The sequence below is a fragment of the Choloepus didactylus genome, chromosome 6 (assembly GCF_015220235.1).
Source record: "Choloepus didactylus isolate mChoDid1 chromosome 6, mChoDid1.pri, whole genome shotgun sequence".
Lineage (NCBI taxonomy): Eukaryota > Metazoa > Chordata > Mammalia > Pilosa > Megalonychidae > Choloepus > Choloepus didactylus.
In genome coordinates, this window is record NC_051312.1 from 102,287,305 (window position 1) to 102,350,889 (window position 63,585).

At 42.7% G+C, this 63,585-nt stretch overlaps 1 protein-coding gene, 1 long non-coding RNA gene and 1 pseudogene across 2 annotated transcripts; 1 reads left to right on the forward strand and 2 right to left on the reverse strand.

Moving 5' to 3' along the window:
• Positions 1–4,315: 4,315 nt before the first annotated feature.
• LOC119537228 lies at positions 4,316–6,768 on the reverse strand (annotated as a pseudogene).
• Positions 6,769–37,115: 30,347 nt separating this feature from the next.
• FZD4 (frizzled class receptor 4) lies at positions 37,116–46,418 on the reverse strand. Its single transcript, XM_037840999.1, has 2 exons — positions 45,680–46,418; positions 37,116–43,545 (listed from the first exon to the last, which is right to left on the reverse strand). Exons 1-2 carry the CDS (start codon positions 45,962–45,964, stop codon positions 42,217–42,219), a joined length of 1,614 nt encoding a protein of 537 aa, XP_037696927.1. The 5' UTR covers positions 45,965–46,418; the 3' UTR covers positions 37,116–42,216.
• An 88-nt stretch (positions 46,419–46,506) lies between these two features.
• Positions 46,507–60,673, forward strand: LOC119538190. The gene is made up of 3 exons (XR_005217522.1): positions 46,507–46,569; positions 59,585–59,715; positions 59,989–60,673. It is a non-coding gene; the product is annotated as an uncharacterized LOC119538190 (long non-coding RNA).
• The last annotated feature ends 2,912 nt before the right edge of the window (positions 60,674–63,585 follow it).

Below are 63,585 nucleotides of genomic sequence, written 5' to 3' on the forward strand. Positions count from 1 at the left end.
CCTACCTTCCCTCGGCCCAAGGCCTCTGAAACAGACTGGAGAATGAATCCCCTAAAAATTGGAAAATTCAGTTAGCTGCCATCAGATGACAGGTAATAAGCAGGTATCATAAACCCAGTTATCAAATCACCTCCAGATGTGAATAACTGAGAAGAAAAGATTAGTGCACACGACACCACTATATATCTATTTTCTAGGAAGACAGTAAAGAAAACAACCCAAACAATATTTAAACAAAATAACATCAAGGCACAGACTGGTGCTTACTTTTTCTGATCTCAATTAATTCCAAACTGCTTCTCTCACCCATGTCTGCTTTCAGGCCTGAGTTGGATATTTCTTCCCTTCTTCCCAAGGAGAAAAGATCTATATTACAGTAGTTAAGACTGTGGAATCTCAGAGACCAGTGTGGAGATTCTGAGGCCACCACTGTGTAGTGTGGATAAGATGCCTAAGCTCTCAAGCCTCAGCTTCCTTATTACCACGATACGAAAAATAGCAGCACAGAGGAAAATTGCTCACTGGGTGTTGTAGTTTGCTAATGCTGCCAGAACGCAAAACACCAGAGATGGATCAGCTTTTATAAAATGGGGTTTATTTGGTTACACAGTTACAGTCTTAAGGCCATAAAGTGTCCAAGGTAACACATCAGCAATCGGGTACCTTCACTGGAGGATGGCCAATGGTGTCCAGAAAACCTCTGTTAGCTGGGAAGGCATGGCTGGCGTCTGCTTCAAAGTTCTGGTTTCAAAATGGTTTTCTCCCAGGACATTCCTCTCTAGGCTGCAGTTCCTCAAAAAGGTCACTCTTAGTTGCACTTGGGGTATGTATCCTCTCTTAGCTTCTCTGGAGCAAGAGTCTGCTTTCAACAGCCATCTTCAAACTCTCTCTCATCTGCAGCTCCTGTGCTTTCTTCAAAGTGTCCCTCTTGGCTGTAGCAGCTTGCTCCTTCTGTCTGATCTTATATACTGCTCCAGTAATTTAATTCAGACCCACCTAATGGGCAGGCCAACACCTCCATGGAAATTATCCAATCAGAGTCATCACCCACAGTTGGGTGGGGCACATCCCCATGGAAACACTCAAAGAATCACAATCTAATTAACACTCATAGGTCTGCCCACACAAGATTACACGAAAGATAATGGCATTTGGGGGGACATAATACATTCAAACTGGCACACTGGGATATGTGGGACCTCACTTGCCCTGGATGAATGATATTTCCAGAACGTAGATATGTTACCTTCAAAAGTGTTTTTCCAACTCCAACATCTTTTACTTTTTTTCCTTTGGATATATTTCCTTTCTCTCTCTTTCTCTTTCTCCCCCCCCCACCCCATATATTTCCTTCCTCTCTCTCTGTCTGTCTCTCTCTCTCTCACCCCCCCGATATATTTCCTTCCTCTCTCTCCCCCCCCGACATATTTCCTTCGTCTCTCTCTCTCTCTCCTCACACCCACTCTCTCTCTATGATTTTTCTCACCTATTATATTGCTTAAGGAATGGGGTGCCTAATATTGATTTGCACAGCATAGTTAAAATGTAAAAAAGCTGTGTTACCTACGAAAATATAAATGAACAAGGATCATCCTGCTTGTTTTAAAAGGTATGTATCATGAGATCACTTCAATCACTGGTTATACACACATTACACCATCTATATTGCATGAGCTGAGCCGCTAAGACAAGCCCTACAGTTCGTTTACAACCCAGCCAGATCACCACTATACCAAGTTGTTCCTCAATTATTAGATTTTTTAATGGGTAACCTTTTTTTTTTTTAATCATTATTTTATTGAGATATATTCACATACCACGCAGTCATACAAAACAAATTGTATTTTCGATTGTTTACAGTACCATTACATAGTTGTACATTCATCAATGGGTAACCTTTTAAAAATCTTTTTAGAACAATTAAACTGCTTGCTTCCTGACCCCTAGGAAAATGATCTATTTATTCTACCCCCCCCACACACACCTTATGGCCTTGAGGAGAGGAATAAATGAGATAAAGCATGCAAACCACTTGGCATAGTACCTGACACAGGTAAACAGTAATTTAGAACATGCTGAAGGTGGACTGCTTTGCATTGGTAGCTTTTGCTTCTAAGGCTCTTTTCTAATGGCTTCAGAGGAAAACAAATCTGGCTGGAATGATATAGATCAGGGATAGGAAACAGGTTTCAACATGCATGCCTGCTTGCCTTGATGAATGGCAGCTACCTGGAATACTAGTAAAGTTGAGAAAGACTGAGACCTGTGATCAGTTAGCACTGTGTGCCAAGGGCACAGCTGAAGGAGTGACAAGATATATACTGTACATTTCCTGTCCTTGATGTTGTTATAAACATATAGTAGCACCAGTCAAAATTCTAGTCCTGTTCCACCTAGACTCATAACCTCCAGCAAATAACCTAACTCTAGACCAACTTCCTCATCTGCTCCAGTTCCCATTTTATATGCTGTATCCTAGAAATCACACACTACTTGTAGTTCTCCCCACATACTATTGTTTTATATGTCTGCTTTTGTTTGCCTGGAGTGCCCAACTCATCCTTCCTCCTACAACTCTTACTCACTGTCTAAGTTTGCCAGGGCTGCTATAACAAATACCACACAACAGGTTGGCTTAAACAACAGGAACTTATTATCTCATGGAATTTATTGTTTCCAATTTATTGGAGGCTAAAAGTCTAAAATCAAGGTCTTGACAGGATGCTTTCTCTTGGAGTCTGTAGCATTCTGGTGCTGGTTTGCAGCAATCCTTGGGGTTCCTCTGTCACATCGGGATCTGCTTCATTTTCTGGTTTCTTCTACAGCTGGCTTCTACTTCCTTGTCCAATTTCCTCTGCTTATAAGAACTCCAGCCATATAGATTAAGGGCCACCCTGATTCAATTTGGCCTTATCTAAATGGATCTTCAAAGATCCTATTTACAAATGAGCCCATTAACTAATAATAGCATCTTCAAAAATCCTATTTATCAGTGGGTTCACACCACAGGAGTAGGGGATAGGACCTGAACATGTCTTTATGGGGGCATGATTCAATCCCAACACTCACCCTCCAGCTCTCAACTCAAGCAGTGCTTCTCCCAGGGAACCTTTCTGAACCCCAGGTGGGCCTTAGTGCTCCTTCTCTGAACACTGCCCTCTCTGAGCATTATTCCTTTCCCTGGGGAACTTTTGCTATAAAGGGCCAGATGGTAAATATTTGGGGCTTTATATAGTCTCTGTGGCTGTTACTCAGCTCTGCCAATGTAGCATGAAAGCAGCCATAGACAATACATAAACGAATCTGTATAACTGTGTTCCAATAAAACTTTATTAACAATGACAGATGATGGGCTGGATTTACCACATCAGATAACATGTTATAATGCAATGATCCATTACACGTCTTTCTCCCCCGCTAGTCTGTGGGTTAAGGGCAGAATTGGGGCCTTATTTATCTTGGTACCTCCAGCTCCAGAACACAGAGACTACTTAACATCCAAAGAAACAACCTCTGGGAAATGGGAATAATGAGGTCTTACTGCCTATCTCTTGGACTTGTGAGGCTTAAGTGGCATAAAGCATGTAAAAGCTTTACAGGACAAAGAAAATGTACCATACAGTCATATGGTACTCTTCTATGAGCATATATATCAGTTGCCATACCTGTGAGACAAGGAAGTTTAAGACGGAGAGAAGCTTCTAGCCTCTCTAGGAAAGTGAAGAGTCATATATGGCTATAGTATTTCCTGGCACAAGCAGACCCAAAATAAAGCCCTCAGCTAAACTCACTCCTCTCAGGCTCACAACACCTCAGAAGAAATGGATCCTGTGTGTGTATTTTTCTTTCATACTGTATGATACCATTTATTTAAAATTAAAAAGTAACAGCACAAATATATACTATTCACAGATACACATGACTGTAAAGAATTAAAATACATTTAAAAAAATACACACTAAATTTGTGGTAATGGTCACCCCACGGAGGGGAAGGAGAATGTGATGGGGGGGGGGGGTCTCAAAAGGTCCTTCAACATTATCTATATGATTTTATTTCATTTATTTTTTAAAATCCAAAGCACATTCTAGAAAATGACTTACCAGCCCTGGGTGGTGGCGAGGTAGGAGTTTGTAAGATGCTTTGGAAGTCATCAGCCACAGCCTGAAGCTGAGAGAGCGGGCAGAGCTGGGTGGCACAGACAGATGCAGAGCTGACTGCACAGGTCAGGCCCAGCTCCACCCCCTCCATACCAGTGACCCTGGGCAAATGACTTAGGCTTCCGCACGTTTCCTCATCTGTAAGATGGAGGTGATCACGGGGCCTGCTCCTCAGGGTTGGCATGCAGATTAGATGAGTTAAATTGCGGGAAACTTTTGGACAGTGCCTGCCCCAGGAAGCACCAGGTGCAATCACTAGGTCTCACCATCATACAGGACATGGTGTAGAGACCTGGAGGTGACCTGTAGAGAGACCAGCGGCAGACAGGCCGGAAGTACTTACCCCTGTGCCTTGAAGGGTTGTAGCTACACAGTGTGTTCACTGAGAATACTCCCTTAGTACACTCAGGATTCATGTGCTTTTCTGTAGATACATCATACTTCAATAAAACTTACAGAGAAAGGAGAGGGGAGAAAAATAGAAAGTTGCCCAGGAAGATTTAGGACCAGGCAAGAGTCTATAAAGCAATAAGAAGCTCAAAGAACCAGGGATAGTTACCCTGTACTGTTGGCTAAAAACAAAAATTATCTACTAGACATTTCAGTAAATATTCCTTCCAAAGAAAAAGTAAAAGGGAGAAAAAATAATAAGTCATATACTTAAGGGGAAAAGATACTGCAACAACTGTGGAAATTTGAATACGAACCAGGTATTACTGTAAAATTTGCTAGAAATAATATTTGTCAGAGGTACACGCTGAACTATGCATAGGTGAGAAAAACAGTAATTTCTGGAATTTGCCTTAAAAATCTTCCAGGAAAAAAAAAATGGGGCAGGGAGAACAATGGAACAAGATTGGTAAAATATTTCCAGTTGAAGAAGCTGGATGACAGGGGTGTGGGTGCTCTTTATACCACTCTATCTAATTTGGTGTATGTTGAAAATTTTCCTTAATGAAAGTAAATTTTAAAAGTTTCATTCTGTGAGGGTAGAGAATGGGAAGTCTGGCACTTAATTTATGCAGAATTTCCAACCAGGTTGATTATAAATGTTTGGAAATGAATAGCGGCAACAGCAGCACATCACTGCAAGTACAATTAGCAGTGCTGAATTGTGAGTGAATGTGGCCGAAAGGGGAAGTTCAGGGACCTGAATGTCACCAGAAGGAAAGTCAGAAGACAAAACATGGGACTGCATGACACAGTGAACCCTGCTGTGAACAATGACTGTAGTCAACACAAATAAAAGAATGTTCTTACATGAACTGTAACAAATGCACGTCACCACCACAAGGTGTCAACCAAAGAGTGGTACGTGGGGAAAAATACACCCAATGTAAACCATGGACTACAGTCAATATTAATGTTTTAATATTCTTTCACCAACCACAACAAGGGCATCACACCAATGCTTAGTGTCATCAACGGGGGGTGGGGGTGGGTGGGTACAAGGGGTATGAGGTTTTCCTTTATGGAGCATTGAAAAGGTTCCAAAACTGACCATGGTGACGAATGCACAACCCTGTGACTACACTGAGAGCCATCGACTTTACACCCCGGATGGACTGCATAGAGTGTGAATATATCTCTACAAAACTACTAAAGAGAAAGTTTTCATTCTAGAGAATAAAACTGGTGAAGAGTTTGAGGGACTATTCTTTTCAGTGTTAGGCTTTCCGTATTTCTTGATTTAGCCAAGTAGCATCAAAGGAAAAAACTGCTATAAAAATCTGCCCCCACCCCACCCCCAGCAAAGCTCTCTTCTTGCCAGCAACCTGCTGGGTCAAGGAGGATGATACTCCAAAGCATAGAGAGGACTAATCATGACCCTGACCCTCTCTGCATTCCTCTGATGCCTCCAAACCATGGGGCCCAGGTGCAAAGGGCTTTACCTGCAGTTCTCTTTGAATCGGCACTTCCCCTCCAGGAAAACAGACAGGGCTTCAGGGACTTGTGGGTGCAGCAGACGGAGAGGACCCGGACGGCTGCCAAACCATCCTCTGCCTGTTCTGTTCCCTCAAGTCATGGCATTGTGATACTCCAGGGTGCCCCATGGACTGTAATAGGGGGCGTTCACCTTTGTTTCACTCAACTCTTCCTCGTTGTCATTGTCCTTCAACTATTCCTCCCCCTGCCCAGGTTTATTGGGTTCTGGCCCTGCCTCTCTTTTAGGAACAGTCTCCAATTCTGCCCCTGAGTCTGCCAGTACTTCTACTACCTCAGCAACAGTTCTGGAAAGCCAGTACTCAGCATCTTCCTGGGATGGGTGCACTTGTGCCAGTATGGGCAGTAGCTTGCTCTTCCCGACAGACACCAGGCTGGCCTCAGTGAGCTCAATCAGCTCCTTCAGGTCCCCCTGAAGCTGGCACAAGTCCGCATGCTTAAATGAATCCAGGCCAGCACCCAGGGCCAGCGCCACCTGCTGCAGCTTGTATGACAGGGCCTCCATTCTACAGGACGTTGGTTGGTTTGGGGGTGAGAGCAGACAAGGGTCCCTGAGTCCTCCAGAGGAGGCTGCAGAAGCCAGAGCCAGCCGCCAGCCTCCTGTGTGTTGTTTTAAAGGCCCAGATGAGATGATGTGCTGATAAGCTGGAGCATTTTTAACCATAGTGGTTAAGTCCTGAAACTACTCTGAAATGCCAAAAAACAAAACAAAACAAAACAAAACAATGGATTTCTGGGTGTTTTTCTCCATTTCTTTAAACTTCTCTTTAACAAATTCCTTCACTCTTATCTCTGGGGTATGTCTATACTTAACAGCTTCAACTACTATGATATACATCTTTTATCCTTGGGAAGAAGGGAGGAAATATCCAACTCAGGCCTGAACGCAGACATGGGTGAGAGATGCAGTTTGGAATTGAGATCAGAAAAAGTAAGCAGGAATCCACGTCTGAGTCCCCAAGATGTGGAAACTGGGGGACCCAGAGAGCAATAGGCAGAACAGGGTCCCACAAGCCCGGGGCTCCTGCTCACTTCCAGTGCACAGTCCTGCCCTTATGGAAGGACATGTCCCATTTGCACCAACCCAGTGTGTCCAACAGCACAGTCAAAATTTGGCAGGGATGTGAGCAAACCGAAAGAGCAAAGAAGGCGAAAATTAGCGAAAGATGGGATCTCTTTCCCTCGCTGGTACCCTAGGCCAGTCCTCATTAATGAGTGAGATCAGGTGCAGACATTCGTTCATTCGGTCCTTCATTTAACAGTTATCCTGACAGCCTACTCGGTGCAAAACTCTGTGCTGCGCATAACCGCTGGCGCCGTCATTCTCCCGTTGCAGGGGTGAAGGGAGCTCCAGGGCAGGCGCAAGAGGAAGGAGAAAGCTTCCACATCCGGTCTGGGACTGCAAGAAGCCACAGCGGGATTCGAGAGAGAAAGGTTTGGATACCCCCGCCCCCTTTCACTTTTGTCTCGAAGAAACCAAATTCTGCCGTCATTGTTTTCAAGGATGTCCTAAGCTGCGCAGGACCAGGCCGCAGCCGCTCAATCGCCCCCTCCTCGCGCCACCCGCAGCTCTTTGCCCCAGTTCCCGCCGCGGCTGCGCCTTAAGTGCTGCCGGATACTCGGCGCACACGCGGCTGCCGGCCCCAAGGCCGCAGACCTCCAGTGCGCGTGCGCCGCCGCACCTGCCCCAGCAACGGCACCGCGAGGCCTGAGGCTGGCTTTGCGAGCGCGGGGAAAGCCTGACCAGGTTTGCTAGATCGTGACCCAAGTGATCAGCCCCTCAGGGTCTCGCTTTTCTGGATAGATTCCGATATTTGTGCGGGGTAGTTTGCTGTCTTACATCACTAAGGACAAATCTCAGAACTCTCCCCTACCTCCTTGCTTTCTGTTTCATAAAGGGAGAACTGAGACCCAGAGATAAAGAACACTGCTGCCCAAAGTGACACGGCAGGTTAGTGGCAGAATAAGGACCTAAATCCGAGATCCTCAATGCCCAGCACTCACAACTATGAAAATAATAACGGCTACCGTTTAATGAGCGCTTCCTATGTGCTAGGCACTGTGAACCATTTAATGTACGTTATTTATTCTTCTCAGCCCACCACCGGAGTTGGCATTTATATCTCTTTTTCTAGAAGAAACGAAAGCACAGAGAGATCAAGTAAGATATCCAAAGAGCAACAAGCAATAAGTGCTGCGTTTCCATCCACTCTTCCCAGTGCTAGACTCCCACTGATGTTAGAGAACTCATTCCCTTACTTTCATGTATCTGCGTGGCTTTTACAGATTTCCCAATACTTTAATATGTCTTAAAGGAAAGGACCAGTCTTTTTTCATGTTTGTATATACCCAGAGAACAGAGTGCAATGACTGACCCACAACTGGCTTAATTAATGATTGCTTTTTGTTTGTAAAATGGTTCTACTATGAACAGTTTTATGAATTCTTGTTACTTTTGACCTGTTATTTTCCAGAACGCCAACAAAACTGTACATATTTACCTAAGTGGGATATATTTTAGCATTTTACAAGTTAAAAATGTGCTCAGCTATTAAAAAAAAGAGGTCGAAATGCAAAATATTTATATCTTTAACATTTGCTACTTAGAAGTAAGTGTCTAGAATGAGCTAAAATTTTCAATTAAAAAAAGACTTCTTAAATAGGAAAATGCATAGAGAAATAAAGAAGATTAGTGGTTGCTTAGGGTTGGAAGGATGGAGGGATTAGGGATGATGACTAAAGTGGTACGGGGTTTCTTTTTGAGTTGATTAAAAATGTTCTAAAATTGATTGTGGGATGAGTGCACAACTCTATGACTATACGCAAAACCTTCAAATTGTATACTTTACATGGGTGAATTCTATGGTTTGTCAATAGCTCAGTAAAGTTGCCCCACCCCCCAAAAAAATAAAAAGAATTCTTGTAAATGCCCACTTTCAGTATTCTAAATTTTCTCTCTCTTGTTCTATTTTGTCTGGCAACATGACTTTCATTTTATTGAAATTTCCACCTTGAAAATTATGTTATACATCTATTTGTCTCTTATGTGACTCACCTATTAGAGTGACAGCATGGATTTTTATTTTTAATTCCTCTGTTCTTAGTACCAAGGACAGTAAGCACACAGTTAAGTGCTCAATGTATAATTATTGAATAATGAATTTTCTTTACTTTTTGCTCCTGTCTTCTAAATGTCATATGCATTGCTTTTGAAACAAGATATAGAAATAATAAAAGTTGTTTTTAGAAGTAATAAAATCCAAACCTTGTGCATTGCTAGTGGGAATGTGATGGAAAATAGTGTAGCCACTGTGGAAAACAGTCTGACAGTTCCTAAAAAGTTAAACATAGAATTACCATATGACCTAGCAATTCCACTCTTAGATATATATGCAAAAGAATTGAAAACAGAACCTCAAACAGATACTTCTACACCAATATTCAGAGTAGCATATTCACAGTGTTTGAAAGTTGGAAGAAACCTAAGTGTGGGAGACTGAAAAATGTTCCCCACAAAGACATGTTCAAGACCTAGCAGCCAGTCCTGTGGGAATGGACTCAGTTTTATCGAGACATATTCATAGACCCTACAGTCATCCACAGTGTATAATCAGTTATTCACGGTACCATTATATAGTTGCGCATTCATCACCAGAATCAATTTTTGAACATTTTCCTTACTCCCAAAAAAATAAAAAAATAAAAATAAAAAAGAACACCTAAAACATTCCATCCTCCCCCATGCCACCCTATTTTTCATTTAATTTTTGTCCCCATTTTCCTACTCATCTGTCCAGAATGGGCTCATTTTTGGATAGGATATTCGAAGCTCCTATTTAGATGAGACCAAATTAAATCAGGTGGGCCTTAATCCATATGCCTGGCATCCTTTTCAGCAGAGGAAATTCAGACACAGGCAATCAGAAGGTAGAAATCAGAGAAGGAGAGGGATTGCCACAAACCAAAGGCAGAGATTGAGCCACTGCCAGAATGCTCCAGACTTGAGAGAAAACACGGCCAGCCAATACCTTGATGTTGGACTTCCAGCCTCCAAAACTGAGACAATAAATTCCTGTGTTGTTTACGCCAAACCACTGTGTGATATTTGTCATAGCAGCCCTGGAAAACCAAGACACCAGGTATCCATCAACAGATGAATGGATAAACAAAATGTGGTATATACATACAATGGAATATTATTCAGTCAATGAAAAAGGAATGAATTTCTGATATATGCTACAATATGGATGAATCTTGAAAACATTATGCTATTAAATAAGCCAGACACAAAAGGACAAATAGGGTATGATTCTACTTATATGAAATATCTAGGACAATGTATGATTCTACTTACATGAAATATCCAGAATAAGCAAATTCATAGAGACCCAAAGTAGATTAGAGTTTACCAGGAGCTGGAAGAAGGAGAGAATGGAGAGTTATTACTTAATGGATACAGAGCTTCAGTTTGGGATGATGAAGAAGTTTTAGTAATGAATGGTGGTGATGATAGAACAACATTTTGAACTAAGGAGGTAGGAATGGCTATTGGGCAGACAACCAACAATGCCTACCACCAACAGGTTTGGGAGGATAGCACCAAGACTTCTGATTCGGACTTGTTAAATTTCAAAGCATACAAGTAGGAGTATCAGTTAGACAGTTGGATTATTCAAGTCTGGAATTCAAAAGAGAGGTTTGGGCTTGTTTTTTGCGTTTTTTGTTTTGTTTTGTTTTAAGTTCAGTATCCTTTTTAAAATGTGCTGATTTGTTGAGGGCACCTCAGATCTTGGAAATTGTTGAGAATATACATGGGAATTCAAATGGGACACAAATAACCATGAGGCCTTTAGTTAGTGTATCAGAATTCACTTTTACAGTGTGGCAATGTGATTAACCTCTCAGCCTGCAATCTGAAAACAGCTGAGAATGAAGGAGGGCGAGAACATTCGACACAGCAGTTGGGAAGTATCAATTGTATCAACCCAGCTGCCTGGGAGCTTTAAAGTGGGGACCATTCAACTGCTAAGGCCTGAATCTTCCAAGGAAACAGAGTATCCGTGGGAAAGGAGTGTGAATGGAATAAGACTGGGGTTAAGATTTCAGGACAAAGGAGACTACAAGAAAGCTCTTCCATCCCAGGTAATGATGCTCTGAAAAGACAGAAAACTCACCATGGGGAAGAGAGAGAGCCAAGCCCTCTCAGGGTGTGATCATGGACAATTCTGGCTCAGGAATTAGACCTGGGTTCAAAACCTCTGTTTGACCTTGGGGCAGATCCTTACCCTCTTTGAATCCTGGTTCTTCCAATTCTAAAATAGCAATAATGTCTATTCTAGAGACTTGTGATGAGACAAGGAAATAATGTAAGAAAAGAGGCCAGTGATGTTCTTTCAAAAAGCATCTTCTTGGAGTTTTAGAAATGTAATAGCCAAAAGGGGGGGGGGGGGTTAAATGTCTAACAACAATAGATTGACCAACTAAATTGTATAGCAATTGTATAGACCAATGTTATGTAACCATTTATAAATTATATTTTAAAGAACATAATTAATAGAGAAATACTATATAAATTTATGTGAATAGAGCAGGATATAAAATGCATATGAAAATGATTTTCTAAAAAGAAAGTATCTACATAGTAAGATCATCTTGGAAGCAATAGAGTTATTTTAGGTTTTTTTTTTCTCTTATTCCTTTGTTTTCTTAGGGGTTGTTAATTTTCTTGGGGTATGGTAGGAACATGTTGGAAGCAATGTAGTTATTTTAGATTATTTGTTTTTCTTACTCCTCTGTTTGGACATGGTTTATTAATTTTCTTGGGGTATGGTAGGAACATATTGGAAGCAAAGTAGTTATTTTAGGTTATTTGTTTTCCTTAATCCATTGCTTTGTTTGAATTGTGGGGTTTTTTTGGTTGTTGTTTGCCTGTTTGTTTTTAATTTTTTGATAAACAAAGTTAAAAAATTGAAAAAAAAATCAGTAGAAAATGGGAGTAAAAACTAAATGACAAATAGGGTGGGATGGGGGGATGGTTTGGGTATTCTCTTTTCATTTTTATTTTTTATTCTTATTCTGATTCTTTCTGATGTAAGGAAAATGTTCAGAAATAGTTTGTGGTGATGAACGCATAACTATATGATCATACTGTGAACAGTTGATTGTATACCATGGATGACTGTATGGTTTGTGAATATATTTCAATAAAACTGAATTAAAAAAAAAAAAGAAAGTATCTACATCAAAATGTTGAGTGGTTGTTGTTTGGACTAAGAGATTTTAGGTGATTTTGTTTTTCTTTTTACAATAAAAGCAAAAACAAATGTTTGTAGTTCCCTGAGTTTTCTATAATGAGAGTGAATTGCTTTTATAAGAACATGGAAATTTAATTGGAAGTAATAAATAATGGATGTTTTTACTTCACTGTTGTTGTTACTCTTATTAGCGTATCATTCTTAATTTGCTGCTCCTCAAATCCACCTCTGGTTTAGCCCCTGGGAAAATGGCAACAATCCAGTGGAAGGCAAAAATGTGTACCTAAAGGAATTAAAAGGATTTTTCTTCATTTAATTTGGGTGTTTTTGACTGGCTGGGTGTGCCTCATTCTGACAGGAAATGTGTGTCACCAGAAAGGAATTTAATTCTTTGCTGCAAAAAGATGGTTAGTGGAGAGAGAAAAAACAATCCTGAGTGTTTCTCACAGATTCTGCTGAGAATGGGTCAGCCCAGCAATTCGGCTTAGCTGGGTGCGACTCAGAGAGGAGGCTGCTCCCCCCCGGGGCCACCCATTGCAACAGAGCAGGAACACGGTCAGGGACCTGGCCAGGGCACTTAGGGACCAGCTTCGTATGACGCCTGAGCTCCAAGCCTACCCACGCCGCTGGAAGAATCACCCCCTCTCCGAGCCTCCATTCCGCATCTATAAAATCTTACGCAACTGCCACTCTTAGGAGAAAGTGAGCCTATTCGAGGATGGAGACTGTGCTTTATTCATTTCTGTATCGAGCCCAGAACCTAGACCCAATTAATGACTGTTGACTAAAATATTAAATGAAAAGGTTGTAGTAAGTGATTTTTTAAAATGTCTCATACAGTGTGGGCAATTAAATTTGTGAACATGGCCATCCAGCATATATTTATACACGGCATTTTATTTCTGCAAAAGAAAATCTAAAGTGAATATGGGGAACTGTTAACATTCGATAGATCTGGATGGTGAGCACATGAATGTATTCATATGGTAACCATATTAATCTCTCTGATTCCTGGTTTCCTCTTCTGCAAAATAATATCTACCTCACTGAGTTGTTTTGTGACTTGAATGGGAAGGATTGTGTGAAGTGCTTAGCACATTTGTGTACTTGCTGAATGTTAATTCTCTCTCTGTCAGCAAGTGTACTGAAAGGTAGTTCTCACTAGTGTGTCTTTTAATTCTTATGCTAAAATTGGACTATGAGATTTGAGAGATCAGACCGCAGTCATCCTGGCTGCCATCCCATGGTGGCGGTGTCCCAAACTGATACAGGGTTCTCAGTGGAGAATAGATTGGATCCCATTAGGACAGACCATAACACTTATCTCAGCCAATACCCCCTCCCCCAATGTGGGAAGCTTCTATGGTAATGTATAAAGTGTAATTAACAGGACATTCTTCATTTCCTGAACACCCACCATGTGCTAGGCATTGTACCAGGCACTGGAAATACAGAAATGAGAAGGCAACTCTTGACTACAAAGAACTCAATGTCTAGTAGGAAAGATAAATGCAGAAAAAAAATTATTACAGTATAATGCAGTAAGTGCTAGATTAATAGCCCAGGGAAGGACGTGAAATATCCACCTACACTTAACATGGAAATGTAGCTATTTCATTTTAGTAATGTGGCCAATAGTTCTCATATATCTCTGAAATTTAGAAAACATTATGGAGATCCTGTCTATTGAAAGGAAAAAAAAAAAAAGGCAGGATAGGAGAGCATTGCCTTCACAAAGGATGATCTTTTTAATGTAGAAAATAAATTAAAGCTAAATGTGTGAGTATGTACAGAAATGTATGCAAATGCAGAGACAAAATTCTGGAAGGCTACACACCACTGTCAACGTGTTTCCTTTGAGGGAGAAGAAGGTAAAAAGATGGCTGTGAGAAGGATGTTCCCTTGTTACCCCTACACCTTCTGAATATCCTACTTTAAATTGCCATTTCACCACCATTAAAATCCCCATCTCCTCCCCTTCTTTGCCATCGTTGCACTTCCCACCATCTGACATTCTATATATTTTACTTATTTTATATTGTCTGTCTCCCGCAACTAGAATGTAAGCTATGTGACAGCAGAGATGTGTGTCTGTTGCACAGCTCTAAACTCGACGTCTAGAACCCATGGCAGGTACTCCACAAGCAGGCTGAATCCATATCCCACGATGTTAACAGCGATGGGAGAATAAAGTTCCTTCCTTAGGACTCTTGCTGCCTCTTTCTTTCCAGACACTGCGATACATGCCTGGTCTAAGGGTCGCTGGCTCACAAAGGGTCCTTCTGCCCCTTAGTTTCCCATCCCTCAAACTGCGGGGCCCCAAAACTTACCCTAGTCCTTCTATCCAGCAAATGTTTTTATCTGGTTCCTACTTAGGTTTCAATCAATTCTTTGGTAAATCACTTGGCTTCTTGTTTTCCTTGTGAACCAGACTCTTTTTAAGTTGAAGCCATAAAAAAGGTGAAATCCACTCCCTGATACTTTTCTATTCAGCTATTCAAACCATGCCACAGATGGAGGCTCTGTGTGCCCCATTCTAATTGTGGGCAATGGCATCTAAAGCGAACACTTTGAATAAGGCAGTTGTGTGCATCTGAAAGTGAACATGCTGAGGGTATTTTTTATTCTTTTTTCTTTCTCCACTTTTTCTCTATTCTATTTCCAATTTAGAACCATTGCCTTTAGTAAATGATTGCAGAGATAGCCTGATCCTCATTTAAGAGCACTCCCCTAAGAGCAGTGGGGAAGCATGGTCCAAAAGTTAAGGGACATGGATTCTCATCATTGTTGTCACAAACTTGCTATGTGATCTTAGTCAAACGTGTAATCTCTCTGAGGCTCAGTTTCTTCATCTGCAAGATAAGTCTTTAAAAGTGTTTCTAAAATCTCTACTCCAAATCAATTTTGTTTAACTGAGGATCAACAGTGACACCTTGTGGCTCCCCTTAAGCCGTGTCTTCAGTTTTTCTAGCCCCTCTGCCCAAGGCATTCATTCATTTGCGAGAGCCAGGCACTGCCTTGGCCTGATCCCCTCCCAGGCCCACCATCCATCAGTGTCACTTAGCACTGCCTTAGCCTTGTCTCACACTAGAAAAGTGCTTCCATTCTTTGTTCACAAGATGCTTCCCAGCCTCAATCCAACAGATGTTGCTAAAATCAAAGAAAAATAAAAACAACAGACACCAGTGTGAAGGCCTGTTTCTGTGGCAAAGTTGGAGGTTTGATGTCAATGTGAGGGTTTTACTGCCAGATGCTTTCTAGGGTGGAGAGCACAGCTCTATAGAGGAACCTGGGCAGGCCTGGAGATTGAATTGTTTTCTTGGGCTCCTCCTAATTTGTAAAATAAGCCATCTGAAATCAAACTCCAAATGGCCCTGTGTCTCAGTTTTTCCATTTATAACATAAGGAAAGTTTGCCACTCACACTGCCTTCAAACACATAGTTTATCCATTCATTCACTTATTCACTCATCAAATATTTAATGAACATGTTCCCAGCAGCAGCCTGATGCCAGTGATACAAACACGAGAAGAAGCAGTCCCTACCCTTCAAGAACTCTGTTCTTGGTCTAGAGGAGGAGAGAGACAGGAAAACCTTCCATTCCCAAGCAGCACGATAAGCCTTAACATAGACAACGTGTACACAGGGAGTCCAGGGAACAGACATCAGAGGACATGACACTTAAAACTGGATCTTAAAGAATGGGTGGGAGTTCGCCAGAGAGCATTCCAGGAAGAGGGGACAGAGTGACCATCAGCCCATCAGCATGATCTATGTGCCCTATCATAAGACCAAAAAACAAAACTCTCTTGACCCAATCCCATTGCCTTCTAAAATCAATGCATTTCTCTGCTTCCTATGGTGGCCAAACTTCCCAAAAGAGCAGGCTTGATGCCCTGTCTTCACCTCCTCACTTCCAGTGCAGACTTCCATTCACCCCAACTTGGCTGACTGCCTTTGGTGGAGCAATCCATACTTTCATGATGCCATATCCAAATGCTACTTCTTTTCGTGATCATCTTAGTTTCCCTCTCAGCAGCATTTGACACAATGAACCACTCTTTCCTTCTTGGAACACTTTTTTTTTCTTGGCTTCCAAGATGCCCACTATCCTGCTCATGTGCCTAGTTCACTGTCTGCTCCTTCTCACTCTGGCTTGCTACGTCCTCCTGCTCTTACCAACATTAAATGTCAATATTCCTTGGAGCTCAGTCCTAGGCCTTCTTTTCTTCTCTCTACCTGGGGAATCACATTCATTCCTATGGTTTTAAATATAATGTATCTCCCCCTAAATTTAATATCAAAACTGACCTCTGAAATCCAGACTTCTCAACCATCAGGATCTCAGTTTAAATGTTCCTTGAAGGTTGGGTGGCTTTCCCTGATACTTTCTTCTTTGTGTCTGCCTCCTACTAGACTGTGAGCTCCACATGGGCAAAACCATCTTTGTTTCCTTCAATCTTGCATGCTTAATGATTAGTATAGTGCCTAGAAGGCACTCAAAAATTATTTGTTGACTGAATGAAATATAAATGAACAGACTATTTCAAATGACAGAATAGATCTGTGCCTTTGATTAAACAACAACAAAAATCCTTCAGTCAATCCTGTTCAGGTTCACCCAGGCAAGCCTCACAAGATGTCATATGTCCTATGTTTCTGATCTAATTTTAAATTTTTTCTTGATGCAAAATATCACCCTTTCCTAGTGACCAGTTTCCCCACACACTGTCTACTCTCCCCCAGTGGGAGACAGCCCCATGAAATCCCAGGGATGATCTTGACCAGAACCTTTCATTCTCCATGAGCTTTCCTGGGTTCACAAACTTCCTTATCTATGGCCCTCATGGGAGTTCCTATTCTTTCCAGAACTACTATCGCTGTAGCAGGCCATGTTCTCACTTGGTGATTGTTAATATTCTGGGTGCTTTTTGCCAACACACACAGGTCTCAGCAGCCAGAGGAGGAGCTAGAAGCACAGTGACCCAGAGAAAGCAGCTCCCCGGTACCTTGGCAAAGGGAATTTGAGGGGCCCATGAGAACTCTTTGGGGTACTTTCTGGGTACTCTTGGGGTAACCTTGAGGCTGAGACCCATTCAAACTTGAGACCTTCCAGGTACAGGGTAGCACTCAGAAGCAGAGAGGAATCAAGAAATGAAATGTCCTCATCTATTCCTTTGTAACCTGGGATAGAAAATTGCTATCAAAATAAACCTCAGGTTGTATTATTCAGGAAGCTTTGGGAATGTTTATAAGTAGGCAAAAATAGTAACGGCCAAGGAATATTTTGTTCTCCCACACCTCCATGGATCAGAATCGACCAAGTTAAACACACTTGGTTTCTGAGATCGAGTTCCAGCTCCACCTCTTGGTTCATCTCTTATACAAATTACTTAACTCCCTGAGCCAAAAAATAATGACCTTACACAGTCACTATGAGGATTAAATCAGACAATACCTGTACAATGCAGAACACAAGGGCTGGGACACAGTAGGAGCTCAAGAAAAGGAAGTGCTTTTCTATCCTGTGATACTTGAGCAGAAGAAAATGCCCTGGAGAGGTACACATGAGCAATTTGGCAGCCTAGAAGTGGAGGGACTCCCAGCTTGTATGACTGTCTGTGGTCACCAAAGCTGTCTGTCTTTTGCCCTGATGTGGTCATCTTCATCTCCCTGCATCTTATAGAGTTCCTGGCATGTAGCAAGTGTGCAAAATATTTGCTAACTTGAGCTAGACCTGCACTGTCCAACTAGTCACATGTGGCTTTTAAGCCCTGGAAATATGGCTAGTCCAAATTGTGCTGTAACTATAAAATATACACACTGGATTTTGAAGTGTGTTTATAGTTCATAAACAATTTTTATATTGACTACATATTGAAATATAATATATCGGATTTAATAAAATATAGTATTCAAGTTAATTTCACCTGTTTCTCTTTGCTTTTGACATACGGCTGTGGAGTGAGTTGCTGCATGGTGCATTGTGGGAACACAGGCTCAGGCAAACAGAAACTTTCAGCAAATGATCATTTTATTACTAACACAGCACAAAGGGCCCAAAAGAGCAGGGGAGGAGATCCCATTGTGGCCAGTGTCCCACGGAGGCCAACTGCTACCATCAGGGTCGGTGAATCACAGCTCCTCTCACCCCACTTTTCTTCAGAGAGAAGAGACCCTGTACTGTTTGAGTGTTGAGTATTTATAAAACACTGGGAGATGGGGCCCTGCCACTGAGAGTTCCTGCCCTGATAAGCATCTGGGGCTGCTTATTCTGTTTTCCAGGTTCAAGGTATGGTTGGGCCTTTTCATTAGACCTAACATCTCCCCAGGCTAAGGAATGGAAACAGACTGAAACATCTGCACGCAATAGAAAAGGAAGGACCAGGGGGTAAGCAAGGGCTGGGATCTGGCCACTGTGTCTGTCTATGACTTTTCCCAGCAGTGGCTACTAGAAATTTTTAAATTACCTGTATGGTTTTTACATTATATTTCTATAGACCACTCACTGGCTGAAAGATAATTGAATATATATATGACTTCTCTCTCTAGGCCTCTTCACATGTAAAAGACATGCAAGCTCTTTAAGACACTTTCTAGTACCAGCATTCTATGATTTTATGAACTTCAGGCTACAGATTTTTATTGAATTGCTACTATAGACCATGCACTTTTACATAGATTGTCATTTAACTTGTATGATAAGTTTAAGAGGGAGGAATGACTCTTCTCATTTTATAAATGAAAAGAAGACCCACAGAAGGTAAGAGGCTTGTCTAAGGTCACCTGGCTAGTAAGTGACAAAGCTAGACTGGAATCTTCACCCCTCTTCTCTGGTTCTTTATGAGAATTACCAACAGAAATCAGAACTCAAGAGTAGAAGCAGGTGCTTCAGCTCAGTTGTGCCCTAAGGTATATTTCCTTGTTTAGAAGGCTGCTATATCATCACAATCCCTGTAAAAATGTGTGTGAGAGGCTCCTGGAAGACTGGAGAGGAACCCAGGGTGCCTGTAAGGTTTGGTAGATCATTGACATCCCACAGCAAAGAGCTGGGAGGCTTCTGAGGAGAAAAGATCAAGAGCTGATGAGCAGGGGCTGCTGGTGGTTAATTGTTCACCAGCTTCAGAAGAAAGGGCTGGCAGGGTAGCCAGGGAGTGAAACATTGACCAGTTCTGATTTAGATGCAGGAATGTGTTTGGGAGGCACAGAAAGGTCAGGGGAGCCGTCGGCACCTGAGACAGCTCCCATGAGCAAAATTCCACTCCCGGAGATAGGGGAGAGGAAAAGGGAATGTGCTCCGAAGGGGAGGAAAGGGTCTTTGGCCTCAAAGTGGACTTCCTTCGCCAGCTCCTACAGCCGTTTCCAGGGTCTGGTGGAGAAAAAACAAAACCAAACAAAACGAGGTGAGGTCATGTTTGACTTTTTCAACCCACCAAAATCCACTAAATGTTGGACAGGAGGGTCATGGGAGGGAAGGAAAGCAAAGACAAATAAACAAGATACTGCCCTCACTCCAGAGCCAAAGAGGCAAATGCAATGCCCAGGCTTGAGGGCTCTTGGACCTGGGTTCGAGTGTTGGTTACATCTAGTTGTGTAATCCTAGACAAATTAGTTACCCTCTGAGTCTCAGTTTACTCAACTGGAAAAGAAAAGTATTAGAAACTACCTCTGGGTGTTATTATAGTGACCACATGATAATGAGAAAACTCCTGACTTCTCATTCAATCAATGCTGATTTGAAGTGTAGGAGAGAAAAATTCCATTGTTTAAAAACTTCCAAGGCTCCCACAGCCTCTAGGGAAAGGTTCAAGCTCCTTGTCCACTGTGATCTGGCCCCAGATCCCTTCCACAGCTTATCTTCTGTTGCCCTGCTCCCCACCTCACCCCATCCCACGCTGGGCACCTTCTGATCTGTGACACTTGGAGAACCAACAACTTGGATGCTGAGGCCCAGTGTTTCATTCCTTAGTATTTTCCAAAGCCTTTAAGTCACCCAGGGGAGTTAACCCTTCAGAGGCCTCCTACAGCACAAGCCGCCAAAATATACTGGTCCTTTCCAGATTACTCCTTAGCCCAGTGAGGCTGTGACATCACTTGGACAAGGAGCACATTGCCATTCTCTTGATTCTTCTTAAAACACAAAACAAGGCTTTGTGGGCTGGCTGCCCAGCTTCTGTTATGTAGACTCAGATTAAATTTCACTTGGACAAGTTTGCAGAGCCCCTGGATGCTGGACTGAAAAGTGATTTACATTTTCTCTTGGCAGAGAATTACCCAAGTGGGAACTGTCTTGAAAAATAACTGTTTAACTGAAGCTTGTGTGTGTGTGTGTGTGTATACACACACACACACACACACATTGCCCTTGTCTGCTTAAGTTGAGAAGTGTCTCTCATTGGTTGATAAGCTTTAGAAGTAGAAAAGCAAGAGTCAGGAAAAAGGGTTTACAAATATGCCAACTACAATGTAACAAGGTACCATGATTAAGTTTTAAATTTTCTTCTGAATTTTTTGGCAATCAAGACAAAAAGGGAAATGTAATCAGGCATGTAGCTCTCATTATCAGAAAGGGGGGAGCATATCAACCTCTCAGGGAAGAAACTCTGTCAACAGTGAATTAGAACGGTGATTTCTCATCTACCCCTTCTCAGGGGTATTGAGAAGATTACAGTAATCATTACCATTTTCTGAGGACTCCATATTGCCAGAAGCATGTTTAACACTAACAACAACCACTCAAATTAGAGTTTTCTTTTATAGTCGTGACAAGTTAGACTCGCGGAGGTGATGAATTTCCTAAGGCTTCCCAGCTCACAGGTGCCAGAGCAGGAATCACTACCCAGGTGGGTCTACAACCAGCTATTAGACCAGACTCCACCCAGCCTGTGATACACGGTGTCTTCAACCACGTTGCCATAGCAAATGCAGTAGCAAATATACTACTTTTTCTGGCTGTTTGATTTTCAAGTAGAAATTCTAAGACTTTGGGGTTTGTTTGGTGTCATGCTCAAATTGGAAGTGAGCTAACTGCTTGAAGCTCTGAGTTTTGTCCTCTCTCCTCCCGCAGCAAAAAAAGAAACAGTGAAAACATATATTGTGTTCACCGTGCTAGGTGAAGCACAGTCATTTCTCTATTTAAACCCCACAACAATTGAGCAATGTAGACTCTTAATAAAGGGTCATTGGATGCCAGAGTTTTATAAGGAATGTGGTGTAGCTGAGACAAGTCAAGGGCAAGAAGTGTGGCTGAGCTTTGTAAGGTAGACGAGAAGCAGAAGCCGAAAGGTCAGGAACCCAACTCACTTCCAATTTGAGCATTCTGGGGCTGCTTTTCTGGGGAGTGTTGTCTCTTGTCCTGCTCCAACGCCCTCAGTGATAGGGTGAACCTCCTTCTTTCCAAGTGTAAGGTCCTCCATTCAGCTTCATTCCTGGCTTCTGACTGGTGTATTTGGGAAAAGGGCCAGGCACTCCTAGCTCAGCCCTTCCCCTCCCCTTCCTTCCATGGAAGCTCTCAGAAAGAACACTGTCTCCCATTCTCCATCTTTCTGGGGTGGCCTCCGGGTGTCCAGGGCTACCTGTGAAGTCTATCTGGTTCGGCATTGTCACATTAAACCACAGTTACCTATAAAAACCTCATGTGTTGCTTTTCCTCTGCCTCACTCTTTGTCCATCTCTTATTGGTTCAGAAGTGATGCTTGGAAAGGGGAGGCTAATTATTGGGCCCCCTCAGAATCCAACATGCTGTCAAATAGGGCCACACAGTTGTGGTCTCACCTTTCTTCCCAGATCAGGAATTAACAGAGCCCCTGGGTACTATTCCCAAATTCTTATGAAACTCTGACTGACCTAATTTGAGTTGGTTCATCCTGGGTCCAGGCAGCTCTGACAGGGGACTGGAGTCATGTACAACAGGGAGTAGGAGAAAGAGAGTCAATGGAGGAAGAGAGTGCGGGGGCCGAGCAGACGCCTCAAAAGGTTTCTATTATAGGTAGGTGTTGTCATCTCCATCTCACCAGTGAGGAAACTGCATCTTAGGGAGAAGACAGTCTCACAGCTAATGTCAGAGCTGAAATTCATACCCAGGTTTGATTGACCCTAAAGGTTGTGTTCTTAACAAAACAGTTATGAGTCCCAGGAAAATTGCCCTGAGCTGGGACTTCTCCAACTGGTGCTGAATATAATTCCTGACATCATATAAATTATTTCAACAGAAACACTGATAGCAAGGCAGAGATGAGATTTTACCCTCCCCTTTTAAGGGACATATTTTCCTTTCTCCTACAGGGCTACCATAGAAATGTGGGGCTCCGTAGAGTAATAGAAAGAGCACTGAACTTGGCGCCAGAAAGTCTCCACTTACAAACTATGTGTCCTTACATCACTTAACCTTAAGCTCTTTGATAATCATTCCATTTTTTCATTCATTCAACAAATAATATATATTATATAATGCATATTTTTATTATATATCAATACATAGCATATACATATATAATAAAATAATTACATATAACATAATACATACGTTTATTATTATATCAATGGATATAGTGAATATCTACCACGTGCCAGGCTCAGGTGCTAGGTAGCTACAATGAAACAAATCCTACCAGAAGCTCACTTTTCTAATATGAGAAACACAAACTATAAACTACAGTGAGATAATATTTTTCTGCTCTCAGATTGCCAAACATCCAAATGTTTGGCAACAGATATGAGTGAGGCCAAGTGGAAATGTACACACATATAAAGTGTGGGTGAGAATATGAAATTGCCCATGGAGGGCAATTTTCAAAAATTTATTAAAGTACAAACTAATATACTCTTTGGACCAGCAATTCAGTTTCTAGGAAATTATCCTTCAGATGTCCTCATACTCATGAGAAGCAACACATGTACATAATTGTTATCATTGCAGCATTGTTTATAATAGCAAAGGATTAAAAACAAATGGCCATCAGTTTAAGTCTGGATGAGCCCTAGAGCAAAACACTAGGCAATGGTGACAAGGAATGAGCAGGTGTTCTAAGTTCTGAAATGGAAAATCACCAAGACATATTGGTGAGCGGAAAAATCAAAGTGCTGAACAGTGTGGGAGTGCACTACCATATGTGTAGAAATTATACACACGTTCAAATATGTATATATATACATATATATAGGTATATACATACATACAAAAAAGTGTCTGGAAGGATTAAAAAAACTGATACCAAAGATTCCTTTTTTTTTTTTTTTAAATGTGGGGGTGGAAAACCATTTTTCATTGACTATCTTTTGAGAATTTTTGGAACCACTTTCATGTATAACCTACTCAGAAATTGAAATGAATACATGTCAGTTTAAAAATAACAGCAGTGCAATGAATGTTAAGGAGGAATCCAGGGTCCTATGGGAATGGGAAACAGGGAGACCTGACTTAGTCTGCAGAGCCTGGAGGGCATCCCTGAGGAAGTGACATGTAAATTGAGACTTAAATGAAGAAGGGTTATCTATGAAAAGAGACCCCGTGTACAAGAGCCCTGAGGAGGGAAAGAACTTGGGGCATTTGGGGAATGGAAACATATTCAGTATGGCTGGAGCATAGAAAACAAGGGAGTGGGAGATAGGGAAAGTAGTGGCTGAAGATCAAGTGAGGGGCCCAATCATGCAGGCTATGTTAAAAATTTTGGACTTTACCCTAAGGGCAGTGGGAAGCCTTTGGAAGGGTTTAAGCAGGAAAGTGATGGGATCAAGGTTATGTTTTGAATAGATAGCTGTGGAGCCTGTGAGGAAAAAATGACTGGAGGAAGCAAGAGTAGATGTTGACAACACAATATATCTGACAAACCACTTTGGAGAAATGTCTGACAGTTCCTTATAAAGTTAAACATACATCTGCCCCATGACCCAGCAGTTTCATTCTTAGGTATTTATCCAAGTTAAATGAAAACATATGTTCACAAAAATATTTGTATGAGAATGTTTATAGCAGTCTTATTCATAATAGCAAAAATCATGCTGGAAAACAAATTCCTATCAAAAGATGAATTGATTAGCAATTACAGTATATTCACACAACAGAATACTGCTCAAGAATAAAAAGGGATGAACTCTTGCTACACACAAGATGGATGATTCTCAAAAGCATTACATTGTGTGAAGGAAAACAGATGCAGAAATGTATATACTTTTTTGTGTATGAGTCCATTGATGTGAAATGAAATCCATGTACAGAAAAAATAATCTATAGTGATAGAAATAAGAAAGTAGTTGCCTGGGGATGGGGAGAAAGAAATTGATTGGAATGAAGAGTGAAAGAATGTTCTGGGGTGATGGAAAAGCTTTGTATCTTGCTTTAGGTGGCAGTTACACGGGTGTACACAATGGCCAAAACTCATCAAAGTGGAAAAAACAAAAAAAACTCGTTAAAGTGAACAATGAGACCTGTGCATTTTATTGTATGTTAAGTAGGCCTCAACTTTTAAGAAAAGAAAGGTAGGTGGTGATTGTAATAATCCAGGAGAAAGTTGATGGTAGCCTAGGGAATCAAATAAATAATGCATGTAGCAGGGCAAACTATAAAGCTTCATCCTAGCCCTAAAGCTCTATGCAAACTGTGAAGCTCTGTGCAAAAGTGATTTAACCTATATCAAATTTTAGAGGTGAAAGTGGACAATCTGACTTGCCTCGGAGGCCATCCTATTACAAGGGCTTGGGAATGATTAATCATGATCTTCTTGTTGGTTTGTCACAGTTTGGCAGGAAATGGATCCGATGACTGCTGAGATTCATCAGAATACTTGACCTTGGGGCAAAGAAAAAAAAAATGCAGGAGCTGTTTTTGCCATGGGGAGGTTTCTACTGAAAATTGTGCTTCTCCAAACAAAAAATGCATTCAGCTGCTGAGCTAGAGCCTTGAATTTACTTTTTGAATAATTAGAGTTTGAAGGATACAGAAAAAAGGAAGCAGACTGTCAGTTCCTGAGGCAGGGACCATAACGATCAGTGACATGGCCACCCAGCGTTCAGGGGAGTTTGCTGGGAGCCGAAAGCGTGGGGGAAACTGACGTGGGCTGCTTGCAAGCCATCTGCCTCTGAGTGCAGACAGGTCTGGAGAAACAGCTGTGTGGAAAACAGTCAAAAGCCAACTGAATAGTTGGTCACTCACCATTTTACTGAATTCAACTTTTTTTCACCTGCTTTCTTCAATGTTAATAAATCCCTAATTGCTTGCTTTCATTTCATGTTGATTTTTTCCCCAAAACCACTTTGAATGAGCAGACACAGCTGGGGCTTCCCTGTCCACACTAATGGACACTAAATGCCCTATCCCTTTTTTGGCCCCTTTGTCCATAAAGGAGATACCCCTGCATAGGCAGGGCCTTAGACCACTTGAAGATCCTCTTCTGAACTGCAGTGGACATTTGTCCTGTTTTTATTATCTGGTATCTGTCATCCAGTCCCTCTCTCTTTCTGAGGGTTGATCTTTGTTGTGATTTCTTTTGGCGTGAGGTAGGACCCACCTTCCACATTGGAAGTGGACAGCCTCTCTCTGTGTCTCTCTCTATATGTCATTCTCTGTGTGTGTGTGTCTCTCTCTCTGTCTCTCTGTCTCTGTCTCTCTCTCATACACACACACACAATCTCAGGACAAGCAACTGACTTGGGCTCAGTCCACCAGGTGATCTTTCCTTGAATATCAGATGAAGAATACTGTGACAAGGAGGTGGTTGACGGTTTTCCACGGAAAGAGATGAATGATGAATGTCATTTTTTCCAGAAGTCACTGAGAGGGCACAATGACCAAACTACTCCTGAGATTGCCGTGGTCCTTTGGCCCGGCCCTTAGGCTCTCTCCTAATTTCCACCCATTTCTAAGCCTAATTCTTTCTCCTCCCACTCCCCCCTCCCTGCCCCCAGCATCCTTCCAACAAATTCCCTTCTATTTAAGTTATCTAGAGTCTGTTTTCATTGCTGACATCCAAGACTGGTAAACAACCAGAAGACAGGGATTTCATTTCCTTTCTGAAGGCTTCACAGAGTTGGCTTAGCTCAGACATGCAGATCCAGGGCTTCACTTGGGCGGCAGTGGTAAGAAGCCTGAATGTGTGGGAGTGTGAATAGGGTAAGAGGGCAAGAAAAGAAAGAGGGAAAAGAAAAAGTACCATATATTTTATGTCTACTGTGTTCTAGGAAGAGACAACAATGATCAACATAGGCAGAGGCTCTAACAGATGCCAAGAGCCACACTGAGTTTTTAGCCTTGTGCAACAGGGAGGGAGATATTTCCTTATCAGAAGAGAAAAGAGTCCCTGGGGCTGAGAAACTTGCCCCATGGTCACACAGAATATGAGTGGTTGAACTGGAATCTGAACCAAATTTGTCTCATTCTTAACCAGATCTGCTCTTTCCACTATACTAAATTTGTTGGGAAAACGGTTGGTAAACCATGTGCCTTCCTTCCTTTTCATAATATGATTTCAGAGTTGTATTCCTGATTTGGAATGAGTCTACCTGAGCATAATGTAAACAAGATCATTGAATTACATATTTATTTAGTTTAAAAACATGAGGTAGAAAACTTTACTGAGTTCATGAAAAGGGGAGATTGAGGCAGGTCAAATTTGTTTTGATTTAAGTGGAATATAACCAGCTTCAGTATAAATTTGAGACTGTGTTTGCTTGTATCACACTATATTTTCCAAATTACTTTCATATGTCTCCTGTCACTTATCTTCCCCACTTCTAGATGAGAAAACTGAGGCTTAGGTCTTGCAATAATGTGTCCATATTCACCAACCAAGAGATATCATCAGAGCCAAAACGCCAACCCAAATCTGTCCACTGCACCCCACAGCTTCCTTTACAGCAGAAGAATTGTTACTCCACCAACTGAGTTTAACAACGGGATTTGGGCTGATTTGTTCTGATGATTTGATGTAGTCTCCTGGGATTATACAGGTAAATGTTAGTTCCACGCTTCTTTCCAAATATATTCAGTTTCTCTCTGTGTCTTTATTGTTTTTCCTTAAATATTTTGTCTGCATTCCACCCCTCCTCCCTATTTATTTGTCCCTCCTCCCTTTCTCTCTTACTCTCACCCCACAAAAACATGTGTTTTTCTTACATAGGGATAGTATCATTTGACTGGGTGCCTGGAATAAGAAATATCTCTTAAGTCCCTGGAAACAGAATATTTTCTTACGGATTTTTTATTGTTTGGATTGTTTTGCCAGGCTAATGAAAAAAGACTTGGAGATCCCCTTATCTCAGGGCCTTCAAGTTGTTGCGTTTTTTTTTCCAAGTTGGTTCCTTACAAATGCATTCAGGAGGTCACTCCCAGGTCCCCAAGATAGTGGTGGGTGATCAATCACATTCAGGACATCAGCATGACAGAAGATAATCTCATGAATGGGAGGATTTGAGGAAGGAGGAAGGGGAGACTGAGCTCTCCCAGGATTGTGTGCTCAGCAAAGGTGACCTGATGGATTGCTGTCTCTTGAAGTTCACTGGGACAGTCACAGTTATATTCCAGCACCCGTGGCCATTCTTCCCTTCTGGTTTCGATGCCAAATAAATAAATAGGTACATACATAAAGGCTCAAGCATTGCCCAGATAATTGGTTGCAATGCAGCATGCACTAAAGACTGTTTAATGGCTCCAAGGGCAGGGCCACTTTGGGCCCCTAGGCAATAACTAATCCCTTCAAAACAAACGTAGGGGACTCCAGTCCTAGTTTTACCAAGGACAAGCTTTGTGAGCTGCGGCAAGTCACCGAACTTCTGTGGGCCTCAGCTTCCTCACCTACAAAATCAAGTAATTGAACCAGTTTATTTTTTCAACAAATACTTATTAAGCATCTACTTTGTGAAAGGCCTTGTGCTAGGGACTGAAAAATTAAAAAAAAAAAAAAAAAAAAAAAAAAAGGATAGACACACTGTCCCTGGTCTCAGGGGTTTTCAAAGTATTGTGTGTAATAATGGAAAATAATAATGTAATATTTTTAAGTGCTATGGTGAAATTTTGTGCAAAGTGCTGAGTAAGGATGAAGGTGACAACAACTCTGCCTAGGAGTCCATCTTTAGGTTTCTTCCAAGCCCTAAAAGTCTGTGTGTATGGCTTTTTTGGTGTTTGCTTGTTTCCTTTTGTTTTGGTCTGTTTTTCACACTAGTGCATTTGGTTCTTTCTTGACTAGTTGTTTTCAAGTCATTGCTGTTGTCATCAACCATTACCAATTACTATATAGAAAACCATTTAATTGCCCTGACAAATGGAAAAGTTAGATGTTGTGACCATCATTTTAGACATAAGAAAACTTAAGCCCAGGGGAGTTGGTAACCTACCTGAGCTCACACTGCTAGGAAATTAAAGAACTGGGATTTGAACCTCTGTCAACTCCAAAGCACATTCTCTTTCCCCTACTTGGTGCTGCTTCAAGTATATGCAAGGACTCAGGACTTGCTAAATAACTTGCAGTGCCCATTGCAAAACAAAAATCGGGGCCTTTCATTTGAGTATCTAATGCCACTGAATTGTATATTTTAAAATGGTTAAAAGGGTAGATGTTATGTGTATTTTACCACAGTAAAAAAAAATGATGAAAATATTTTGAACTAGATAGAGGTGATGGTTACACAACATTTTAAATGTACTAAATGCTACTGAATTGTACATTATAGAATGGTTAATATTATATTATGTGTCTTCACCTCAATTAAAAAAAAAATAGTAAGAATTTCAAGATGATGGCAACAGAGCATTGGACTTTCTAAGCACAGGGCCTTATGACTGCCCAGCCCACGTGCCCATGCCACTGGCCCTGCCAGCCACCGCTCACCCTGCAGGTGGCTTCTTCTATCCCTGAGGGACAGCATCGTAGCTATCTGCAGGCCCAGACCACGTTGGCAGAGTTTTTTAGCGATCGTGGTTCATGGGCAGGTTTTCTGGTGTCACCCAGAGGGCAAACACATGTAGGCTCCCTGTGGCAGCTTTCCCAGAGCAGCCCTGGTACCCAACCTAGGGAACATTAATATCACCTTGGATAGTGTCATTTTTTTTTTTTTTTAAATATTGGGAAAGATACATAATCTTGGGCCAACAAGGATTCTGACACACTCTCACCCTGACATTTAGAACCTGAGGAGGGGGGACATGAATGCAACACAAATGGAACACATCCAAAAGCCTCTTAGGACCAAAGTTGCTTTTTAAATTGCAGACCAGGGACCTGTAGGTGTGTCCTAAAAAAGGGAAGTAGAAGAAAAAGCAACAAGAACTTTGCATCTGTGGGGTTATAAACCTCTCCCCAGAGGCACCCAAGGAATGTGTCAACTCCTGTTGACCCAGTAGAGATTAGGAAAAGACTGCCATTTGGGTCAACGATTCTTCATCAGTGGTATTTAACCTTTTGAAATCATAGAGCCTTTCTATGAAAGCTACGGACCATCTCCCTAGATAAAAAGACACGTGTACATAAATATTTTGCATACGATTGAAGATTACTTGAATTGACCCCACATTCCAACACACCCTGTTTTAGATCATGAGTTCCCCAATTACAGAATCCTAGAATGTTGGAGCCAAAAGGCAGTTTAGAGATTCTTTTTGTCTAACCACCTTATTCCTCAGGAGGGGTGGAAGCTGAGGTCATTTGGGATAATAATTGCCTCTGTATATTTGCAGAGACCTAGCCCCCTGATTCTCAATTCTACCCTTGAACTAGTTGCGCCCACTTCTAACTGGCTCCCATCAAAATACTGTAGCCAAAAACAAAACATAAGAAAAGAAAACAAAACCAAAACCACTGCAGCCAAGTGGAACAATCTGTTGTCACAAATGGCTGATGCCTGGATGTCAGTGAACATTCATGGAGCACCTGGACAAGCCACGTTTTGGGGTAGCACAACAGTTCTTGTCCTTGAGAAGCTCACAAACGTCTAGGGAAGAAATACATTAAAACAATATAATGTAATATTTGTGCAATTATTGATGCTTGAATTAGGTTCGGAGGTGACAAAAAGGAGGGCACTATCAGCTCTGCTTGGTTGGATCATGCAAGGCCCCCTGAAGAAGAAACACTTCAACAGGGCTTTGCAAATGAGCACAAGGGCCACAGACGGAGTCTTCTGGCTGAGGAAACCAGTATCTGCAAAGACAGAAAAGGGTGAAACAGCATGAGGTGTAGGAGGAACTGGAAGCAGTTGAGAATAGCTACAGCATGGGGTGTGGGATGTTCCTGAGGAAGAGGAGGGAAGTGAAGCTGCAGAGAGAGGAAGGAGCCAAACCATGGGGGGCCTTGGATATCACGTTGAGGGATTTGGGCATAAGGAAGAATCTCAGCTTGAGTGATAGATGGAGGAATCTCTTCCTGGGGATGGTGTCAGGAGGCCAGATATTATCTGTCTTGTGTAGGCGGTGGGAATTGGGGGGTGGGAATGGGGAGGGTAGGAGGGTGTTGGGGGGTGGGGGCAGCCTCTCTGAGATCCCTTTAAAAATCAGCCAGCTGCCAAACACTAGAGAACCTAAGAAAGCCACTGTCAGAAGCCTTTCGAAAAGACAGGTGGTCAGCCTAAAACACAGACATCTCTAAGATAGCATCAACGAAACTAATTCACCAGAAAAGGACCACTTCTCTCCACTAAAGGATGGCCCACAAATACAGCGAAATTACTCTTAGAAAAACAAAACAAAATGGATCCCAGCTTAATATATTTTTGTTTCTTCTGCAAAGCTTCACATTTTTCATTCATCCTTAAACTTGAACCAGTTAGCCTGAGGAGATGGGCAGGCTCTGAGGAAAAATCACGAGGAGAACTTTCCCAGAAACATGTAAGGCTAGTCATTTCCTTCTTACTACTCAGGATTCCTAGGCTTTAGGGGCACTAAGAAGCTCTTGTCAGGGGTGTATTTTCCCCCAAGCAAATGCAGAAACAAAAATACTAATTACTGGTGCACAGTGTATTAAGTGGGTATTCCGCACTGAAGTTGCTCTGCTACTATTTACCACTAGGTGTCACAAGAACCCTGTTTTAAAAGAAATAAATCTTTTTTTTAAAAAAATGCTGAATTAAAGAAAATAATTCCCCCACAGCACTCAGATTTCTCAGTAAAAAACACCTTTAACGAGAGTAAAATTGCAACTGTTCAGAACTCCTCTTGAGTATCTACATAATGGCTCTAATTTCTCAGACTACAGGCAAATAAGATGTGTCCCACAGGATCATAACAAATCAAGAGGTTTTTGTTGAAATATCCATGGTAAATGTACATCTTGCAGGAAATTCCACTTTGTTTACACTATTTATTTAATAGAAATAATCTCCGTGATTATTTGCATTTATTTCTGAAGGAGGATGTTTTTCCTTCCTCAGAATAAGTTCAGGAAATGGGTGAAGTGTTCAGGAAGTCAGCTAAATGCTGATGTAAATCCAAGAGGAAGGTCTGGGTTTTTTGTTTTGTTTTGTTTTTTGTTTTTTCAAAAAGGACCCCCCAAAAAAGCGAGGAAGTGGTTCTCTCACTTACGGAAAATGTTATACAGAATTTCTGATTTAAAAGGAAGAGGACTAGGAAACGTGTGTGCCGTGATGTCTTTTCTGTAAATCTGGTTAAGCAATCCGGACATTTGCTGATAACAGTAGCAGGCAAAGAAAACTGTGTCAAGAAATAAAATCTGGATGGGAAATGTGACTAGGATTACATTTGTACCAAATTAAGTGCTTACTATGGAATTTGTATCAGCTATTCTCAGAAACTCTGATTGGATACTGAGTCCAAAAGGGCTGCTGGGGCCCCTTAGCACTACAGAAACAACTAAACACCACCCTCCCCCACAAGGACCCTGGCCCTTCCAGCCACTGACAAATGGTGTCACACTGACCTGCAGACTACAAGGCAGAGCCTCAATCCAGGGAAACCCAAGCTCTCCAGGGGTACTCAGTTGCAATCCCCTCTGGCTCTTCAGTGGTCATTATTTATCTGTAGCTGGCTACGTGGGGGATGTGCTATATCGGGTGTACAGAGCAAACAGAAACCCCTTGCCTCTGAAACACTGGCATTTTAGAAAGCAAAGATTCGGCTCATTGAACAGTGCCCCACAGAACACACAGTTATTGTGGTTTCTCTGAAAATTGTCCCTTTTTCCATGTCTCTGCTTCCACCTTCATTCCAGCCTACATGATTTTTCATCCAAACCGGTCCTCCTGCCTCCAGCTTGCCTTCTTTCCAGCCCACAGTCCACACTGCAGCCAGAGCGAGCTTTATAAAATCGCAATGTGGACGTGACCGTCCTTGCCTTGTCGGCTCCCCTGTCCTAAACACAGGAGAGAACACAACCTCTAAGATTTTTCTGCACTTCCCCACAGGCAGCTCATGTCCAAGTTTATTCACAAATTTCTCTCTTACATTCCGGGTAAATGACAATTGACCATGCACTTCTTATTACTTCTATAGAGCAACCTCTTTGCATTTCTGGAAGCAAGAGAACAGAGTTCAGAGTACACAAGGTAGACACATCAACACAAACCACCTATAGGTGCAAATACTATAAGTCAACATGTGCCTAGAAAAGATGTTCATACGGAGGCTGACAGCTGAACTGACACATTAAATGCTTCCGATGGCACATGATGAGTAAGTTAATTTTTTACATATTGAATTCAGACCAAGTCTTAAAAGAGTCGTGGCCTCTGGGATCCATCCCTTCTCCCTCCCCACACATTCACCTGGTGAGGCAGATGGCCATTTGGGGAGCAAACGGGAAAGGACAGAAGTCTAGGAATTGCTTGCACATTGCATCTGATTCACAGAAGCTGTTCTATACAAGCTAAACCAAGAAGGCTCTGAGAATTAGATGAGTTAGCTTAGGAAGAAATTACACAGTGTGATAGGGCCTAGTAACATGGATCCTTTTGTGGGGAGGGTGTAGAGGGGACAGGTGATTTGCTGCTATTAACTTCTGGAGGGAAAGGCTGTGTTTTATTTATCTCGGTGTCCCCTACTGGTGCCCTCCTAGGACAGTGGCTGCCACATGATGGCCCCTCATTTAGCTATTCAGCAAATATTTACTAAGCAGTACATGGTTTGTTTTTCCAGGTTTAAAGTTTTAAGCTTGTTAATAACAGCTGAATTCTTCTCTGTTTTGTCATCTGCACTTTTGGATTCTAAGTTGGACTTTGTCTTTCATGTTTTTGTTTTTTTAAAATCACTCCCTCTCTGCCTACCCCAGCCCACTCCAGTTTTCTCCATACAGTATGCTTTCAGCAAATATCTGCTGGAAGGAGGAGGAGGAAGAGCAAAAAGGGGAAGAGGGACAATTTTTATGAATAACATAGTAGATCAGTGATCATTCTCTAACCATATGTCTTTGAGGTTAGAGAATATTCTCTGGGGCTTCTGCCCTGGTATTCCCCAGAAAGCCCTGCCAATGTGATGGCTCTTGCTTTATCTTTATCTTTGGTTTCCTTTCTATGTTGGCCACATTTGTCACCAAAGCCCCTCAGTTTTCACACCTAACAAGGTAAGACCTCCCTCCCTCCTTCCTTTGCACAAACTTTCCTGAAACTCACGCTCTGTGCCAGGCCCTGAGGGCACACAGGTGGGCCCGCTGGGTGCACAAGACATCCTCAGGAACGTGGCTCAGTCTAGTGGGCAGATGGGCACATGTTCAGAACATTGAAAAAGTGCAACCAAGGCGCCTGGAGTTGAAAGCACAGAAGCAGAAGGAAAGGGAGGCAGGACAAGCAGGAGGGTCAGGGAAGTCTTCTCAGAAAACATGACACAAGACTGCAATCTTGAAGGAAGAATAGACCTATTCTAGCTGGAGAAAGGGAGGAAGAGCATTTCAGACCAAGGGAACCACATATGCAAAGGCAAGGGGGTGAGAGGAAAACACTAGAACTAGGACAGGTTTCTCTGCGCGACATCAATTCCATCTCATTGCTTTATACTCTACCATTTCCTTCCTAACAAGTAAAAGATGCAAACCCCAGGCATCTTACGAAACTGAGATAACTGATCAGAGCATCAGACAGCCAATCATTTACTCTTGTAAAGAGAAAGGCATTGATAATGTGAGCTACCCGGGAAATCACGTTCTTGGGTGAAAACAGGAAAAGGTACTTACAGGAAACCAGGCAGGTGGCTGATGAAAATCAGGCAATTTTTTTTCACGTGAAATGTAATAAGCGAATTTCCTATTCTCTCTCCCTGGGAATTTGAGATGTTGGCAACCTTTGCTGTGAAGGCAAATGAATCCATGGGCTCTTCCTTAGCCTAGGATGAAAGAGGCTGAAAGAAGATGACAAGGTGATTTCAGGAATTTCAGATCCATTTTTGAAAGCCTTTTGGACTAAATCTTTGCAGGTCCAACCCATTTTCAAAACCTTTAAAAAGATGCTGCCAGTCCTACCAACTCAGCTGCATTGTGAAGGAAAACTAAGGGGCGGGAGGCCCTTGCCAGAGTTGGTTTATTTCTATTCTCAGAACTTCGGAAGACAGGAGACCAAGACTGACCTCTTCAGCCAAGAGTCAGCTTAACTTTAAAATTATGATTGCATGTGAAAGCTAACATGGGAAAGAGAAAAAATCAGTTCTCAGGACAGAAGTGCTAAAAATCCTTGGACTACGTTCCAGTCAGGGTCCTGACCCTGTGCACAGAGCTCCCACTGCGGGGTGTGGGGAGGCTGCAGGAGACCAGCCAAGACCAGTTCAAACCAGTTGAGTGCCAGGGGATCACAGGGTTTATTTTAGAGGTCCAGCTTACAGATAAAGAAACTTACCACAGTGGTTATGCTACATAATCCTTAAAAAGCAGAGGCCCACGGCCAGGTCTTGTTATTAAATTAGGTGCGTGTAAAGGATTTACCCACCCACTCCCAATAAACTATTTGATTAAAGAAATCAGAATCACAGGGTGTAAAACAACAAATAAAGTGAAGTCCTGAGCTAGGCATGAGAAGACCTGGCTGTCTACCACCTGCAGCCTCCTGGTTGGGTTACCCTGGGCAAGTCCCTCCCTCAGCCCCAGCGTCTCCTCTCTGAAGCAAGACAATGCCTGCCCAGATTACTTCAAAGATTCTACAAGAATAAAATGAAATCATGTAAATGAAAACATTTTCTACACTGAAAGTATTTCTACAAGTGCAAGGGATTATTATGAACTCATTCCAGGGTGTGTTGACTTTTCACTTCATAACTACTTAATGAGGAGGTAATAAAATAAGAAAGTGAGATACCATTTCACACCAACTAGAATGGCTACTATTGAAAAAACAAAATTACAAAAGTCAGAGAGGATGTAGAGAAATAGGAACACTCATTCGTTGTTGGTCGCAATGTAAAACGGTGTAGCCACTGTGGAAGACAGTTTGGCGGTTCCTCCGAAAGCTATGTATAGAATTACCATATGACCTGGAAATCTCACTTCTAGATAAATACACAAAAGAACTGAAAGCAGGGACTCAAACAGATATTTGCACACCAATTTTCATAGTGGCATTATTCACAATTGCCAAAAGATAGAAGAAACCCAAGTGTCCATCAGCCATAAAAAGAATGAGGCTCTGATACATGCAACACCACAGATGAACCTTGAAGACATCATGATTTTATTTATTTATTTTTAATCCATGGAACTGCAAGACACAGTGAGCCCTAAGTTAAACCATGGACTATACTTAACAGTACAATTATAAAAATGTGCTTTTATCAATTCTAACAATGAACCATACCAATGCAAGGTGTTAATAATAGGGTGGTATATGGAATCCTGTATTTTATGCATGATTGTTCTGTAAACACACAATTCTCTAATTAAAAAAACCACATACACACACAACATAGCTTACAGGGAAGAGAACTTAAATTGCATACCTCCCTTCATTTATGGTTTGAGATGGAAGTATAAGAGCAATCCCCAGACAAAGAGAATAGCATTGCAGATACTTGTTCACTAGGCTTTATACCAAAACAGGGTGGAGTTCAGGTGAAGCAAATGGGTAGAGAGCAATTTATAGGCCAATAGAGAGGATGGATGTTCTCATCTGGGGAATCAGCAGATATCTCCGATATCCATCACTCTCCAGGCCTGTGGGCCTATGTGGTCCATAATATTATTTGTTCCAGTGACGTCCTGAAAATAGCTTTGAATTTGCTTTGTCCAATGACTTTTCTGGGTATGGGGACAGAGACCACTCAAACTTGTCTTATTAACTAAGGAAACCATTTTCCTGGCTGTCTGAAGTGACCCACTCCCATATCTATTACACAAAACAGAACCATTGTGTTGTGAAATCAGAAAAAAAGATGAAAATCTAAAGATTAAAAAAAAAAAGCAAAAAAAAACCCCCTTCCTCGCTTTAAGAGGACTGAAGCTCTAGCAATGATGGGAAAACTTTTTCCAGCCACCAGATTGAGCCAATGGGACTTGGAAGGTGTATAAAGATGGCCACACGTATCGGAAAGGCCAGGAAGAGGTGTCGTTGGATGACAGCTTAAGAACTATGGTTACATTCAAAGCCTCATGTGACCCCCCCTTGGGTATTACTGATGACCACCATAGTGATAAATTTGGTTGACCTTGGACTGCAGGGCTTTGCTGACCCAGGAGAAATCCCAGAGGGAAAAAATAGCTCCAGCAAAAAAAGAAACAAAGAGGCTCTCAGAAAGCAGTTCTCAATCTGCCCTGCAAACTGAATCCTCTATTTCTCACTGCTGGCCTGTATGCTTCCCAGGGACCATCACAGGCCTTAGGAATATCGCCAAATCACACACCACTCACCACTTATAAACAAAATTTTATTTTCCTTTGATACAAAAATTAAATAGCAAAGTTTATTTTTTGTACAGCGATAAATTAGAAATTTACAGTACAGACATCAATGCAGACATACTTTTGTACATCCTTAAAAGCAGGGTCCATTTCCTTTGAAGTCAGCCATTCATTCAGGACATGTGGAGCAGGAGTTTGCCTGGTACCTCATGTTGAATATCTGAAAGTCCCCCGGGTTGGCCTCAGGTGGCTGGAGCTGTCGGGTGCCATAAGGATACAGAAAAGGCCACAGAGCAACTAACCAGCTTGGGTGCTGCACAGAGCAGGCTGAGTCACATTTTAAATTTTCACAGATTGCATGAGATCCTTACCCTACCTTCTTACAAAGAGCACAAGGGGCCTTGATCCTTACACCTCTTAAAGCCTCACAACATCCCTGTGAGGTAGGACAAAATTCAGAACCACCCCCATGCTCCACTGGGAGAGACAGAGAAAGCAGCTTACCTCTCCCAAAAGTTCACAGCCAAGTTACGGCCAGAGTCCGTTAGCAGGACTTGGGAACTTTCACAACCTGAGAGAGAGGATGGACCCAGCCTTCAGGGGGCAGAGCTGCTCTTGCCCCTGTTCTCAGAAGCCTTCTGGGATGACAGTGGTCATGTACTGAATGTTGCAGGAGATCAAGGAGGTACAAGAGCATTAAGGACATGGCTCCTTCAGGACCCCAAACAGGCCCTCAACAAATAGCCTAGGTGAATACATGGAATTTGCTAATTCAAAAAAAAAGAGAAATAAGGTAAGTCAGAAATAGAAACAGGCTACTCTCAGGGCAATTGGGCTTACCAAGCGGAAGAGGCATGTCAGGGGATCCTTGATTCACTTCTCTCTACTGTCAAGTGTGCCAGTACTGCACATGCACACAACAGAGGCAGCAGCAGAGAGCTCTAACCAGGCTGCACTGAAACAAAATCCATCATTTAAGTCTCTAGTATCTGATCTTTGGTAGGAGCGAATGCTTTCTTTAGAGTTTCCAAGATGTGCAACCTAGCCCAGGAGGGAAAATGATAACCCAGGCCCTTTGCCAGACATAAAACAGACCCAGACTGGGACTTTGAACTCAAATATAATAAAGGAACAAAAAAATTGTCAGAGCCCAGTGACCTGACATAATTGGCTGGACTAGTGACTGTCACCAGTTCCCTCCACCTCAGAACCAAATTAAGGATGTGGATCAACCCTGAGGACATCCTTCTAAAATCTGTGCCTTATGGCCACTCTTTCCTAACTGCTGCTGTGGCCACCCCATTGGAAGCTAAACACTGCACCATCTTGAGGAAATCCCTTTAAATTGAATCTGTACCTTGGGGATGAGGCTGAGTTCACCTTTGTCTCAGGTCCCAGCTTGATTCTCAACACAATAATCACTTAATTCAGTGACCAGGAGGCTGATGAGGCCAGAGCTTACAGAGCTGGGGGTGCTGGGTAGAATCACAATTCAGAACCTGGATACAGAAATTCCCCACATGCTGGGTTTGGGAAGTATAGGTGAGGGAGTGATCCGGGAAGGGAAAGTCAGAGAGCTTCTCGGGGGAAATAAAAACGTGTCACCTCTTCTCCAGTTTCAGGCCCCTGAGCAAGCTGCCAGCTCAGAAGCAGTCTCAGGGATCAGGAAATGGGCCTCCATAAAGGAAAAAGGATATGAATCAACTAAGTAGTTCAACCTGATGGTTCTGGCCAGTTCCACACTTCCCCATGTCCCTCTGCCCTGAGGTTTGGCCTTTACCAAGCAGGAGAAAGGAGTCTACCAGAGAGAAGGTTGGATAGAGCTGCCTTTAAGCCCCATTTACCAAAAATCTCTGGTGGTCAAGGGATTTTTGTAGACAGCTACAAACATATCTACTTATTCCAGATTTCAGAGAAAGAAAAGCAACCTTGACCTCTTCCCAAGCAAGACACTGTCCTCAATTTACCTGCACAAGTCACATGGAACACACCAAGCTGTGAATTTCTTTGCCCCCAAAGCCATATTAGATGTAGGAGCTCATGTTTATTTAGTCTATTTTCATAGTCTTACTAGGGGATTTCCACAGAGATTGTCATGAAACAGAGCTGATGCTTTCCATCAAAACTCCTATAATTGATTTGGAAAGAAGCCTGAGAAGGGGTGAGAAACAAGTTAACAGTAGAGGGACCTAGGAAGAAGTAGTTAATGGGATGGAGACAAGTGTAACAGATGGGAATTCCAGAGGTCCCTGCTCCTGCACAAGACCAACAGCAAAGCTGAGCAGACCCAGAAGCATCCCAGCCTAGGACAGTTAGAATAGAGCTGTCACTGCTGAACTGAAAGGCCTATCCTCCATGACACCCCCTGCAGTGCCTGGCACGGGGCTTTACACACAGTCGGCACTCAATAAATGTGCTGGCAACTGACTTTTTTTTTAAAAACAAATACCAATTGAAGAGGTGATGGAGTCACTTGGTAGTAAATTGGTAACTGACTCCTTAGCCACAAAGTTCCTTTCCTGAAACCGTAAACACTCTCCATTGTCTGGAATGTGAACGGAAAGGCCTATAACCCGGTGACATTGCTAAGGCTACTAATCCAGTCTGCACTGACAGCCACTTCTGATCAAATGCACTTTCCCCAGGGGAGGCCAGAGATTTATGGAACAGACTAGTTAAAATCCAGAAAATTGTCAGCCCACTAGCTCCAGAACTCAGGTGTCCAGGTTAATCCAATTGCTCTTTTTTTTATAAGCACTTTTTTTTTTTTTAATGTTTAATCATTCACAAAAATTGAGCACCTACTCTGCCCCTGGCCCTCTGCTAGGTGCTGCTTTGGTCACACCCTCACGGAAACATTACAAAGGAAATGGCATGATGAACTCCTATACTCTAACAGGAGGCCACTCCCATTGCATGGTCCTCCCCTTTCCTGGGCTTGAGTCTCTGCAAAACTCCCAAGACGCTAGAGCGGAGCGTGAGTAAGGGCAAGCTCTGCCCCCGGGTGCATGCTCCAGGACCCTGAACGTTATGGGAACTGGCTGCAAGCAGCACGGGGAGTTCACATTTTACATTTCATAGGCAATGTAGTCTCAGATGGAGTTTAACTGACCCTTCTAGGGTCATTTCTCATGCTCCTGAAGCCCTGACCCTAAATACAGCCAAGGTACTCAGGCAATGCCCACAGCAGCAGGGTCATGCAATACCACTTGGCTTGTCTCAAAAGCCCCAAGACTTTCCCTTCCAAAACACACAACATCTTATATGCATCTTCATTTAAGACAGCTCAAGAACCACACAAACAGAAAGAGGAAAGAAGAAAGTGTTAAACTGTAGGCATAAAGCTCAAACCAAAAAAAACAGACAAGTCTGTCTCCAGAATTTGACCAATTGGAATTCTGAGCCCCTGGCAATGTTTCTCCATAAAGAAGTATAGTAGAAGAGAGTTTTCCTACCTGTTAAAAAAAAAAAGTATGAATAAATAAACGAGTCATTGCAAAGCAGGAGGTGAAGCAAAGACAAATATGAGTTACAAGGAGAGCAACCTGTGACACTGTCAACAATTTGCCCCAGAGATCTGGAGATCAGAAGGCCAGTTACAGCTCTAAAAGAATTGCAACTTTGGAGAGGCTGCTAGGGGTACCCCCTTGTGATGAACATAAAGCAAAAATTTTAAAAGCTTTGGATACCTCCACAAAAGGCAATTAAGACTGTGCTATTAAGAGTTTGCAGCTCATTTCATATGGTCTACACTTTATTCCCTGCTAACCAATCAAGCTCCTGGCTGGCATTCTGGAGATTCATTAAGCACCATATAAATACTCCAGGCCACACTGCCTCCAAGGAAATCTTATAAGGAGCCTTTGCCAATTACTAGGAAACAATTATGCACTAAGTAGTTGGATTAGCTGTCCTTAGTTACCTTTACAAAATTGAAAAAGTCTCCACTTTTGTAAATAGACCAGACCCTGATAACATTCTTATGCTAAAGAAAAAAAAAGGCACTATCATTCCGAAAATGCAAGTTGACCATAGTTTTAAAATCAGTGAGTATACTATGTCATGGTCCAAGAATGTGCTTTTAATTGTAACTGACACACACATATTACACAGTTAATCTGTGTGAATGCAAAGTTGCCAAGAAATTTAACATTTTAGCTCTTCCAGACTGGCGTCTGCATAGATGCAATCACACAAAGTAAAATCTATTAAGTCCCAATTGCTCAGTGCAATAGGTCTCTGGGGTCGGTAAGGTAAGTAGACTTGGTAAATCTCATTTTTCTCTGAATTAAGTGATTGTCAGAAAGTGAATCACCTTTCATTTCCCCCTTATTAGGCATGCTGCAATGCAAAAATTTCTATAAAAATACACTTTTTGAGTCAGTAATGTAAAATGAAGAAAACAGCAGCAGCCCAGAACAGAGGTAGTGAAACAAGAGAGGGAGAGAGAGAAGAAAAATCCACTGGATACCTTACATGTGTTTGTACAGCACTTTTGTTTGCTCAAACAATTCTGTTTTATGACAAAAGGCACTGAAAGATTCTGACACCACCTCTTGGGAGTGCAATCCACTAAGTTCTAAACAGCAGACGGTGCACCACAGAAAATGTTTATGTTAGGTCGGCCAAACTATAAAACTCTTGTAACACTTCTCTGAACCTGGCGTTTCCAGTGTTTATAGATTGCTTTGCTATTTGAAAGACCCAGTTAGTATTTAAATTGAAAAGGGTTAAAAAAGTTAATCTTTCTCCCTGCAAGTTATCTACTCACAGCTCAAATCCCACCCTGCAGGGTAAAGCAGCATGGCCCTGGACTTCCTGGCAGCTGGGCAGGACCTCCATGCTCCAAGCTGCAACTTGCTAAAGTGATCGATGTTTTGACTTTTCACAGCTTTGAAAGCCTCTAACTGGCTTTTCCATTTTGGATCATTCCAAAGTCTTCAGCAAAATCACTGGTTTTTTGATGCTGGGGAGGGGGGAGTGATGGGGGCCACTTAAGTGTTGCTTGTTTGTTCAAACTGAGATTTACTGCATAAAACTTTCAGCAGCATTTCCACCGAAATGCTGACATTCCCCCAATCAAAATGAAAGTATGGAGGCTGGCTATCCTTATACCACAGTTTCATTGCCTTTCCCAGGCTTTACCCAACCATTTCCTCTCTTCTCTCTCTTGACCTTCCCAGAATTCACCAATCTGTTGGAACACTTCTGCCACGTGTGAAGAGTTTTGGCAGACCAAATCCACATGCCTGAAGTGATGCCTACCAGCAAAGACATAAAAATTTTTAACATTTCAACCGCCATATTGGAGTCATCTGAAGAATACCGGAAGAGTGCCCAGTTGGAGATTTCATAGAAATAACAGGCAATCACACAGGTTGCAGGAACCGTGTACAGTACTGAGAAGACTCCAATTTTGACCATCAGCCTTTCCAACTTGTCAGTCTTTGTCCCATCCTTCTGAAGATTCGACCGAATTTTAAACAAGGCTACCAAACCTGCAGCAATGAATAAAGTTCCAATCACCAAATAAGTGAAGAGGGGAGCCACTACAAAGCCAGTGAGGGCATCCAGGTTTTGGTTTCCAACATAGCACAGGCCAGTTAGTTCATCCGCATCCACCAGTCTCATAATCAGGATGACAATGGTTTTCACAGCAGGGATGGCCCAAGCTGCAATGTGGAAGTAAGAGCTGTGCATTTCAATGGCTTCATGACCCCATTTGAGTCCCGCTGCCAAAAACCAAGTGAGTGTCAGAATAACCCACCAGATGGAGCTAGCCATTCCAAAAAAGTACATCAGCAAGAAAATTATTGCACATCCTGTGTTCTTAAGTCCTTCTTGGATGAGGACGGGTTCTGCTGCCTCTTCAAAATCGCAGGATATCCTTTCCCGGCCTACAGTCAGTCTCACAATATAAGCAATGCTATAAATATTATAGCACATACTGAGAAATATGATGGGACGCTCCGGGTAGGAAAACCTGGAGGAATCGATCAGGAAGGTCAGCACTGTGAAGGCAGTGGAGATGAAGCACAGGCTGGCCCACACGGCCATCCAGATATCGGTGAACTCCTTGGCAGAGCGGCTGTATAAGCCAGCGTCATAGCCACACTTGAGAACACAGTTCAGGCTCCTTTTCACCCAGATGTACTGATCAGAATTGGTTCCCAAGGAGTGACACTCTTCCCCAGGCTGGACGGGAGTTTTATGAGGTAAGGGCACCTCTTCATCACCCGGCCCTTCCATGCACATGTGGTTGTGGTCATTCTGGGGAGGGAATTTGCTGCAGTTTAGGCTCTCTGGCCAGGCAAATCCAAATTCCTTCAGGACGGGTTCACAGCGTCTCTTGACTGAAAGACACATGCCACCGCAAGGGCCAATGGGGATGTTGATCTTCTCTGTGCACATTGGCACATAAACCGAACAAAGGAAGAACTGGAAAAGTAATGAAATGAACAAAGAAAACAATGACTTGGATGTCTGACCAAATGCCTGCAACAAAGCTGAGTTGAAGGCTTCCAGGCAATGTACATACATATTTACTTTTAAACCAGTTTACATGGTATATGACTGTTTACTCTGACCTCAAACAACAGTGCTTAATAATCTATCATTTACTACTTTTCTTAGTTTGATTCTAGTAATCCTTTGCAGGGGAACAAAATTAAATAAATAAAAAGGGTTTGAAGAAGAATTACCTAATCCCTTTCCACACAACACTAAGGAAATAAACCTTTAAAAACTGGCTTTCAATCCCCCTCCCCTATCAGCTATTATTTGAAAGAGCTGAACAGACTAATCAAATGACTTATTCATTTCAGTGATGGGTGGTTTATTTTCATCCCCATTTCTTTATCTATATAAAAATAAATGCCAAAAAAAACCAGTAGATCTAGTTAATATTCTGTTTTCTACCTTATCCTTTAATTTTTTTTTAATCAGTCCCATATTGAAACAGCGAATGTCCTAACTGACACATTGTTAGACACAAGGACAGGATGCAGATTGAGGTCTCTGGTCACCAGGGGTCTGTTTGGTCAGATTTCCTCAATGAATAATAATGAAGCACAATAGGAAAATGTAAATGTTAAGTCCCTGAAAACTGCACTACCAGCAGGGGAGAGTCCAGTTGCTGTCCTCAATTCCTCCAGCATTGATAAACAGTCTGCTTGGCTCCTTACAGATGTTGTCTATGAAGTCTAGAGTTACAAGTAACTATTTTCCAACATGTAAAGGGATCCAGTCCTGTCCTTCAAAACAGCTTGGCTGCTTCCCCAGGATACATGTAATTAAAAATATATATCCCTGCAAAAGCTGTTTCTCCAACAAAATTGCCACTGATGTCAGGATATGTGCTGTTTCCAAACTGAGAACTACAGGATCATTTCCTAAGCTTTTATAACCTAGCTCCAAAAGTTCTGAAACTTCCAAAGGGACATTTGGCTAACAACAGGTCTAATTCCACCCATCTTTCTGAAACCACAATCCAACTTTTAAAATGATCTATGTAAAAACATGCACCTAGTAAGTAAGCTGTATATCTGTTTCTTGTCTCTCAGAAGTTACAGCCAGAACCACAGATTTCTGAAGGGTTTAGCTTAAACAACTACTCTATTTTTTCCCCCAGCTTCTCTCTTGTCTAAATTTCTAAAAATCACTCATGGCCTCACAAACCAAAACACAACCTATGTTAACACTTTAAAATATTTCCTTTGAGTTCTTTGAGGTCCCCCCCCCCCCAGCAATGAACTGGTTGTTGGCTTTTGTTTGTTTTTTCAAGATTATAATCACCCTGTATATGCAAATTCTTTCTCCACTTGTTATTGTATGATGAATATTTTCTAAATTATTACATAAGCATTAAAAATTTTAATGACTGCAATTATTTTTCTTCCAACATACAAACTAACTTCCTGGAGCCTGACCACACCATCACCTTTTCCCAAGCTGTATTTTCCCTCCCTCCGAGCACTAAACCTGTCCTCAATCCTGAGCATAAAAAAGAACTCAAGCCAACCATTCCTTCTGCATGACCTCTAAAATCGTGCGGGACAACGTCAGGAGGGGCCACTCCGCAGAAACCGGTCAGTGGTGTTTTATTTAATAACCCACTCAAAAATATAGTAGAGAAAGGAGGACGGCCAGGGACGGAGAAGGGAAAAGTTCAGGTCTTTTCTTTTTTTCCAAGACTTAGCTGCAGCTGGTTGCCCTGCCGGGGACTCGCCCACCGAGCAGCGGCCGGTATGGAATCCTTGGCAAGGATAGCCCTCAACTCCACTGGGGTTAGGGGCTTGGCCAGACACGGGTGGGCAAGGGAGAAAAACGGAAGGGCGGGGTGTTAAGAGTGGGTTCTTTAACAGGCCAGATGACTTACACAACTTTTTGGCTGCCAATCCATGAGAAGGGACAGAAAAGAGGGGGTGGGGATGAAAATCACTTTTCCAGAGTTTTACCCTTGAGGCTAGAAAGGGAGCCGGGGGCTCGACTAGGCGAAGGCTCCACCAAGTTAGTTTGGGGGCATCCCTGCCCAAGGGGTCTAGGCAGGGGTGGGGGCTGGGAAGGTGCCCACCTGCAGCTGGCTGGAGCAACCGTACTGGATGAGCGGCGTGAAGGTTGTCAGCTGCAGCTCGGCGTCGGTCTGCAGCTCGTGCCCCACCAGGTTGGGCATCTTGGTCACGTTGTAGCCGAGGTTCTGGCACATGGAGATGCGGATGGGGTCGCAGCGCCGCTCCTCCTCGTCCCCGAAGCCCCGTGCTGGCCGCAGGAGCAGCAGCAGCGGCAGCAGTAGCCACAGACTGAGCCCAGCACCCCCGGGCGCCCCCGGGACACTCGGCCCCGTGCCCCTCCAGGCCATGGCCAGAGCCCGGGGCAGCGGCGGCGGCGGCGGAGGCGGGGGCTGCTCCGGCAGACACCCCCAGTTTGCACGGGGGCGCCGGCTGCCGCGCTGCCTTCTAGATCCGGGGATGGGAGTGTGATAAAGCGCCGAGGGCGACGAGGGGGCAGCGGCCGGCTCCCCCGCAGCTGCGTGCGGCTGTGAAGGGTATTAGATGCCCCGGGTCGGAGCCGAGGGACAGACTGCGAGGGTCATGGCTGCAGGCAGCGAGCCCTCCCACCCGGCGCCGGCCGCGTCCGCTCGGCGTCTCAGCGACACCCGGCAGTACCCAGCGCCGCGCCGCTCTCACCGCCCGAGCTCTCCTCCCGGCTGGAGGTTTGCCGGGCGGTGGCGGAGCGAGACGGACAGCGCGCCTCTCCAATGGCCGAGCACGGCGGGCAGCGAGGGGTTGGCTGCGAGGCGGAGCTGCTCTCCCGCTGGAACGGCCAGCCCCCCCTCACCTCCCCCTCCTTCCCCTTCTCTCCCTCCCCGGAGCGCCCCGCCCCGCTTCCCGGCGCTCACTTTCCTCCCACCCCGAGCGCAGCCGGGTCGCTCCGGCCCAACCAATCCGTCCCCTCCTGTCCCAGGTGAGAAGTGCTCCCCTATCGGACGGTCTCCTTTCCTTTCCTTCTCCTTCCAGCTGTCACCTCGGCCCCCTGGCCACCTCCCCATAAAGCTGAGAAACGTACACAAAGAACACGGGATTTGGATTTACTCAGATTGTGGTTTCAAATCCCGACTATGTGACCTTGAGCAAATTGCCAAACCTCTTGGCGTCAGTTTCCTCATCCGTAAAGTGACTTGGGAGGATTAGAGATAACGCGTAAAACGCTCTGCTCGGTGCCTGGTACAGCGTGAGCTCGCAGCTATTTTCACTGCCAACTCGCTAGGGCTGGAGTCCGGCCCACTCTCTCCGCCCCTAGACACCATCCGACCTGCGCGGGGGAGCTGGCGGCTCCAACCCGGACTGGGGGAGGCGCCCCCGACCCGCCGACCAGCCGGCGGTCTCGCGCTCCGATTTCCTCACCATATGAAATGAAATTCCACAGGGGGATTCGAAAGGAAATGAGACTGGGTCGCTCCGTGCTTCTCGGCCCGCCGCCCTTCCTGTCTCGGGGACACGGTTTCTAAATAAGGTTGGGAGGGCGGGAGGGGAGAGGCTTGACCTGTGCACTGGGGGCGAGGAAGGCGCCCAGCCACCGCGACTCTCCTCCCCTAGACCCCGGACACTCCTCCCCTGCAGCCTGCCCCCCATTTCTTCTTTATTCTGCTTCTGCGCAGATCCTGGTGATATTGGGATCACGCGATCTGGGGTGCGATCCAACTTTCCCCTCTCGTTCCCAGCCCCCAGGAGCTTTATGTTGGCCCAAGCTCCTTCTGCTTCCCAGCAGGGCCAATGGAACCCCCAGCAGGTGGATTCCTAAACCATTTACTTGCTTCTTGACTATGGAGCTCCTGCGCCTCTCTGAGCCTGAAACAGGCCATCTGTAAAATAGGGAAGTTCATACCTATTGTACACAGTTGTTCTGAGTTAAATGAGATAATGCCTATAAAACATTTAGCTCAGTGTCTAGCACAAAGTAGATACTGAATAGCTTGCTTACTGTTGTTGTGGGGTGGGTTTGTTTGTTTGTTTCTTTCTTTTTTCTGAACGGCTAAGGGGTGGTCAGTTATAGGACTACCTCCTCCTTTCCAGCCTGGTGCCAAAGGCATCTCAGCAGTCCAGACCTGAGGATCTGGGTAAGGGGCTTCCTGCTTCCTGAGATCCTTTTTTCCATCACTTGCCACCATTTTCCTAGGGCTGGGAGACAGGAACCAAGTCTTTATGAATTTTTTTATTCTCCCATTTCAGCCCAGTCTCTGGCACATGGCAGGGGCTCAATACAAGTTGAAAGAATGTCTGTACCACTCATGTGGTGCTTGTATTCTGCCTTGTAGTCTTAGTTTTTTAATATATTGGTAACTAGACTTACTGAGAGCTCAGGAGTGGAGTCAACTTTTGGGGAGGGATATTTGGCTCTGTGCCTAGAACTATGTTGGGCCTCCCTGTGAAAGAGGCCCTACTAGCCCCCTTACAGAGATGAGGAAACTGATGCTAGAACCAAAGAGACAGTTAGAAAATGACAGCACCAACCAAACCGAAGCCCAAAGGAGGCCTGTCCCAAAGATGGGGCAGGGCTATTTCCTTGAGAGAAGTTCCCAGCTGGAAATCAGCTGTAGGGTTGAGTATCTCCTGTGCTTGTGCTGGGTAATGCATGAAACTGTTGGGCTACAGAGATGAATAAAAATGATGCCCACTGTGCCAGTTTGAATATATTGTGTCCCCCAAATGCCATTATCTTTGATGTAATCTTGTGTGGGCAGACATTATCAGTGTTGATTAGATTGTAATTCTTTGAGTGTTTCTTTGGAGATGTGCCCCACCCAGCTATGGGTGATGACTCTGGATAATTTCCATGGAGGTGTTGCTCCATCCATTCAGGGTGGGTCTAAATTGAGTCACTGGAGCCATATAAATGAGCTGACGGACAGAGGGACAGTGCAGCTGTGAGTGACATTTTGAAGAGGAGCCACAGCCAAGAGGGACACTTTGAAGAAAGCACAGGAGCTGCAGATGAGAGACAGTTTGAAGACGGCCGTTGAAAGCAGACTCTTGCTCCAGAGAAGCTAAGAGAAGACAACAACCCAAGTGCAACTAAGAGTGACATTTTTGAGGAACTGCAGCCTAGAGAGGAACGTCCTGGGAGAGAGCCATTTTGAAGCCAGAACTTTGGAGCAGATGCCAGCCATGTGCCTTCCCAGCTAATACAGGTTTTCCGGACACCATTGGCCATCCTCCAGTGAAGGTACCCGATTGCTGATGTGTTACCTTGGACACTTTGTGGCCTTAAGACGGTGACTGTGTAACCAAATAAACTCCCTTTTATAAAAGCCAATCCATCTCTGGTGTTTTGCATCCTGGCAGCGTTAGCAAACTAGAACACCCACCCTCCAGGACCTCACAGGAAGAGACAAAGAGTAAACGAACACCTGTAACTCTGGGGTGACAGGACACATGGAGAATTGTATGTAAATTGATGGCAGGGCTAGCTGAGTTTGGAAGGCTACTCAGAAGGGGATGACATGCAGTCCCCTGAACTGCTTAACAAAGCAGAGTTAGTGTGCAATTGGCAAATTCTCCTAGGGTACATATGGAATGGGGGGGCACTTGTTTTGTGTTAAAGGTATGTGTACATGGTTTATTAGACTATGAATTCCATGAGGTCAAGGATCAGGACCTGTGTCTTGCATAGGGACAGGCACATACAGGGAACACCGTAAGTGTTGGTGGAGGAACACTATTATCAAATCAATAACAAGTAACTCATATAGATCTCTTACTCTGTGCCAGGTATTGTGTTATACGCTTTGCATACATTATCTCATTTATCATAACATCTTGAGGAAACTGATGTTCTGAGAGTCTAGCATTTTGTGCAAGATCACACAGCTAGTAAGTGGGCTCAATGCATGTCTGCCTGGCCTTAAAGTTCATGCGCATGGTACTGCTCTCCCAGAAGATATTGCTGGACACCCAGCCTAACCCATAGTTAAAGACAGCCCTTTTGTGATCCTGACCTCTCATTCCTAGCCCCGGCATCCCAGACTCAACTTGCTTGAAGCAGCTGTCTCCTTTGAGAACTCTCCGAGAAGCCCCTTCCCCATCAGAAACTCTTCCTGTCAACAGCTTTTCTTTCCAGGCTAGGAGCTGGTCGCTGGTATTTACCAAAAAAGAAAGCCAGGGGAATCACATTTCAGTCTGAATGTGGAAAGAAAACAAAGACCACGACTTAGAGCAAGTCTGAATGGACTGGAGCCCCCTCAGCCTCCCTCTCAGGGAGTGGTTTACACAGTCGACAGTCTGCCCCTGGTGACAGGCATGGCATGTTTGTCTTTGTTACAGAAAACACTTCCCTGAGGGGGTTCCAGGCAAAGGGATATCCATCCTGTGACATACAGACCGTCCCCAGAGGAGGAGAAGATAGGAACCCATGAATAGGGCCATCAGTTGACTCAAAAGGCAGGCCGTGGGACCCTAGTGACTCTGGCTTGAGTGGCTGTCTGCTTCCTCAGTTCACCCTCCTGCAGCCTCTTTGGAACTGGAAGGAATCTGACTTCAGCAGGTTGTTTGGGCATTCGAAGGCTCTCCATTTGCATCTAATGAGAAGCTGGGTTCTAATTAACTCCTGTGATGTGTTAATTTTTCAACCTGACATTTTCTGCTCTAATAGATTCTTCTGATGGTTCCTAAATTAAAGGCTACATTGGAAGACTAGCGTTTAGGTTAAAATCCACCACCTAGCAGGGATGGAAGCCGTAAACATCCTTTCCCTCCTAAGGAAAACCTCTCATTTGCAGGTCTTTGCTAACCCAATTAAGTGCTGAAGTCGTCACCCCTAGAGCCTGCTTTTTTATTTCCTGTGAAACAATCCAACTAATCCATATTCAGTAGCTGCCAAGAAAAGTCTTATTGCAACCACTCATGAAGAAACCAGCTTCTTTGAATCTGGACAGAACATTTAGAACTCACAAAGACTTAAATGCAGGAAAGTTGTTCATTATTACCCTGTTTGGTTTTTGAGGGAAAAATTCACTGGGACTAAAACCTCATAGGGATTGGGGATTTATTGTGAAACAACAGAAGCTTAGGGAGAAGTTGTGCCAGATCCCACCAGTTTATAAATAGTCTGGGTGCTTTATCTTCTGCTGAACCCAGACTAGTTATGAAGCAAAAACATATATACTAGATGACATGGGAGGGAAAACTAATCTTGCATCAAGTTGAGGAATCAGAGGCTCCAAAAGATTAAGTAACAAACCTTACTTATTCCATTGCGCCACTAGGCAAGAGAGAAGAATCAAGTCACCACAGAGCTCTTGCATGTCAAGAAATCAAAATCCTGATGCTTCTGCTATCCATATTGCTTAGTAGGCATAGGACATTCTTCTTTATTGGTGGTGATGGTTTAATGTACAGATGGACAATGAAGAAATTCTGCAAGAGACAAAAAATAAGTAAACACACTTTGTGTCTTCACAGCCTTATTTCATTTCATTCATCATTCAAGCCATTAGCAAGTGTTTAGTGATGGATTATAGTTGGAAGACTCACATTTCCCAATCTTAAAACTTATTACAAAGCTGCAGTAGTCAAAACAGCATGGTAATGGCATAAGGACAGACATATAGACCAATGGAATTGAATTGAGAGTTCAGAAATAAACCCTCACATCTATGGCCAAGGCCACTCAGTTGGGAAGGAATAGCCTTTTCAACGACTCTTGCTGGGAAAACTGAATGTCCATAGGCAAAAGAATGAAGGTCGACTCATACCTCACACAATATACAAAAATCAACTCAAAATGGATCAAAGACCTATATGAGCTCCAGAACTATAAAACCCCTGTAAGTAAACATAAGGAAGCATCTTTAGGACCTTGTGTTAGGCAATGGTTTCTTAGACTTTACACCCAAAGCATAAGCAACAAAAGAAAAAATAAATGGGACCACATCAAAATTTGAAACTTTTGTGCATTAAAGGACTTTATCATGAAAGTAAAAAGATAGCCTACAGAAGGAGAGAATATATTTAGAAACCACATAGTTGATAGTTTAATATCCAGAAATTTTAAAGAAATTCTAAACCTCAACAATAAATACAACCCAGTTTAAAAATGGATTTAAATAAACATTTCTCCAAAGAAGATATACAAATGGTCAAAAAGCACATGAAAAGATGTTCAACATTATTAGCCATTGGGGAAATGCAAATCAAAACCACAACAAAGTAACATTTCACACCCACTAGTATGGCTAAAAAAAAAAAAAAAACTGAAAATTACAAGTGTTGGAGAGGATGCACCAAAATGGGAACACTCATTCATTGTTGGTGAGAATATAAAATGGTGCAGCTGCTGTGGAAGACAGTTTGGTAGTTCCTCAGAAAGTTAAGTATAGAATTACCATATGACCTGACATTCCCTCTTCTAGGTATATATCCCAAAGCATTGAAAGAAAGGACTCAAACAGATATTTGCACACTGATGTTCACTCAAAATTGCCAATAGATTAAAGCAACCCAAGAGTCTATCAACTAATGAATGGATAAACAAAATATGGTATATACATACAATGGAATATTATTCAGCCAAAAAAAGGAATTAATTTCTGATGCATACAACAACATGGATGAATCTTGAAGACATCATGTTTAGTGAAATAAGTCATACACAAAAGGACAAGTATTGGATGATCCCACTGATATGAAATACTTAGAATAAGCAAATTCATAGAGTCAGAAACTAGCATATAGGTTACCAGGAGCCGGGCTGGGAGTAGGGAATGGGGAGTTAATGCTTAAATTGTACATAGTTTCTTTTTGGGGTGATGAAATGTTTTGGTCATGGATGGTGGTAATGGTAGGAAAACATTGTGAACATAATTAGCAGCATTGAATTATATATTTGAAGGTGGTTAAAAGGGGGAAATTTTAGATTGTATATATGATACTAGAATAAAAATGTAAAAAAAAAAACATAGGGCTGTACAACGCAGAGTATCCTAATGTAAACCCTGAACTACATTCTTTCATCAGTTTCTACAATTTCTACAATTCTTTCATCAATTGTAACAAATGTACAACACTAATGCAAGGTGTTAATAATGGGGTTGAGGGGGAGGACTCTTTCTGCATGATTTTTCTGTAAACCTACAGTTTCCATAATGGATGGATGGATGGGTGGAAGGAAGGAAGGAAGGAAGGCGCTAAATTGAATGACTTTCTTATTTCTACCTCATTAGCAGGCGTCCCTGCTAATTTCTACTGTCCCTGCTAATATGAGGTCCGAGGGACAGTATTCCTGTTAGACAGAAACGCAGAGGCTACCTAGCTCAAAGAATGTTAGAAATGGAAAGTTCCTTAGGGAACAGGGACCGAGGTACTTGGTCTCATCACCTCACTACCCCCAATTTTGCAGGCAGATAAATGTGGACACAGAGAGAAAGAGAAATTTTAACTAGCTGTCTGCACTGATACTGCTAGTTAGATGCAGAGCAAGGCTCTAACCTTCTGACTTCATGTTTGGTACTCAGTACATCATGCTGAAACCTCAACACTTAGAACACATGTGACACAATAAGTGCCTGGGAAAAGGTGTTGACTGACTGACGTTATTTTCCAGTCAGGAAATCAAGAAAGTCTGTTTCATCCTTAGAATGAAGACCCATCATAGTACTCTTCTCCAAGGGGGAAAAAAAAAAAAAAAATTTCTTTATCACCCTAGGGATTTTGTGACAATTAAAAACCTAAATACATGAATGTTCTTAGTGTTAGGCTCTTGTTACCTTTCTTTCACCTGGGGTAAGTTACCTGTGCCTCTTAGTAAGGGCGAAGCTATCATGAGATTCGAGGGGCATAATTCATTTTTTTTTTTTTAAATAATTCATTTTATATTCCAGGTGAATAGTGCTCCCTGGAGTTGTACAAAGTGTGCCTGTTTATACTATGGCAGGGGCAGCAAATAATAGCTAAAGTACTTTGCACACACTATCAGTTAATATGGTACTTTAAAATGTAGGGACTATTGTTATGTCTATTTCTCAGTGATAGAAAAGATCTGGAGAAATTAAGGCACTTGCCCAAGGTCACAGTAAAGGGCTGAATCATTCTGCAGCTAGAGCAAGCATATTAGAGCCAGAGAGATCTGGCTGCAAATCCTAACTCGACAGTTTACCAGCTGTTTGATTTTAGTCAACGCAACCTTTTTGAGTCTCAGTGTCCATACATTAGAATGGAGATAATACAGTTATGGCAGACACTGTTGGTTGTTTAGCCAGTAGCCCCTCCCCACCCACACTAACCCAATCCAAACCATTCTCCCTTTCTGACAGCAAGGTATCAGGCTGTCAAGTGCTTCAGAGGAAGATGGGATATTTCCCACCATTCCTAGTAGTTGGATATAAATCTTTCCCTTTGCAAAGTCATTGGTTTAGGAATGGGTATATGACATATTTCTAGCCAATGAGATGGAAATGGAAATTGGGAATGAGGATGGAGGGCTCCTCTTTTGGGGCATTTTTCCTAATTTTAAAAAAGGTATGACAAAAAGATCGGCCTGTTCCTTTTACTCCAGCTTTTGGATGTTGTGTGAGGTTGTGATGGCTGGAACTGTGGCTAGCATCTTGTCAAAAAGCTCATAGGCTGAATGCTAAGGATGAGAGAGCAGAAAGATGGAAAGAACCTGGTTCTTGCCAATGTAGTTGAGTTGCTGAATTAACTGACCCCAGCAAGCCCTGTTTCTGGATGTGGGGTTTAATGAGATAATATATTTTTCTTCCTGTTTAAGCCACTTTTAGTTAGGCTTTCAGTTTCTTACACCTGAAAGCATCATAACTGACCTAGCAATCAAACCAGTAGGGTTGTTGTGAAAATGAAATAGTGGCTGGTAAATTATTAGATGCATCTAAATTATAGCTCAAGGCTCACCCCTTAATAAGGGTAATCCCTTAAGTGCTATAGGCTTTTGTTTGTCACAAGGTGCTTCCATTAGGTATTCTTCTACCAGACTGAATTTTTTGAAGATAGAGACCACGTTTAATTGATGCTTCTTTTAAAAATGGATTTACTATTCAATGACATTGGAATATTAGAAATTGTTACCTGGGAGTTGAGCAAAGGAACTTGACACAACTCTATGTATATACCTCATAGTATAGTTATTGGCTATAGGACAACTCAATTTTGTTCTTTGATTGGCAAAACTTATGTCTGCAGTAATGTGCTTTTATATTAATTGTTGTTATTTAAGGCCTATACTATAGTGAAAGCATGATTAACTGAATAGCCAGAAGTCCTATAATTGAATCTATTATATAGACATTCCCTAAGTGTCAAGAATGTCAACCAGGCACAGAATTACCTCAGGGTTCTAGAAAGAACAATAAAGAATGCTAAATGTGATTCTAAAAGGAAGAGGATAGATAGCCATCACCTAGATGCCTCTGCCTGCTGGAGTGAAGGTTCTTCCATCTATTATAGTCAGAAACAAGAAAGAGGAAGGAAAGGAGGATCCCTGTGAGAGATAGGTTTGTGTGTATGTGGGAGGGTGAGGTGAGGGGAGGTTATCAAGGGAAAGAAAGCCTGTGTTTTTTGGCATCTTTGGGCTTCTTCTAGGAGGAGGAGCCTTTCTAAGGAATATTCAACTCTTCATCATGTAGACTTTGTGAATGAAGGGAATCCTTGACCAATGAAGCCTTCTTTCTGGTCAGCAAGCCTGTGAGGAAGTGATTAATATTATCTCAGAAAGTTGTTCTTTAATATAGTCTCTAGAGATTTTAGAATCTATAGTTAGGTGTATAGCTCAAGAAATTGCCTTTTCCGTCAACTACCCCAGGTGATCCTAGTATAGGTAATTTTACAGACTCCATCTTAAGTATTACTGATACAGGAACATCTGAGCTAGACACCATATTTTGAGAAGGCCACTACCAGCTAATTACTGTGGGATCAAATATCTTTGTCAGGCTTTGTCTTTGAGAGTGGGGAATGTAGGTAGGAGATGTTGGGTCTGGAGAGTATGATGCTTAGGTTTTCTTTTTCCCATAATCCCCTCTGCCAACAAGAGGGGCTCTCACTCTGCATAAAGGGCATGCACAACGTCAGGACCACTTGTAGCTCAATATCTGTGAGAATTAATAAAGCCAGCCTCTCTAGGTGGACACAGCTCTATGAGGTTCACAGCTTGATAAGAGAAGGTTGGCTAGATTTTAGCTCAACTCACCTCTGTAAAGTGCCCTTGTGCACTTTACAATCTGCACAATCATACCTGATGGCCTTATATCATATGAGACCCTTCCACTGATTTTCACCATGGAAGGAGCATGGTGATCTGTGGATTAAAGAAAGAAAATAAAAATAGCTCTTTAAGTTCTCCAATAGATCTTTAAGTATATAGTATCTTTTCTTCCCACTGGGTTCACAACAAATTGAAAAAACAAGTAAGTAAATAAATAGCCCCAAATAGTACCTTTTTTTAGTGATAGAGATCAGACTGATCAGTAGATGCTATAGCTCTAGTGCAGTAAAATAGCCACCCTTCATTCATTATCTGTTATTTACCAGGTACTGCATTTATACTATTTCTAAACCTCCCCACAACTTTGATAGGTAAATAGTATTATTTCCATTTTGCAGATGAGAAAACAAGCCAGGATTCAAACCCAAGCCTAACTACACCTGCAGCTCCCTACTTTTTACTTGGCACTACCATTTCTGGAGAACCAGCTGGAACTTCTACAACCCAAACCCAAATAAATCAACCAACAATTCTTATGAGATTTCCACAATTGTCCTGTGGCAGAATTTTTTTTTCTTTCCTCAAGGTTTTCTTTTGGCACAAGCCAGAAAGGCCTAGCTCCTCCAGCAAATGTAGAAATGTAGAAATGTAAAGCCTCAAATCCTCCAATCCAAGTTATTTCTCAGTGCCTCTGGGAGCACGAGGTCTAATGCTAGCACGGATGTTCTATTTTGAAACCCCAAATGCATTTCTCAGAAACCTCAGGCAGAGTGCCATTTCAAGGATTTATTTTATATCATTGCCCTGGTCATTTTGACCCACAGTGCAATAGCTCTGCTGCTGTCCTTCGGTCTGGGCTTTGTCACCTGTAGAGGAGAGTTTCTCTGTTCAGAGCTTGGCCTCCCAAGCATGTTGGGAAAACCACATTCACAGACCCAAAATGGTATTTTGCTCATGGCGTTCGTCATTGTGGAGATATGTTTTTCCTTGGGGTAGTTCTTGTCTTCGGTCAAGTTCCTTAGAAGTAGATAGGGATTTCTGTTCAAATAATTTATTGAAAGAATGTTTTTAAGGAGAAGGGGAGTGAGAGAAGCAGGAGAGGACGGGAAAGAGAGGCTAAACAAGAATTTAACCTCAGCTGGGGTCTAGCTCCCCCTGCCTGATCCCACGGGGATCTCTGACCCACAGATTGCACCACCGAGTTAGCCCCACCTGGAGGTGAAGGGGCTAGTCTTTTGTCCACCTCTCCCCTGAAGATGACCAGTCATTGGCCACTGGCTGTGGAGATTGGGGGGTGTGCACTTGGCCTCCTGGTCACTGTGGCTCCCGTTTGGTCAAGGTGACTCCCTCTTGCCCAAGGACAATTCTCCAGAGAAGGGGGTGGCTGTGAGCTGTATCAGCCAACCCCCAGGGTGGCTGGGACAAACTGCCTGGGTGCACAGGCTAGTAAAAGGAGGTCTGGGCAGGGCCACCACAGCAGTTCTGTATCACAAAAGTAATTTGAATCTAGGTATTGGTTCATCAATCTCAGAGTTTCCAGAGATTATGCCTAGTTATATATTCCTTTATTTTTATGTGTTTAATTGCTGAGTAAACCAAGGCAAAAATCGCATAGCAACACAGTCCTACGTTTCCAAGTAGCTGTGACTAAAGATAGTGTTCAAGCAGCATTCACTCCATTTCAGTATTCAGCCAGCCTTCTGAAATATGTAACTTTTAATTTTATAGCATAAATCCCACTTCATATTCATTTTCATTACCAAAAAGACTGCATAGGTTCAATCTTACAGTATGACCAATAGGTGGCACCAGAAACACCCGTTCTTATTCAGCTAAATTATGCAGTATGTATATACGTGCTAAAATCTCAATCCCTCTCTACTTAGGTTTTTCCTGTTGAAAAGGCACTCAGAGCATTGAGTGCAAACCAAATCTTGGTAACTTACAGAGTTTCCCATTTACCATTTCACCTCTTGTAGGGTTGTTTGAACATGGAAAAAAAAAATAGGGTGATAGAGTTGATGAATTCAGAAGGAAAACATCTATTCATTAACAAAAGGAAGGAAAAAAGACTGGAGTCCTGCATCCTTTTCCTTGCAAGGTCCCTTGAGTGTATAAATGCCGAAGATTATTAGGAAATATTTGAATAACAGGATAAAAAGTCAAGGATACTGCCTCCAAAACATGAACTTTATTCCCCACTGAAAACAGACTTGGATGGTGACCAAGTTGTTCAAGCATTGCCCGGGCCAATATCTGACCACAGGGTTTCACTCCGGGAAAGGTCTCTGAGTCCAATGTTCACCATTTTCAAGTTTGTTTCTTTTGAAGTTTGTACTTTATTTTTGGTGAAGGGAAGTAAAGGGAGGTGGGTGGGGGGAGTGCTGCATCTTCTAATTTTTTTTCCCCCAACAATCTGGCATTGCACTCTTTTCCTACATCAGGCAATTCCAAGGAGCAGCATAACAGAGAGAAGAAAACAAAACAAAACAAAAACACTGAACTGAGACTTAGACCATAATTCATTTAACATTTACTAAGTATTTTCATAACCATTATTTGATCCTCCAACCATGTTAAAAATAGGGATACTGAGTCTCAGAAAAGTTATTAACCAGCACCCCAACCCAGTTCATCTGACCCCAAGGCCAAGATTAAATCTAGATGTGCCATGAGCTCTCCATGTAAATTTGAACAAATCATTACACATTTCACTTCACTGGGCTTCAGTTTCATCTATAACATAAGAGGCCCTACTGCATGGCATCAGCGTACCTTCCAGCTAGAAATCTCCGGATTCTGAATTGTACGTGTAGATTTCAGAGTCCTGTGTACAGATTGGGACTGGAGGTGTGGTTTTGGCATCATAGTCAGTAGGAAGGGAGGGTGAAGCTCACTTTGATAGTGTTCCAAAGTGGAAGGTGACACGGCTATTATACAATGCGTTAAGCAGTCTGGTTCTTGTATTTTGGGGGGAAAGTAAATACCAGATCCCTGATTAGCCTTTCCTATACCTGTCTTCAGTTTCTTATACTGTAAACATTGTGCCTCTGGGAGCTTTCCTTTCCAAATGAAATGATCCCAGGGTTTGGAATTCCTCTTTTCATGGCATGCTACTGTGCCATGCATGCCACAAATTATTCTCACTGCCTTTCTCTGAACCTTTGCTATTTTTGTTCTGCCTTTTTGACTGCAGGACAGATTGTAGAGAATTTTTTTTTTTTTTAATTTTAATTTCTACTTAAAAGATAGAGGCAGCAGAACTCTTCAAGGATGCATATGAATTCCTTGCTCATATACATCTCCATAAAGTGAATGGGAAAAGTCAAGAAAGAGGAAGAAAGGAGATTAGCTTTGGGTGCCTACAATGTGTCAGGTTCTGTGCTAGGACAATTTGATATCTTATATCCTTTCATCCCCTTGGAGGGGAGGCAGTGTGGAGCAGTGGCTACGTGCCCAGGCTCTTGAATCAGATGGACATGGTGTCTCATCAAGGCCCTGGAACTGCCTCACCATGTGACTCTGGGCCATCTACATAACCTTTCTAAGCTTTGGTTTCCTTAGCAAGACACCATACATAAGGTACTTAGCCTTAGCCCAGAATAAGCACCCAATAAATGTTCAACAACATCATTACTACCACTCTAAAGTGCAAATCTCAACTATAACTCTTTAGATGAGAAAACCAAGGTTCTAAGAAGATAAGTAAATTTTCAAACCCATTTAGATCTGTCTCTGTCATGGATATCTTGTTGTTTCTCTTCCCCAGCACCCCGCTTTAACCAGGGAAGCCACCCCAACCCATGCCACATTCTGCTGCCACAGACCACTATAATGGTCAAGAGTGAACCCTGGAGCCAGGTGGCCTGGTTCATCTCAGCTCTACTCCTTGTTCACAGTGTAAGTTTTTGAACTTTTTTAACCTTAACCTTTCTCTGCCTTAGTTTCCTCATCTACCACATGGAAATTTTAAAGTACTTACCCTTGAGTTCTTGAAAAGATTAAAGAAGTTAATGCAAATGAAGCACTTACAGCAGTACCTGGCACATAGTAACTGCTCAATGATTGTATTATTATTATTCTTCCTACTCCATGTCTTACTTTCTTAGGGCTCCCGTAACCAATTACCACCAACTGCGCATCTTAAAATAACATAAGTTTACTCTCTCACAGTTCCAGAGCTAGAAGTCTGAAATCATGGTGTCTGCAGAGCCGTGCTCCCTCTGAAGGCCCTAGGGAAGAAGTCCTCCTGGTGGTGCTTGGCATGACTTGGCTTGTAGCTGCATCGCTCCCAACTCTGCCTCCGTCTTCACAGGCTGTTCTTTCCTATGTCTGTTTCTCCATGTCTCCAAATCTCCCTATCCTTATACAGACCCAGTCATTGGATTTAGGGCTCTTCCCACTGCAGTATGACCTCATGTTAACTTGATGACATCTGCAAAGACCCTATTTCCAAATAAGGTTATGTTCACAAGTACTCAGGGTTAGAACTTGAACATACCTCTTTTGGGGGACACAATTCAACCCACTAACCCCCAGTTATCTCTCAGCTACCCAGCTAGACACACAAATCAAATATGGCTGGAGTGTCCTATCTTTTTGTTAACCTGATTGGTCTAGGGCAGGTCAGCAAAATTTTTCTGTAAAGAGCCAGATAGCAAATATTTTAGGCTTTGTGAGCCATATGGTCTCTGTCACCACTATTCAACTCTGCTGTTACAGTGCAAAAGCAGCCAAAGACAATATGTAGATGATTGGGCTTGGTTGTGTGCCAATAAAATTTTATTTATGGACACTGAAATTTTAATTTCATATCATTCTCATGTGTCACAAAATATTATCCTTCTTCTGATTTTTTTCAACCATTTAAAAATGGCAAAACCATTCTTAATTTGCAGGCTATACCAAAAGAGAAGTTGGCAGGATTTGGTCTGTGGGCCACAGTTTGCTGAGCCCTGGTCTAAGGGAAGGGCATGTGACCCACAAAGGGCCAAAATCATGTCATGGGATTTAATATGTAGACACCTGGAGAGAGTGTGTGCCTCTGGCATTTGTGATCCTGATGCCATGGACATCTTCCTTCCCACATGGAGAGAGCCTATCTATGGCAGGAGAGAATGAAGATCCAAAAACAAAAACAATCAGAGTCAAGCAGAGCCAGTTAAGAGATTGAGAGAGAGAGGAGCAGAGCCCTGAAAACTTCATTTGAGCCCTAGATCTTGTCATGCCTATTAGGAACATGAGCCAATCAATAGCTCCCCCTACTCCTTTTCCTAATCTGGTTTAAGTAGGTTTTGGTCACCTACAAATGAGAGTTCTAATAGAAAACTTTGGGCTTGTTTTCCTCACACCATACAATTCTACATTATGAAATTATTGAGAGAAACTAGCATGTAGCACTTAGCAGTTTGGTAAGCGCTTTCATGACCTCTCATTTGCTACTTATAACAACACTCTGAGGTTGGCATTATTATTCTCTTTTTACCAAGAACACAGACCCATGTGAGGCCAGTGGAGAGCTTGCTGTGATACAGTGTTTGATGGCAGAGTGGAGCAATTTAAAGGGATTTTTAAAGGAGGGAATGTAGACTATTCAGCCTCCTTTTCACTCCCCAGGAAAGAATGATGGAAGAGTAAACTTTATCAGGGTACACTTAATCCCTTTTCTGGGAAAGAGGATATGTTCTGATCAGGAATCCCCACTGTCCAGAATGGACAGAGGGAACAGTGGGGAGTGGCAGTCCTGGAGTTCTTGCCCAGCTGCCCGGCCCAGAGTGGACACACAGCTGAGGCGCATCGATGGACAGCCTGGGCTAATCCCAGCTGCAGTTTGCAACTCCTTTGCAGGGCAGATCTGGGATTTCCTTCAGAAGTATCACTTCACAGCAGCTGGCTGGCTTGACTTTGCCAACTGCTTGACCCCTGGCTGCAGAGGAAACTTCAGCAGGTAGAATTTGGCCAACTTGAAGACAGACACAACCCTGAGCTCCTTAGGATAGAACGGAAAGGCCTGCACGAACAGAGCTTGCGTGATAAGAGATGAGAAAGAAGCCAGGGAAAATAATCTACATCCATTAACCCTCACCTTGATATGTCAGTCCTTTGATTTTTGGATTCAAGTAAAAAAACTACCATGTTAAATAGCTACAACTTTTCGACAACTACTGTATATCATTCCATTTCTTATTAAAGTAGCTACCATTTAGCAAATAATTACTGTGTGCCAGACACATTACGTACATTATCCTGAACCATTCCAGCAATTCTGCAAAGTAGAAATTTCATTTTATCTATGATTTTGTGGATAAGGAAACTGAGATGACTAGAGGTTAAGAAATGACAAAGAAATGATGCCCACTAGGAGGAGAGGTGAATCGGCACCTGGTCTGTGTCCATTTCCACCACACTGCCATGGGGTGAGAGATTAAATGGGAGGAGAGGGGTAATTCTTTTCCAGCCATTAGTACTTGGTCAGAACAGGTCAAGCTACCAGAATTAGAAATGGAGCTTGAGGCTTGAATTCTTCCTCAAGCTCTAGGACTCTTTGAAGAAAGGTTTCAGTTATTTTTTATTTTCCTCGGGTACCCCCAGGAAAATAAATTTTTACTGAATGAATGAATGAGTCCAAATGTCTGCTTTCAGTAAAACAAGGAAAGGCTGAGGGGACACTGACTTGATGAAGTCCTCTCTTTGTTTAAGTCACTTACTGAAACTCTTAGAAGTTGCTTGAACTCTTCTGGGCATCGACTGTACCATTTAGTACACTGAAGTCAAAGTCTACCCAATTCTACAGGTCATTTTTTAGGTAGTGATTTACCGAATGATACCCTCAAGACCTGAAAGAGTTAATGCATCTGTCAAAATCACTTCTCCTGGTGGACTTCTGGGGAGTGGCTTGAAGCAGGAAAAGAAATCTGATTCCACAAACCTTTTTTGGGCTTTTTTTATTTTTTATTTTTTTTTTGCTGAATTTCAACTAGGTAGCTATCAAATGCTGGTACTGAGAAAGTTAAGCAGAGAGCTCTAAAAGGCAAGCCTTTAAAATGGGGATGGAGGGCAAAAGAGGGAAAAATTGGGGGAAAAGGTCAAAAGCTTGACCTTCATCTATTTCCTGCTCAGCAGGCAGGTCCTGAACCCAATTGCCTTTTGCTTGCTCTTTGGGGCAAGGCTGAATTAGCAAGCTATAAATGCCACAAGTCTAAGTGTGGGGAATGTGGAGATGAATGTGGGGAAGTCTTCGTTCCAGAGGAAAGGGCACAAGAGTGGGCCAGCTGGAGATGGAAGACAGAACATATCCCGCATGCAAGTCAGCTGGAGATTTGAAATTAGAATCTGGGCTCAAGCTGCATCTGGGTTTTAAGAACTCTGATTGTAAGGGGATAGGGTGGACAAGTAGAAAGAAAGTTTGTAGAGATCTGAAGTGACACAGCATTGATTGCCAACAAAAATGATTAGCATATTTATCTGATCATTTAAGTCAGCATATCTTCCTGACAAGGAGAAGTATTTGTGCAGGGAACTGGTGACTTGGAGGGGAAGATTATAAGGATCCTCATAAAAGGTGGGCAGGAGAAGGTCTAGTGGTGTCCAAGAAGCCCATCTGGCTTTGCCATGAAAGGCAGTTTGATGGGGACAGGGGATATAAACAACTTGCCAGCCCCCATGGATTGCATAGATGATGCTCTTCTATAGAACCCATGGTCTGGGATCCAGGCTTGGAGCTTACTTTGAAACTTGCTGTGGAAGATCATTTTTATTGGGAAGTGTGGT

Excerpts from the sequence above, each read along its gene's own strand:
- FZD4 (XM_037840999.1), bottom strand. The coding sequence starts at position 45,964 with ATGGCCTGGAGGGGCACGGGGCCGAGTGTCCCGGGGGCGCCCGGGGGT. Across the intron at positions 43,546-45,679 it reads GTTGCTCCAGCCAGCTGCAG|TTCTTCCTTTGTTCGGTTTA; the intron begins GTGGGCACCTTC and ends TTACTTTTCCAG.